This window comes from Gobius niger (genome assembly GCF_951799975.1).
Source record: "Gobius niger genome assembly, chromosome: 4".
In the NCBI taxonomy this organism is placed as follows: Eukaryota; Metazoa; Chordata; class Actinopteri; order Gobiiformes; family Gobiidae; genus Gobius; species Gobius niger.
The window spans coordinates 33,441,647-33,512,732 of record NC_136855.1 but is presented as its reverse complement, the minus strand read 5'-3'; the positions used below and the strand labels follow the sequence as shown (position 1 = coordinate 33,512,732).

The window sequence follows — 71,086 nt, the reverse complement described above, 5'->3', positions numbered from 1 at the left end:
CATTCGGGAAGAATAAATTAATTTAAGTAATAACCTGGCCATTTGGATGTTCAGGATGTTCCGCTGATCTCATTCTTTGGGAACATAGTGTTACTGAACCTTGTTGTTGTTATCAAAAAGAACATAATAAATAATAAATGATGTTGTAAAGTAAACTAGTGGATAAGTGGATGGAATTCTTAACCACTGCTTCACAACAAAAGCTATCATTTTATTAAACCGTTTTGCCAAAGAGAAAGATCATTCACTCAATACAAACAAACAAACTTTATTTTGTTGAACTGTCTTTAGCTTTTATTGTGGCACGTATTGGCTGTGAAACCAAACATGGGACGTTATATATATATATATATATATATATATATATATATATATATATATATCATGTTATTTTACAGAATTAATGAGACGAATAAGTAAAACATGAATTTAGGGAGGACAAAATGCCTCTCAAAAAGACAAAGACTGTTAATCTTTATGAGGCTGCAAAGATCTACAACCTCGTATAGTCTCACATTAGTTTATTACTGGTAATAAACTGGAAAATTACCTTTTGTTTTTCATGATAAAAAAATAATAAAATAATGATGCAACTGGAGAACTCAGCTATATAGATGAACCTGTGATCTGAAGAAAACAGAAAGCAAATGGAAGTGGTTTCCCTTTTGAAAAACCCGTCTGTGCACGTGTCAAATGTCTTGTTACGGGGCTGTCAATGCACACAATGAGAGCTTAATCTAAAGTTTCTATTCTTTGTTCTTCCCAGGATCAAGGAGGGCGTCTGAGGAGATCGAAGTTGTGGTAAAACCCACTTTGTCAGCAGATGAGAAAGAATATCTTCGATGGTTTTATCGCACTGAGGACCGTGAGTGCAGTGTTTACATTAATACACTACAGTAGCTGACGTTTCATCACTAGAAATCCTTCGGAATAACCAGAACACATGGGAAAATGTCACCCCTTATTCCAATCTGCTAGTATGCGGCCTATGAATTAAGTAAGGGATAATGTATAGAACGCTGGTCATTATCGGAAAAATAAGTACTGACGGGGCGAAGCAGACCGCGACGCAAAGCGGAGGGGTCTTGTTTCACCCTGAAGGTACTTATTTTCCGTATAATGACCAGCGTTCTATACATATCCCGCTTATTATACAGCTATTTGCCAACGGAACACACACAAAATAAACTTCATACACTTTTGTGACGGCCGTAAGGTTTAGTTATTGATTTCCGCGATTTCCAGGCAGTGTGGCTAGGCTAGTAGCTGCAAGGCAAGCTACTTATTGCTAGCCTAGCGACTCAGTTGAAGGTGCAGTTGGAGGAATGGTGGTGAATCTTTGGGTAAGTTGAAAGTCGGACTCACGTTAACGTCACAAGCGATTCCCCCAACTTATCAGAGATAGTGTCTGCTACTACTACGTGCGGAGTGATAGATACAGACGGCATCTCATCATAGAAGGGGGCGTGGCTTCGCTAAAGGGGAAAATAGAATCTTTAGAGAAACACAATTTTTCACTATTTTTAGCCATTTTCTGGTATAATATGAACTTATTTATCACATAAATAAAGTCAAGCCTAAATCAGGTCCATATGGATATTTTCGCACAGCAAATTGTTCAGTAGAAGTGAAAAAACGGCAGTTGTAGCTAGTGCTAGCTAACCATTAGCATTAGCCCGATGCTAGCTTGTAGCATTCTCCGTTATTTATGTATTTATGCTATTCCAGAGATGCCGTCTGTATACAGATGGCATCTCTGGAATCGCCCATATATGGTCATGTTTGAAAACAGTTAAGGGGGAAAACAATTTGGAGAAAAATCTAAACTTTCTCTAATTATTCAAAAACTACTTCTACTAAATAAAAATACAAAGACATGGAGATTGATGCTTCATGTTAGCATCGGGCTAATGCTAATGGTTAGTTATTTTTCACCTCTACTGAACAATCTGCTGTGAGAAAATATCCATATGGACCCGATTTACACTTGACTTTATTTATGTGTGATGAATAAGTTCATATTCCACCAGAAAATGGCTAAAATCAGTGGAAAATTGTTTCTCTAAAGATTCTATTTTCCCCCTCGGCGAAGCCTTGCCCCCTTCTATGATGAGACGCCGTCTGTATCTATATGAAAAACCTGTATTACAAGCACAAACTCTGTTGCCATTGGCAGCGATCATTAAAGGTCTTCTATCAGAAAATAATGACCGGTAGAATGTTGGAAAATCCCATTCAAATCAATGGAGCGTTCGATTCCCACCTGGACGGGCCTTTCCGTGTTTACATGCACGAGTCCTATGTGTGTTCATTAACATGCTCTGTCCCGACCAAACAAACTAAAAAATAAATAAAGTAACAGAAGTTGAAAAGAAAACATTTTGCAAACAAACTTTAAAAATGAGGACAAAGCTGTATTAAAAGTTTTGTTTCATTTCAATGTTTACGATAAAATATCATCTTTTTGCTTGTTTATATTTCCCTAGACAAAATCTGAATAATTGATGAAGCCAGGTTCAGATTTATGGGTTGTTTTGTTGACTTACAGTATTAAGAAGGGATTTTGTTTGACTTATTTTGTTTATTTAATAAGCTCAAATACAAAAACATTTTGGGGTTCAAAGCTCAATAAAGGATGCCACGAATTAGATATGAAAGATCCATCGGGGGGGAAAGTCTAAATCTTGTTGAGGCCAAGACTTGAAGCATTTGGCGTCTGCAGATGCTTTTCTAACGGCAGACGTCATAGCCATAATGTGAGAGAAAGGCATTGTGAGAAAATGGCCCATGAAATGACAATTTCTCACATCAGTCAATGGCGAAATGGTGACTCAGTGTGATACATAAACACCTTATTGTGATTATTCGGAAGTTTATTCATTTTCAAGTCAAAGTGTGCCTATTAAAGGGACTAGACGGAATTTAAAAATGTTATAATGATGTATTTTCCACCCCCTACTTACTCCAGCAATGTCCTAATGTGTAGAATGAGCCTAGACTTAACACAGCTATATTTAAGATTTTGCTTTAAAAAAAAAATGTACCCAGATTTCTTTAGTTTGGCCATTTTTGTAACATCTATAGGACACTGACAGGAAGTGACATACTGTAGATAGATACAGACAGCATCATCATAGATAGAGGCGGGATCTCTGAAATCGCCCATATATGGTCATGTTTGAAAAAAGTTAAGGGGGAAAACAATTTGGAGAAACATCTAAACTTTCTCTCATTATTTAAAAACTCCTTTAAAGGGACTATAAGGAGTTTGAAAAATTAAAAACTATGCATTTTCCTCCCCCTACATCTTCCAGCCATGTCCTAATGCGTAATATGTATCTTTATTTAGTAGAAAACTATATTCATAATTTAGCATTTTAAAGGGGGGGTATTATGCAAAATTGACTTTTTCAAGCTTTACATCATGTTATTATGTCATTCCCTCATTAAAAACATGCCTGAAGTGTTGCCTTGGCACATTCACGTATTTTTGAGTAATCTGTAAAAACTCTGATGGCGGCCATTTTAGGGACAGGTTTGCCTGAGTCCTCCTAGGAACGCCCCCACCTCCTGGAGACGCCTCCGAGCTTTCGTCACCAGCCGAGTAACCAACCACTGCTCCTCAGCAGAACCCCCTCCCCACTGATGCCACAGACAGCGTGTGGAGGGGGCGTGTCGGAAAGGGTCAGAGGTTCTTAAAGAGACAGGGGCCTATTTCAAGACATTCACTACAGCCATTTTGAGAGAGCAATTTTATACAAGGCAGTTATTTTAATTTACTGCATTTACAGACCAACAGAAGGTTTCGTCATCATTGTAGTGTGATATAGACTGGTGCTATGTGATTGAAAAAAGCATAATACCCTCTCTTTAAAGTAGTTTTTGAATAATGAGAGAAAGTTTAGATATTTCTCCAAATTGTTTTCCCCTTAACTGTTTTCAAAAATGACCATATGGGCGATTTCAGAGATGCCGTCTGTGTCTTGAAACTGTTGCCATGCCAACCATGTTACATCAATGGAAAATGAGTCAAACTGTTATGGATCTTTGCCTCTATGTCACTTCCTGTAATTAGTTTGAAAATGTCCAAACATTTCTTCATTAATTTGCTGCTTCAGTGAAATAAAATCATGAATATTACTTTCAACAGATGTTCTAAATAAGTCATATTTTCCCCTAAAACTGTCTTACTTTTTGAGTATGGAGGAATGCGCTCACGTCCTTTATATTCTTAACAGAACCAAAAGGTGTCATAACAAATAACAAATTTCATCCCTCAAACGTTGACAGTTCTTCAGCTTTCTGTTGCCATGTTGTGACACCATCTGCAAACCCTCTCTATGCAGTTCTGTTATAAACACACCGTTTTTTTCTCTTTGTTTTACAGCCACATATTGGAAGTTTGCATTGCTGGCGCTCGCTTTCCTCTGTCTCCTCATCGGCTTCATGCTGCTGGGGATGGGCGCCATGGCCAACAAGTACAAATACTTCCCTTTTTTTTCTTTTTAAATCGACTCTCTCTTTTGTCACACATTCAAGATTCAAAACCAGTCTCCATATTTTTTAACTTCTGCGCGCCTGCCTTTTCTCCAACCCCGCAGGAACAGAAAGAAGATCGCCAAGTACAAGGCTGCGGCCGGCCTGCTCCAGAGGAGAGATTGCGAGGAGCTGCCGGTCATGTCGCTGGAGGACACCGCCGCCGCTCCCGTCACGCCCCCGGCCAAGCCTCCCGCCTCCCCTCCGCCGAACGGGGAGCTGAGCGAGAGCCGGCCGGGGGACATCGTGCTCACGTACAAAGACGGCAACACCTCCAGCCTGTACCCAGACGCGGCCGCAGAAGTCAGGCTGACGGGGGAGGACACGCAGGCTGAGGGCGCGGAGGAGGCAGAGGAGATAACGGCCTCCGAGCCACAGACCCAGGAGGCGGTGCAGGACGAAGACTGACTCAAAATGGCGTAGCTTTATGTCAGGAGATACATTTTGTTTGCTAATATGTGATAAAACAGTAACATCTTTAGGTTTTCATATTGGGGAAGGTTCAGTAATTATTGTTGGCTAATTCCAACACATGTGCCTCATTTTTACAGGTTATATTCATGGTTTTCAATGGCTGCACTGCAAAAAGTAATCAACTAGATTAGGATAAACATCTCAATTTGAGCATAATAATACAAATTTTAGTTGTTTTGACTAGATAAGAAGTTCTTGGGCATTTGTCCTAGATTATTTCACTTGTTCTGAGATGTTTCTGACTCGTTTCGATACGTTTCGTCCTTATTTCAGGTCATTTTCTTTACCAATGGGGAAAGAAAATTGGTCTTATCTCATTGGCAATTTCACTTTCTTATTTCAAGCGAGATTTACCCTAGAACTGGTCTGAAATGTCCTCAAACAAGCAAAGTAAACTTGGTCCGATCAGGAAAAGTGTCTAAATGAGTGAAAACCGCTCAAAACAAGATACATTTCCTCAATTCAAGTCATTTAAGCCAATGCTTGATATTTACTTTTTGCAGTGTGTGTCCTCTGCCCACACTAGTCCCTATGTACTATATTACTACATTACTATATAGTGGTCACGCCATGCATTGCGAGTGGGAGGAGAACAGCCGGCAGCGACAGGTCTTTGAACTAAACACAGGACAAATGAATGAGCAGATTTAATCACGTGTTGCGTGTTTTTCTAGCTAAATACTATCTGCTGACCTTTAGCTTGAGCTGTTAAATAATCCAAACTGTTTTCTTCATTCATGTAAAGCCCACGTTAACTAAAACTGTTCTGACTTATATTTATCTATAAATAATAAACTGTCTCTTGAAATTGGTCGCTCTTTATCACAGAAATACATTACTGAAGTTTAGCAAGCTTATAATAGATGAAGTGCACTCATTCTGCAGAACACGTTACAACCCAAATGTGATTCACACTGAGGAGAAAGTAGTGAGCCGTGTGTCTGAATCGACAACATAGTGAGTGCACTATACAGTATGCTACATAGTGCGGCGCAGAATAGTAAATGAGGAGTTAGGGCTCAGCCAGGGACATAGCTTGAAGGGAAGTGACTATGGCGGCACACTGTTAGTTGCCTTGGTAACCTCAGAAAATGCAATGTTGAATAAAACCATCAAATGTGCAGATATCGGCTTTTCAACTTAAAGTATTATATGTTTGTAACTAAATGACAGACTACAGTCAATGAGAGTTGAAGTGTTTAATTCATCGATAAATTAAATAAACCTTGGGTACGCAAAACGGCCATCCATTCATCTCAGTACGCCGTGCTCAATGGCGCACGGCGTTACTTGTTGTTGCTGTCCAGGAAATGTAAATGCAGCCCTGAGCCACACACACATTTGCTTGTGTAACACATATAACAAAAAACATATTTAAAGGCACCTGATTTTTGAAAATTTGCTTTGTCTTCATTAAAGGGACTATATATGCTCTAGTTTTAAACTCTGTTAAAACTAGAGCAATTAGATGACAACAAAATTAACATTAAAGCAGCACTAAGTAACGTGTTTACCTTAATAAATCCTTTTCGTAGTCCCTGTGGGGGTAATACAAGTGTTTATGGGATGCTAGGAGGGTCTTTCATCTCCCCCTGGTGTCTCTGGCCAGAAAACCATGTTTGCAACTTGACTACCACCGGACCGGAGCAAGCAATACACACTAATGGAATCACGAAGGAGAAGCTAACAGGCTAACGGGCAAAGCTAACTGTGGGCTAGCGTCACTTTAAACAGTATTTACAGACAAGTTTGAGTGAAAAAAAATATTTCCATTGTATTCTGTCAGCATAGTATTTACTCTCCAAGACAATTATTAAGTTAAAAGAATCGCAACTTGCTAGGACACCTGCAGTTGCGCTTATGGCCTCTAGGGGCAAGAGTTACTTACACAAAAGGCTGAGTTCTGTCTGAGATCTGGCTCAACACCGGCACATAAGGCTGAGTTCTGTCTGCGTGACTCTGGCTACCGGAGGTGGCCCAGTGTAGGACCGTAATTCATCGCGGTATCTGGGCCACGGGCCACACAATATTTGCTATGTGGGTTAGTACTGCTTTAAGTCCCTTTGTAACTTTGTAAATAAGACAATCCAACCCAAGCTAAATGCAACAGTTGAGTTTAGCTTAAACTGTTTAGGTGAATCTGTGAGCATCTGTTTCACATGAAGTCAGCTCTGTTGGATTATGTAGAAAGTAAAAAGGCATGGAGCATCACATCTTTACATCTGTGTACATAACTACAATAGACGACGCTGATGTGAATCGGTATCGTGCAAAAACAAAAGGGTGTTGCAATCTTTAATGCTACCTTCTGTTTTTGTTCCTTTTTCTTAATTGTTCTGAGGCTTTTTAGTCGGTGATCCTCATATTTACTTACAAATGCGCTCTTGTTCACCATCGGACAAACACTGAAAAGTTACACTGTTTTTTTCCAGAAGCAACTTGAACATACAATTTACTGTCTAATTAAAGCGGCTCTCTGTTCGGAAACAGCTCTTAAGCCTCTCGAGGGTTACGGCACTTTTTTTTATATTACTGTACAATTAAATAACTGTGTAGTAATTAGCAAAGGTTATTGCCGCTGAACTCGCAACAATCTCGCTTGGCCTTAAAATGTAATTAAAATGAGCGCACTCTGAAGTTTCTTCCATTTTTCACGAGCCGCGAGTGCGTCAGAGTATCACTGTGAGAAACAGACATTAGCTGCGTAACAGTTGGAACGCAGTGAATACTAAGGAACAATTACCCTCAATAAGCTGGCACTTTTGACATAATGTGTAATCCATCCTCCACAGATGAAAGGAAAAGCCCGGAGGTTTTATCTGGAGCTGAAGTGGTGCTTTTCTTAGTGTTATTTATAATGGCAATCAGCTGCTGTAATGTGCAACGGGGAGGCATCAGCGCGGAGATGTGCTGTCCTTGTAAAAACTTTGCAACGTGGAAACGGATGGGGTTGATTTACGGGACTTTTCGTTCCTGTTCTGGACGCCATTTTGAGGACTTGTCACCGTTCAGGGAAATTTTATCACTTTTAACCTGCGCGGTGACGTGCGCAGATTTTTTATTGGGCTATTGCTCAGTTGGCGTGAAGAGCACTTTTTTATGATGCAGCGACTAAAGATTTACCTTTCACACTGTCGGTCAGAGTTCAAGAAGATGTGATATATCTACAGGTATATACTGTATATTTAGCCCTTTTGTGAGTATATAGCACCATTTAAATATGGCTGCCTTGTATATAAAGTATTGCATGGACTTGCTCCACCTCCATTGCAGGATTTCATCAAGCCAAAGTCTGTTAGTGGGATGGGCACCAGGGCATCAGCTCGAGGAGACAGTGAGGTTCCACACAGGAGAACCTCCTTTGGACAGACTGTGCTCTCTGTAAAAGGCACCAAGTACTGGAATAGTCTCCCTTTATCAGTCAGAGAGACTCCAACTCTGGCCACTTTTAAAGCACGTTTTAAACTGTGGCTAAAGGAAAACCAGGCCTGTGAACACTTTTAGTTGTTACTGCATTTATTGTTGTGACATTATGTTAATTGTAAATTGTAAATTGTGTATGTGCTGCCTGCCTAGGGACTACAGATGGAAACTATGCTATAATCCCTGCTATAATCTGGCATATTTACAGTGCTCATGTGCAACTGTTCATCAAAATGCATTGTCCCTATCAAATAAATAAATAAATAAAAATAAAACATGGCGACCTCTAAAGCAACCTAACTTATTTGCTCCCAATTGTTCCTCTCTCGCACGTTTTTTGTCACCATGCCGCGGACATGAGGGGCATGGAATCCAAGTGTCGTATTTAGAATCAATTATTTAGATTTAGATTTTTAATGAATATATTACCCCCATTGCTTTATTTTACACTACCCTTGATACATTGTACCTAACTAAATGTAGTACACTGTAATGAGCTCTGTAACAATGTGTAATAACTTGTACCCGTGGGTTAGATACACAATGGAATAATATGTATTTGTAGTTTGCAGGGTCATTCTGTAACAAGACATAACTCTAACCCTAACCTTACAGGGACTATACAGAGTTTAAAAATGTAAAAAATTAAGTATTTTCCTCCATTTTTTTCCTACATGTATTTTCCTCCAGTATTTTCCTACATGTACCAGCCATGTGCTAATGTGTAGAATGAGCTCAGACATCACCACAACTGCCTCTAAAATCCTGCACTGTCACTCAAAAAGGTGTTAATTCGGGAAGTGCAGGTCATACACGAGCTTAACATAGAGACTGCAGTTACACATAAGACCAGAGGTGGCAGTAGTGAGCATAAAATGAACAACTTGCATCCAGCCCCTTTAAGCTCTAACCTTAAGGATCTTGTGTCCTATTACATTATGTACCTACAATGTACTAATACAAGTTATTCCATTGTGTATCTAACCCATAGGTACAAGTTATTACAGATTGTTGACAAAGCACATTACATTGTACTAATTTATAATGTATCAAGGTTGTGTAAAATGAAGTGATACCTTCCCATTTTTGATACTATTGTTTTTACAGGAAAAAGGCAGCAGCCACAAAAAGGGCAGCAATAGCACAAACGTCACTGAAACCAATGAAAAGGTTGATTTCTCGACAATGTAGAAATATATCAATGTAACTTTAGTGAGGAAAAAACGTTAATCATTTGGGCTTTTGTAAAATGAGCCTGGATCATCAGCAAAAAAGTGCACAGATGTCTGGTCTCTCCCTATGGACGCATAACGTAGTACGAAAAGCTCAACGACAGCATCGACCATGAGGAGTTAAGAAGGCTTTCCACCATAATCGGCCCGTCCCACATTTATTTTAAAGCATTTCCTGTTTGTGTAAGCGCTTCCTGTGAACGGGGAATTCCACCGTTTGTTAATGAAAGAAAAAAACAACAACTGAAAACTCACTACAAAGCTCAAAGGAAGCAAGTGCACCTCATCTCAGGCTTAAGACAGAGTGACAAGCTTTATTTTTGCCTACAAGTTGTGAGGAACTGTAAAGAAGACGATCAAATCCAATGTGAGCCCAAGTTAGACCTGCAGTTTGGCCATAAACACAAGATGGCGGCGCCCATTGCCATGTCTTGAATAAGCTCAACAGACACAACCATTTTTTTATATATATATTCAGTGACAGTGACAGTTGAAAAACAAACCCACAGTCTTCTTGGCTTCATAACAAAATCCCATATTTTTATGCATATTTCTGCCTCATATGTAAGTATAGCACACAGCAGTATTCGGTGATGGCATTGTACTTACTATGTGTTGGGAACACTAAGCAGCATCAGTTGTGTGACCCGGCATTTAACTGGGCTGGAGCCACTGTTCTTAACACTGGAGGCGAGTATAAAGCTACATGAGTGTTGTAAATCTACCAAATAATGAGTGAGGTATTGACATTAGAAAGAAACATTGTGTTTTTTCCGGCTGTGCATCATCAAAAGGGAGAAATCAAGCAATTATCCTGGAGAATTAATCCTGGGCCACTTCAAAACCTAAAAGTCCTGGGGTGAAATGAGGTCCAGGCGCACCACAGTCATAAGTTACAGCATTATAGTGCATTTTCATAAATACCAGATACAGACAATGAGAAGCTCTTTGGTCCTAATAGCTTGAGCCTTTTTGCTCAATTGTCACCTTTGGTTTACAAGCAAGGCCTGTCTTTTCCCACTTTTAATTGCTATGTAAATACACGGGGGTTATACAGCTGGCAGCAAGTCCAAAGCCGTGTACTTTATATTGCGGAAGAAGAGACCAAACTAATAAACAAGATTCCTCAAAACTAGCAAGAATATATACTGCAGGTGCGTTTTTCGTGAAGGAATAACAGTATCATGATTCAAATGAAAGCAATCTATAAAGTTCAATCTCTGTAGTCTTTTTCGTTCTCTTCGATTAGATTACATGTCACAAGTTCACTCAGAAGATCTTGAATCCTTTGAGCAGCGTGAGCGTGGCGGCCCTGCGTTTGCTCTGGGCCCTGGACGCTTTGACCGTCACCAGTTTGGCAGTGGCCGGGGCGGGGAGCTCCTTGTAGCAGGGCATGGTGAAGGCGGGCGGCGGGGAGGGCAGGGCGAGGAGACTCTTGTCCTCGTTAATGTAAACCAGACGCCCGCCGTCCCCGTCCCCCCGCCTGGATCTCCGCACCGCCTCGTGGAAGACCTGCTGCACACCCTGGAAGTCCATGCACGCCGAGATCTCGAAGAACAGACAGGAGAAACGCGAGGCCAGCTCCTCCCCGTCGGATTTACTGACCTGCCTGGAGAAGAAAGACTGCAATCAACACCGGAGGACAGAGTTGATTACTCGGCATCAGCATTTGACCTATTCATCAATATGCAGTTTGTTCAGGCTTTTACATCTACTTTAGGCACTTTAGCCTCGGCAGTATGACCCAATAAGACAAATAGCGATTAAAATCAGTGACCATGTGACTGAGTGATACTGACACAGTCGCAGTGATTTACCTGCTAACCATCAAACAGCTTTATCCTCTCCACTTTGTGTCAGGTCATTTAAGCAGCTTTTGGCACTGTCTTCCTGCTCCCAGTAGCAGACTGACAGTGCCGTCTGTACTACAACCTTCAGAACCTTATCCTAGGCAGGGGCGGACTGGGACTGAAAAACAGCCCTGGACTCTGACCAGCCTCGCCCAAATTAGCGTAAATGTGCACTTACAACCCACCTTAACGGAGTGCATTTTCTCCAGTTCGGCTTTAACCAAATCTAAAAGCTTCTCGGCTGGAGAGCAACAATGTAACGCCTCATTTGAAAGCTGAGACCTACAAAGTGATTGCAACTTTTTGTCAAGTCGCAGCATTTTTTGTCATAGTTTTGTTGTTTCTTCATTACTTTTTGTGGCTTTTTGTTGAATTTTTGTCAGTTTTTAATTGAATTTTTGTTGAATTTTTGTTGAGTTTTTGTCACATTTTCATTGAATTTTTGTCACATTTTCATTGAATTTTTGTCATATTTTTGTTGAATTTTTGTTGAATTTTTGTTGAATTTTTGTCACATTTTTGTCACATTTTTGTCACATTTTTGTTGAATTTTTGTCACTTTTTGTTGAATTTTTGTCATTTTTTGTTGAATTTTTGTCACATTTTTGTTGAATTTTTGTCACATTTTTGTTGAATTTTTGTCATATTTTTGTTGAATTTTTGTCATTTTTTTGTTGAGTTTTTGTCACATTTTTGTTGAATTTTTGTCACTTTTTGTTGAGTTTTTGTCACTTTTTGTTGAATTTTTGTCATTTTTTGTTGAATTTTTGTCACATTTTTGTTGAATTTTTGTCACTTTTTGTTGAATTTTTGTCATTTTTTTGTTGAATTTTTGTCACATTTTTGTTGAATTTTTGTCACTTTTTGTTGAGTTTTTGCCAAATTTTTGTCAAATTTCTGTTGAATTTTTGTTGAGTTTTTGTAACATTTTTGTTGAATTTTTGTCACATTTTTGTTACATTTTTTCTATCATTTTTTTCTTATGGTTCTGTCACGTTTTTGTGGCCTTTTCGGTGCTTTGTTGACGTGTTTTTGTTGACTTTTCATCACATTTTTTGTCACTTTTTTAATGCTTTTTTCGGCACATTTTTGTTTTGTTTTCATCCTCTTTTTTTGTCCCTATTTTGATGCTTTTCTTTTTAGCTTTTAGATTTGGGTAAAGCTCGGTTAAGGCGGGACCGGTGGCCCTAGAGCCAGTGGCCCTTCTGTGCTCTTCCAGAATGGACATATGGCCAGTCCGCCCCTGATCCCAGGTGTCCCGGTTCACAGGCCTGGAAACCAGACTCAATCGCGAGTCTGGTGACCTGTGGCATCAACTACATTTCCAGTACATATGCAAGCAAACAGGAAGTGGAACAAACCAATCAGCGACGGGTGAGTGACGCTGATCGCCAACAACACGTGACCGCAAATGAACGAATCTGATTGTACGGGCTGGTTTGAGTTTTGTGTCGTGAACCAGGGCCGGTCCTAGCCAATTTGGTGCCTTAGGCAATGGGCTATATGCACAGTTTCCCCACGTGACGTCTTCCTGGACAGTCAGCCAGACGCAGCACTTCCTGTCGCTGGTCGTTTACGTTCACAATTAGCAGGTTCCCACACAAAAATAGCGATAGCTCAGGATCTGGTTAAGGACAACGAGTTACTGATGGACAGTCACAGCAACGTATTACAAACATCATGTTCGCTGTGAATCCAGCACCCAAAGGAAACGCCAGCGGTCGTAAGGTAGGAGCTTTTATCTTAGAGCTAAAGGCTAGTGTTGAAAAATGATAATATAACATGTAAACAAGTAAATATTATTTAAACTACTAACAGGACGATTCTTTTTTGCGCTGGCTCGTTCTAAACTTTGCGCTAGTTTTATTTTTTATTTTGTTAGCCGCGTTAGCTTCAAGACAAAAACATCCACCGTTATGAACACGGAGTTTCCTCCAGTGAAGTCGTTACGTCTCACGTAATATTTTTTAACCTGCTCCAGCCACATCCGAACTTTTACTCGCTGTCCTTTACCAAGTCTTAAGCTATTGCTTCATTTCTGTGGGACACTGCTAATTTTTAATGGGAAGAGATGACAGACAGGAAGGACAGCCTCTGGCTGACTGTCCAGGCGGAAATCACGTGGGGTCACTGTGCATATAGCCCATAGGCAAGAAAAAAAATCATTAATAACACACATTTATTCATTTATGTTTCTGTGTGTCTTTTTCTAATTTTCTTGGCCCAAATAGTTTGTTGTTTTTAGCTATGTTTTCTATCCCAATCCTTTTAGACACACTTTAGACATAGTAAATGCTGTTTTTATTTTATTTTATTGTGATTATCTATTTCTTCGGGGGGAAAAACTGAACATGCGCAATCATGAAATGTGCGCACAACAGTAATATTGAACGAGGAGCCTCTACTTCTGAACCACTATGTTAAAGGAACAGGCCACCGTTTTTCCATACTGAGATATGTTCTTACCTGAGTTTAGACGAGTTGATGCGTACCTGTCTGGTCTTTGTGTGTGCCCTCAGTCATGCACAACGACCAAAAATGTTGTTAGCATTTGGCCTCTCAGTATATATTCCTATAGCTCCAAACGGGGGTGAAGTTGGAAGCGACCAAGCTCTTACATGGGCTTGCACAAAAACCAGACAGGTACGCATCAACTCATCTAAGCTCAGGTAAGAACATATCTCTGCATGGAAAAACGGTGGCTTGTTCCTTTAAGCTTGAAATTTCTAGTTCCCTACACAAAAGACCAGAAGTATCTATCACTTTCTGTTCCAAAGTTAAGTCCGAAAATCTGCAATGTTGGAAATGGCTGGAGCATGGACCTCATGGGGTTCAAAGATTAAAGCACAATTTGGCGCCCCCTCCAGCTGATGGCGCCCTAGGCCAGGGACACCCTGCCGCTGATGGCGTGGGGCCCAGACTAATATCCCTCTGTATAAAATCATACAGGGGGGAATCATTCTGGTCTCACCACGCTACACTTCTGGATCTCAATTGCTTATAATGCCTCAATTATCCCTGAAGCTTATGAAAATCATTAGGAAATATTGGTGAAAATGTGTTTTACAGAGGTCTAGTTCTTGCATAAAGTAGATGCTATAAACTGAGTATTGTGTTTATTAGGCAAATTGAAAACCATAAGAATTTGAAACATAAAGTGTTTTTTTGCAAAAAAAAAGTTTCATAGATACAGACGGCAACTCGTCATAGAAGGGGGCTTGGCCTCGCTCAAGCCACGCCCCCTAATTTATCACATACAAATCAAGTCAAGTGTAAATCGGGCCCATATGGATATTTTCTCATAGCAGATTGTTCAGTAGAAGTGAAAAAACAGCCGTCATAGTAAGCGCTAGATAGCGTTAGCATTAGCACGATGCTAACATGTAGCATCATGTTAGCATTTTCCGTTTTTTTTAATGTATTTATGGGCTGTTGAACCACTTTGCTCCTGTCCATGTCTTTGTATCTTTATTTAGTAGAAAACCATATTTATAATTCAGCTTTTGTTGAAGTAGTTTTTGAAGAATTCAAGAAAGTTTAGATTTTTCTCAAAATTGTTTTCCCCTTAACAGTTTTCAAACATGACCATATATGGGCGAATCCAGAAATGCTGTCCACAAGTAAAAATGACAATATTTACGCTATGTACTTTAATATAGTAAAACTTCATGTGCGCCTAAACGTCCTTCAAAAAATCTGGGAGAAAAAAACACAACATTCTACCCCAAAAGCAACACAGATCCACATGGGGAGGTTGAATTTATTTTAATTATTTTTGAGCCACCCTATAAGCAACATGGTTTTAAGTACATATCATCACAAGTTTACGCCATTATTATTACATTGTCCACTGTATCACAACCCAGTGCAGTGTGAGGCACTTTTTTTTGGTTGCCTTTATTGTCCTTGCAGAGTTATTTCCCTCTGCAGTGGCTGTAGGTTTTACCGACTGTGCACATTTTGGGTTAATGATGGAAACCTTAGCACCCGCAGGAAACCCCTCCAACCCGGGGGAGAACATGCAAATACACAGAAGGGCACTCACGGTCCGAGAATATTATCCGCAACCTTTCCGCACTGACCACACGGCCATTGTGCCGCCTTCTGTACCTTTAGCAGTAATCTGTCACTGCACACACAGTGGAGATATTCTTTACATAGCTGTAAATATCATAAATTGAAAACTCCCCACAAACAGAAGTGTACCTCAAAGCTTTGCCAGGAGTATAAAATGTCCTGGCATGCAGTTTTCAGCCTGCTGTGCTTACCCCGGTGGGTGGTCCGGCTCACTGTGCATCTCTAATGCACCATACATATTCTTTTAGTCTTCTCATGATGCTGAAATAACTCGTAACTCTTTCAATACTAACTTTAAAAAACCATAATACTAACTTTTTTTTTTAACTGCAGACTGCATGACTTAGAGGCTACATTTTGTAATGATGCTGACAACATGTTTTTTTTTTTTTTTTATGATAAATAGTTGCATTGCATTGCCTGAGGTTGAGAATTCTTCAGCTTACTTACAAGACCGCCACCAGCATGGAGTCTGATAGAGTGCTTTCCCTGTTCAAAATGCAATGCCACTGGTGATCCCGGGGGTTTTTAAAGCTACAATGGCAGACGGAGCCGTTAGCTGCAGCAGGCGCCTCTTTTGTGGGATCGCTCCCTAGGCCACATCTCCCCTGGCACGCCGACAGTTAGGTTCAAACGATTAAATTCGCAAAGAGCCAGGAGTCAAGTAATATGAAAAAGTGACATCGCGAGGCACCTTTTTTTATTTCCCCCCCTCACAATAAGTTTTCATGCATTTGCAGTTGGCGAGACAGAATCCTTACGCAAAACGCTATGAGGGAAATGAAACTTAAAATTGGCACAGTTTCGCTTTTGTGTCATATGATAAGTATATTTGCTGCTGGTTTGTTTATTTTCAGAGAGTTTGTTGTCCCAGTAGTGGCTGAGGGAGTCTCTAGAGGTTTTAGTTAGGTCCTTGGTCATAATTGAACTACTGGCTATTGACTATTGAATAATAATAATAATAGGTGGCGTTCAAGATTTAGAATGTGATAATGTCATAATGTCAGGTGGAGGGCAGGGGCCAATACAACTCTATAGATACAGACGGCGTCTCTGGAATCGCCCATATAGTGATGTTTGAAAACAGTTAAGGGGAACTTGGAGAAAAATCTAGATTTTCTCTAATTATTCAAAAACTACTTTAACAAATGCTGAATTGTGAATATAGTTTTCTACTGAATAAAGATACAAAGATATGGAGAGGAGCAAAGTGGTCCAACAGCCTATAAATACATAAATAACGGAGAATGCTAACAGGATGCTTCATGTTAGCATTGTGCTAATGCTAACCTGCTAGCTAGCTACAACTGCGGTTTTTTTGTTGTTGTTTTTTTTACTTCTACTGAACAATCTGCCCCCTCCAGGAACCGGGTCAGACAAAGAGCGGTTCAGAAGCCCCTTATGAGAGACCAACAGGCCCTGTTAGAACCATGAGGCCGTCCTTCTGTGGACCCACCACCTGCAAGAGGGGCCATAGGGGCTGGTGCAATGTGATTTGGGCAGCTCCAACAGCTGCCCCCACGACCCGACAACGGACAAGTGGAAGAAAATGGATGGATGAACAATCTGCTGTGAGAAAATGTCCATATGGGCCCGATTTACACGTGACTTTAATTATGTGTGATAAATAAGTTCATATTCCACCAGAACATGGCTAAAAACAGTGGAAAATTGTGTTTCTCTAAAGATTCTATTTTCCCCGTCCGCAAAGCTACGCCCCCTTCTATGACACGATGCCGTCCGTATCTATGGGAGAAATACAGTTTTTGTAAGAAATCCCCAAAACTATTAACTAACCAACTAACTAAATTTTCCTTATCAGTATTTGTAGTGATTGGATTCACAAACCTGACACATTATTTGTAGTGTCTGAAAGTCCTTCCTATTGGCCAGCATCATGTTTTTGAATATTGTCACCACTTTTGGACGCCTTTTTAGAGAAAATAATTGGACATTAGTGAGGAGACAATGAACTTTGAAACCGGTTTTGTTTCATTTGGATTCTTCCAGCAATGACTAAGATATTAACCAAAAACTAAGACGAAAACATCTGCAGTTCATCAGTTACCACAGTTACCATAGTTACCGCCATAGATACAGACGGCATCTCGTCATAGAAGGGGGCGTGGCCTCGTCGAGGGGGAAAAATAGAATCTTTTGGGAAACACAATTTTACACTCTTTTTAGCCATTTTCTGGTGGAATATGAACTTATTTATCACATACAAATAAAGTCCAGTGTAAATCGGGTCCATATGGATATTTTCTCATAGCAGATTGTTCAGTAGAAGTGAAAAAACGGCAGTTGTAGCTTGCGCCAACCGTTAGCATTAGCCCGATGCTAACATGTAGCATTATGTTAGCATTCTCCATTATTTATGTATTTATGGGCTGTTGAACCACTTTGCTCCTCTCCATGCCTTTGTATCTTTATTTAGTAGAAAACTATATTCATAATTCAGCGTTTGTTAAAGTAGTTTTTGAATAATTAGAGAAAGTTTACATTTTTTCAAAACTGTTTTCCCCCTTAACTGTTTTCAAACATGACCATATATGGGCAATTCCAGAGATGCCGTCTGTATCTATAGGATTTTCAGTTGGTCATGTTTGAAAACAGTTAAGGGGGAAAAACAATTGAGAAAACTCTAAACTTTCTCTAATTATTTAAAAACTACTTTAACAAATATTAATATATTTAACAAATATAGTTTTCTTCTAAATAAAGATAAAAAAGACATGGAGCAAAGTGGTTCAACAGCCATTGAGCACATGATGCTTCATGTGCTAATGCTAACGTTAGCTAGTGCTAGCTACGACTGCCATTTTTTTGCTTCTACTGAACAATCTGCTGTGAGAAAACATCCATATGGACCCGATTTAGACATTTTATTTATGTGTGATAACTCATATTCCACCCGAAAATGGCTAAAAAGAGTGGAAAATTGTGTTTCCCATAAGATTCTGTTTTCCCCTTAGCGAAGCCACACCCCTTTGTATCTATGGGTGAAGTGTCTTGCCCAAGGACACAAGGACAATCTGCTCCAGTCGAAGCCACGATTAGAATCTCTGACTATTGGATCCGTGAACAAATCCTCCGACCTCGTATTAAAACATTACAAACCCATAAAACAGTCAATTACATTTTCAGAATATCTTGGGTTTTAATTAAATTAAACCAACAGCTTGTAATAAAGGAGACAAGTGCACTTTTGTGTTTTCAGATTCCAAGGACAATGTTAATTTAAGTGGGGCCTGTTCGGCAATTGGACTCCACTTGATTAATAATAGACGTTCTGGAAGCTGAAGTGAAGAAGTGTGCTTTAAAATGTTGCCATCCTTTTCTATTAAATCCGTCTCAGCGGCGAAATGTGCTCCTCGGCGGCGCGTTGTAAAAGAGCACACAAGGTCACGCACCTGTACCTGTCCATGTCCAGCTTGTTTCCCAGCAGGACAATGGGCGTCTGGGTCTTGAAGGTTTTATTGTGGGCCGACACTGTTTCCAGGTACTTGTGGCAGACCTTGAAGCTCTCCTGGTTGTCAATACTGTAGACCACAATGAAAGCGCTGGCCCAAGAAAGATACCTCTCAGTGTTCACCGGACCGTCCTGGAATAAAACATTACACAGTGAAAACGCAGTCCCACCATATGAATTATTTACAAGGATAAGGGGGGGAGATGGAAGCGTATTTTCAGTGTGATTAAATTGAATGTCTACCTTCTATCCATAATTAGATTTTCCTACATTCTGCTGGCGAGTTCAGGAATGAGTGTCTATTTCTCACCACCAGAGGGCACTGTATATTCACAAATCTAATCCACGGAGCAAATGGGAATACAGGATTAACAGGCATATTTGCAGAGGTGGGTAGAGTAGCCAGAATACTCAAGTAAGAGTAGAAAAGTACTGAGTAGCTGTTTGAGCGTAAAAGTCTGATTCATGTTTTTCAGAAGAGACATAAATTATGAGAAACAAACATGAAATAATGAGGAAATTCGATTGTAAGACAATACCACAACAATATATGAAAATAAATCATCATGAAGAATTAAGTAAACAAAAGACAAAGTGCATCTTTTATGTTTTTAGATTTGATCATATTGTCAAAATGAAGATTTGTCACTTTTAGCCTATACTCACAGTGGCACTTTTTTTTTTTTATTCAAGTAAGACAGAATACAGATACTTCAATAGTTTTTTTTTCATACAGTACTTTTTACTTCTACTTTAGTAACATGGCCACACTGCCCGATCCCGTCAGATCTTAAGCTAAGCAGGGAGGGGTCTGGCTGGTACTTTGGATGGGACACTGTTTGGGAACACCAGGAAGCCTGAGGTGAATGTAGTGTGTGAGTGAGTGAGTGAGTGAGTGAGTGAGTGAGTGAGTGAGTGAGTGAGTGAGTGAGTGAGTGAGTGAGTGAGTGAGTGAGTGAGTGAGTGAGTGAGTGAGTGAGTGAGTGAGTTTGTGAGTGAGTGAGTGAGTGAGTGAGTGAGTGAGTGAGTGAGTGAGTGAGTGAGTGAGTGAGTGAGTGAGTGAGTGAGTGAGTGAGTGGGTGGTTGGTGATGGTCAGCGGGCCCATGGTGCAGATTGGCAGCCTCGCTTTCGTCAGTCTACCCCAGGGCAGCTATGGCAACAATAGTAGCTAATGAAAGAAAGGACAGCACTCCTAGTCAGGATTAACCTTAAAACCTGTCAAAGTTAATCCTGACCATGAGTGCTGTCCTTTCTTTCATTAATATATTATTCCCTGGAAGTAGCACCCAGTCAGAGAGCACTTTGTGAGTTGAGTGCATTGTATGCTCGTCATTTAACAATGGGAAACCACCACCAAGTATGGAGTGAATTGAATGAATAATGACTACAGTGTAGTGCTTTGAGAAACTGGGTAATACAGGCTTGTAAAGCGCAATACACAAGTGTAAGGCATTATAATAATTAGTATTATTAAATAAAAATATCTGTACTCTTACTTGAGTAACAAAAATAGTCATTCATGCCCCTGTAAGTAAATCTTTAAGAAGCAAATCTTTCACTTTGCCGTGTAAAATAGTTGTATTTTGTTACTTAATTATATATTTTTATGGTGCGTTCTTTGAAAATATTACCATTTTCACATCATTTCATGTTTTGTTTCTCATAATTTATGTCACTATGAAACATGAATCCAACTTTTAAGCTCAAACTGGTTTTTACTTGAGTAAATATTTGGGCCACTACTTTTTACTTCTACTTGAGTAAAAAATATTTAAAAGTAATTATTATAGTAATAAGTAGTATATTATTTTGGCTACTCTACCCACCTCTGCATATTTGTAATTGTAAAAAAAATCCACCAGTTGTTTGTGCAGGGACATTGCAGTGCACAATCATTTTAAATGTTGCATTGTGAGCTCATAGTTGTATAAGAGAGACAAAGAAAAGGGTAAAAGAGTCCAAAGAATTATCAGTGGGTTAAATAAGACCCTTGAGCCATTAGATGATCTACCTTTTATAAAGAAATGTGTGTAGACGATAAGGCTGTAAGTCCAATTACAATACAGTGGCAAAGTGCAATTTTTAGGTAACATTCAATTAAAAAAAAATGTAGTTAAAATGTTTTACATGAGATGAACTGAGCTCTTTTGTTGGTAAAACCCATAAAGTGTTTTAGACGATATATTAATAAATACATTGTGAAAGTTTCATGGCTGTATTGAGGTGACTACGAAACTCTCTGCAAAACAAAGACACCAGTGAATGTGTCAGAACAGTCCAGTTATAGCACTTTTTCTTTGTACCGATGAGATTCTTTGGTCCTGTCATTATTTTCTGTAAATATTTGGCCATATCATGCATGTGTGTGCATCATTATTTAGGTTTTTCAACTTCTTATCCTCGCTAACTTCTGCCAATCCCACTGAAAGCACCTCTGCGCTTCCTTCAAACTGAGTTTGTTGGAAATGAAGCGATGCACTATAGCAGGGGTCTCCAAGTACATTTCCCTGGGTCCTAAATATATCGGGGGTGTATCGCCGTGGTCCTTAAACAAACAAAAAAATGGGATATGGGAAAATACTTTTTTTCAATAAATGAATAATAATGAGCCTGACAGGACTGGAGCCTCATAAAAACGGCTTATTGCACTTTTACAAGCCTGTGTCACAAGTCTCTGCTACATTGTAGTCAATATTCATTCACTCCACACTTCATGGTAGTAGCCACAGCTGCCCAAGGGCAGACTGTCCATTTCCCATTTGACTCCAATGTGTTGTTTATATCCTGATCTTTCATTATGTCAGTGCCCTTTGCTGGACACCTGTGGAATTCTTTTATTTTATTTTTATTCAAGCTGCCCCCTAGTGGCTGGAGTGAGCATTCGGGTAATTTCTTTTTTTTTTTAAATCATCTCCGCACAGGAATGGGCTAGAGACTTACTTTTTTTTACATACTTATGAATTTATGCTCTACAAGTCAGGGGCCCGGACTGAATCATCTCGTGGGCCGGATGTGGCACACGGGCCATATTTTGCCCAGGTCTGCTTTATAGGGAAGTATAGTTTTGTAACACTCTGTTTCATTAATTCTTTTGGGAGCTGGATAAACCCATTGATCCCTATTCATTTCTCACTCATCAAAGTATAATTGCATTGAGTTTATTGAGTGCCAGGACTGTGGCGAACACTTGAGACCCAAACTGCTGGAGACCTTCGTGTAAAGCCTTCAGGTGAAGAGCTGAGCAGCACCTCCATTCATTACCGATTCCCACACTCCGACTGAATGCCTGTCTCGAAACCTAATGTGCGTAATGTGTCTGACCACGATTACATGAACTATCACGGAGTCTGTTTACTACAAATTGAATATTTACACCAGCGGAGGGCTGTGTATTCCTAAGGCCTCGTCTGTTAAATGTCATCTTGAATAAACTGAAAGTTTTCAGGCGCAGTAATAAATCAGAGGAAGGTGTCAGAGGCGGCGCCATTATGAGGACTTCTTCTTACCATTTAAAAGATAGGACATTTTGTTTTGAATTCTTAATAGGTTGCGTTTGTGACATTACAGCATTTTAAACAGCCTGTAATGGTTTGCTATATGGTGACTGTCAAAAATTTCGACTTGGTTTATTGTCAATATCTCTGTTATGGCTGGGCCTATCCACATGAAACAAAAGCTGTCACACAGTTAATTGTCTTCTCTCTCAGCAGATTTAAACCAAGGTCACATGAGGCGTCCAAAAGTGGAGACTCGTTTCAAAATGATGCGCTTGGTCTTGGCAAATGAAAGGACTCTCAGCCATTAGATGAATATGGCAGGTGAGTGAATCAGTTCCAAATAATGGTCAGAAAAAACATTTGTCAATTTTGAGTTTTATTGGCACCAGGTCCAACTCGAATTGTTACATAACATTCTAGAATCTGGAATTTTCTCAATATTAGGCTACTTTAACAGATACTGAATTATGAATATATTTTCATACCAAATAAAGTCACAGAGACACAGAGAGGAGCAAAATTGCCCATAAATACAGAAATAATGCTACAACAACTCTAACGTTAGCTTCATGCTACATATGCTAATGCTAGCTATGAGTGCCGTATTTTGCCTCTGCGGGAAAATATTGGTTCGATGTTATCTGTGTGTTATGTATATGTTTATAGTCTGGCAGAAAACGGGCAAAAAGGGTGATCCCCAACACATAGATACAGACGGCATCGCATCATGGAAGGGGGCGTGGCTTTGTCAAGGGGGAAAATAGAAGAGATAAACACAATTTTCCACTCTTTTTAGCCATTTCCTGGTGGAATATCAACTTATTTATCACACATAAATAAAGTCAAGTGTAAACTGGGCCCATATGGATATTTTCCCACAGTAGATTGTTCAGTTGAGGTGAAAAAACGGCAGTCGTAGCTAGCGCTAGCTAGCCGTTATCATTAGCACAATGCTAACTCCTCTCCATGTCCTTGTATATTTATTCAGTAGAAAACTTTATTCATTATTCATCTATAGATACAGACGGCATCTCTGGAATCGCCCATATGGTCATGTTTGAAAACAGTTAAGGGGAAAACAATTTGAAGAAATATAAAGGAGAAGTAACGTTTGATCCAAATGCATGTGGACAGTTGGCAAGGAGGCTAGTCCGGGAGACTTTTCAGGTCCGTTAGTTCCTATAGCTGTTAGCATTAGCCATCAGTCATCGCAAATTATGGAAGATGCAGATGTTTTCAGCTGTTGTCAACCCACCGACCGCATAAAGGTGAGGTCAAAGCCTAGTTAGAAATCATTTAATGAATGTACAGACCTTTTTACTTTAGATACCAATTACTGTATTAAAGTGTCCTCTGAACTTGCTCTTTATGGGGTCGGATACACATCCAATGGCCACTAAACATCATCCAATAAGATGCTACAGATAAAGAAACCACAGAAATTGTATAAATGCCATGAAAAAAACAAATGGCATCAAAAAATCATACCTCCCCATATGTTAGCAACGTCGATGCTCAATTTGAATCGGGTCCGGGATTTGACAGCTACCAAAATGTGTTCTGTTATTTCTTTGCAGTCAAGCCCTATCGATAAGTATGCTAAAAATATCCATGTTTGCCTCTCATAGCCCACCCATCTACATATTTAGAGATTCATCTTCATACCTGGTCATAAGTGTCCATCACCCGCACCACCACGGGCTGCTGGTCCACCATCTCCTCCGAGGAATAAATATCCTCTGCGCACATGGAGAGCAAAAAGAGCCATTTACTTTCTCATTTTCTCTGCGCACTTACACGCGCGATTTACCGTCGACACCCACCGCACGCAAACACACAGCAATTATGTGAAGGCCGACGTCTCACCTAGTCGGGGGTCGTATTCGCTGATGAAGCGCTTGGTGAGGAACTTTACAATCAGGGCTGCAAAACAAGCAGAGAAAGAGGTGTTCTAAAAAGACGAAGCAAAAATGTCTCAGGGGCGAAGGGGATCGGGGTCAGGGGGCCATGAGAAACCCACTGCCGCGTAAACATTCACATCTCCAGCTTTGCAATAATAATCTCAATACATGGCTCATTAGATTGTTCGATAGAAAGGGCGAATAGGGTTATGGGTCATACTATTAAGAGATGAATGGTGAATGTACTACGAGTATAATTCAGAATTCTCTTTCACATGTTTCTAAGAAAGGGTTTTATAAAGCCTGTGGGGATGAAGGTTAAATCGAAACACAATCATTCAAATTGGTGCAATCAGCCAAAAGCACAAAAGCTGCAGTTATTGAGGTAATAATACGACAGTAGGCTATGTTCCTCTAAAGAGAACAAAATGAAAAATGCCATGCAATTTGCTTTTCCCCCCAAATTGCCCAATCCTGTTTGTATCATAAGGCATTGAAAAGATTTTAATTAACACTTTCAGTTTAAATATGTAAATGTATAGTTTAGCTTATATTTGACTTATTTCACAATTTTACTTTATTCTTAATTGCATATCCTCATAATTTGTTTTTTTCTGTTCTGTGTTTTAAGTGTGCACAATTCCAAGTTTGACATGCAAACACACAGAAAGGCCCCAACCGGTGCTCAAACTCGGACAGTCTAGCTGTGAAGCTCTAGTGCAAACCGCTGAGCTATAGCCCCTTTAAGTGCTGACATCATCAGTGACATCATCTGGAGGTAGGAAGTGATCGAGAGAAATAAGACTAAACTAAAACTAGCGATTATAAGAAAAAAACTACAACTACAAAATGTGGTCGTGTTGTGGCTTAAGGTGCCAGTACAAGAGGAATGACATTTACCACGATAAACAGTCATTTGTTTATCGTTACTATGACAACAGCTACAATGAAAATAGATAGGAATTTAGCTTCCCGCCTCCAGCCAAGCCCAGAATGTTTACAAACAATTAAAGGGTCAATAGATACAGACGGCATCTCTGGAATCGCCCATACATGGTCATTTTTGAAAACAGTTAAGGGGGAAAACAATTTTGAAAAAAATTATATTTTCTCTAATTATTCAAAAACTACTGTAACAAATGCTGAATTATGAACATAGTTTCTACTAAATAATGATACAAAGACATGGGGAAGAACACAGTGGTTCAACAGCCCATAAATACATGAATAACGGAGAACGCAAACTTGATGCTACATGTTAGCATCAGGCTAATGCTAACGGTTAGCTAGCGCTTGCTACAACTGCCGTTTTTTCACTTCTACTGAACAATCTGCTGTGAGAAAATATCCATATGGGCCCAATTTACACTGGACTTTATTTGTGTGTGATAAGTAAGTTGATATTCCACCAGAAAATGGCAAAAAAAGAGGGAAAATTGTGTTTCTCTAAAGATTCTATTTTCCCCCTCGGCGAAGCCACGCCCCTTCTATGACGAGATGCCGTCTGTATCTATACAGACGGCATCTCTGGAATCGCCCATACATGGTCATGTTTGAAAACAGTTAGGGGGGAAACAAACTGGAGAAAAATCTAAACTTTTTCTAATTTTTTCAAAAACTACTTTAACAAATGCTGAATTATGAATATAGTTTTCTACTAAATAAAGATACAAAAACATGGAGAGGAGCAAAGTGGTTCAACAGCCCATAAATACATAAAAAAAAAACAGAGAATGATAATGGTGTTTCATGTTAGCATCGGGCTAATGTTAACGGCTAGCTAGCGCGAGCTACAACTGCCGTGAGAAAATATCCATATGGGCCCGATTTCCACTTGACTTTGTTTATGTGTGATAAATAAGTTCATATTCCAGAAGAGTGGAAAAATTGTGTTTCTCTAAAGATTCTATTTTCCCCTCCACGAATCCATGCCCCCTTCTATGACGAAATTTGTATTGGGATGTAACACGCACTAATTAAGTTGTTCAGTAGTTTAGTAGTTCTTTGTGGCAATAATTAATGGATTAATGGTAGGGCTGGGCAATTAATCAAAAATCTTTACTTTGGCCAATTTCATGGAATTTTGTAAGTGACAGGTTTACAGCCATTTCCTCGGCAGAAACAGCACCTAGTTTGGGAGTTTGGATGAGACAATGGAAGATTTGTGTGTTAAAGGAACAGGCCACCGTTTTTCCATTCTGAGATATGTTCTTACCTGAGCTTAGACGAGTTGACACGTTCCTGTCTGGTCTTTGTGCGTGTGCTCAGTCACACAAAACAACCAAAGATGTTGTTAGCATTTGGCCTCTCCCAATGTATTCCTATGGCCCCAAACGGGGTGAAGTTGGAAGCGACCAAGCTCTTCCACCGGCACAAAGACCAGACAGGTACGTATCAACTCGTCTAGCTAGGGTAATAACATATCTCAGTATGGAAAAACTGTAGCCTTTTCATTTAAAGAAGAACTAAGTACCCCCAATCATTCCATTAACACTTGTATTTCCCCCAGAAGTACTATGAAAAAGATTTATTAAGGTTGTCAAGTTACTTAGTTCTTCTTTGATGTGAGAAAAACAACCGTGATTTTGTTTCTATCTTTCTTTTTCTTTTCTGCCATGTCCTCCGGCACTAATTAATGGAAAGTTTTCAGATTTTGGTTATATATTTTTCCTATTTGATTATTTTTAAAATGTGTTCAGTGGAAGATAATTCCCACCAGTGCAGAGGCTATTCATCCACACTTTTTTGTTTATTCTGCATGATCGATAATTGCGTTTTAAATAAGACAAAACACACATTAACATTGAAACCAGAAAGAAAAAATGAGTAAAATAAATCCAATCATAATGTCTCAGTTCAGTTAACTTGCTGAATTTAAGTACAATTAAGTCATACAGACGCTCTTTTGTTTTTCAGAATGTAATCCAGCCATACCTGATTTTCCTGACCCCGTTGCTCCCAGCAGCACCAGATTACATTCAGACGTACATCTCTCTGGCGCGGCCGCAAAGTTGAGGGTTTTGACTTTCCCAAACATCAAGGACATGTTTAGCGCTCCTCCACGCAACTCCTCAATTGAAAAAATCCTCTCCTGCTTTCCCCTTCAGAAAGAGCCCGTTCCGAATACAATGCATTTCCATATAGACAGTCTGCGATGGCAAGTCCATGCTATATCTTTGCCGCAATCTGAATAAATTATGCTAACAATGCTGGAAAAGTTGTCTCAAAGTTACACTCCGGATGATTTGGCGAGACCGTGGGCAGTGGACTGAGAGGAGAGAGGAGGAGGGGGAGAGAGAGACAGAGAGGGAAAAAAAACTTGCATGTGATGAACGTCCACTCCATTTTAGGGAAAACACTTCAAACAGAGCTCATAAAACGGGGACTGGATGAAAAGAAGGAGCACACATCCATAATCACTGTGGAGACTTGGAGACGGGCCAAGTAAACTAAACACAAACAGGCCGAGTTTTTAGCCATTTCCTGTGTTGCAAGAGCACACCCAACTTTTCAAGGCAATGCTAAAGTGCGGCTCTGCGTTAGCCCCAAGGGTATTTGTGATAACGTTGCATTAGCAGAAGTGGGAAAGAGTTGGTGTTGACATTGTGAAACATTTTGAAAGTTAATGTTTCTTGGCAGTTATATAGGCTACTTTAAATGACACTACTTGCAGAGATCGTCAGAGTACTTTATTTGAGTAAAGGTACGGATGGTCTACGGTCTACTATTAACCCAATATAAGTAAAAGTTGCTCAGTAAAATTGCTCAATAGAAAATACAAATCCATTCAATAAGTGCTATTAATCCGGGGACAAAACTTCTTCCTTGTGGTGAGCAGTGTTGGGGGTGGCATTGTATTACAAAAGTAACAAATTACAAAAATATATTACTTTTTTCAGTAACTAAGAAGTATAACTTATTACTTACACGAAATATGGTAATATATTAGTTGTTACATTTCAAGTACCCTGAGTTACAAGAGCATTTAAAGGGGCAAGATGCAACTTAGCCGTTTTATACTCACTACTGCCACCTCAGGTCATACATGTAACTGCACCTATATTAAGCACGTGCCATTATTTGAAGATGATAATTAATTTGTCTTCAAAAAACATCTTTTTATACCAATTAGGTGAAATTGGATAATTTCCCACGGCACACCAGACAATATTGGCACAGTGGTTGAAAAACACTGCCTTGGGACATTGTTGTTTAATTTTAATAATTTTACCATTTTTAAACTCCGTATAGTCCCTTTAAATGTATGAAGGAATAAATTCCAAACTCCCTCCAAATAAAATTCAGCGTGCCAAATCAAGTTGGACACTGGTGTATAAGATTTGCAATTGTGTGTAGTTAATGTCGCCAAAACAAAACACAAGAGAATAGGGGATAGTGAAGGAAAAAGAAATCTCTGACTGCACTTTTCCTCAGTGGCATTATTATTATATTCAGTTTATATTTAGCCAAAAGTAACAAAGGTAACTGAAAGTAGTGTAACTCAGCTACATTTTTGAAACAGTAATATGTAAACACATTGCATTTCTAAAGCTGTAATCACTAATATAGAATATAACATTTTTAAATAACTTGCCCAACACTGGTGGTGAATGAGTGGCGTTACACTGTACATCCGCACAGCGCCACCTACTGTGCAGGCCAGTGAGTTGTTAGGCTTGTAAATTTAACCGAACACATGACCACATTAACTTTTTTTTACTTTGGAGCCTTTTTTAGAAATTAAGGGGAGCAGAAAGTATGATCTTGAGCTTTTAAATGTAGTGGCTTAAAAGCATATTAATATACAGTATATATATTTTTTAAAGTACATATCCTGAAAACATAAACTTACACAGTACTTCTGACTGACTCTGACTACTTGTGACTATTTTTCACTTTACTTGAGTACTTAAAGCCACACTGCGGAGCATTCCATTTTATTTTTAGCATTAATCTACATATTAAAAAAATTCAAGCCGTACAAAAACCCAAAACAGGCAAAGAACTAACTGAGGACAATGAAGATGAGGGCGTAACGTTTGGTAAAATATTGGGGGGGTCGAGAGTCAATCCCTTTCAGGAGGTCGAATCAGTTAAATCAACTGGTTTGTGTTCATGTGCTTTTAATGTGGGAAAGTGGGGATTTTGATGTCATCAAATAAAAACGTTATGAGCTAAACATTTGAATTTGGCGTTAGCATCTGAAAAGCTAAACTTAAGTTTGTTCATTTTATAAAATATCATGTAAATTTTCTTTTGTCAGGCATTTAGGATGACAGTTCACACGAAACTCAAGAAGATTTCTGCAGTCCAGAAGTCGGGAAGTTTGTTCTGACCCGAGTTCCCCAGTTGTTTTCCTTAGTTGAGCGAGTGTTCATGTGTATTTTCCAAGTAGGGAATAGATTGTCCCCAGTTCCAGAGGACAACATGAACGAGGCATTTGTCCAAAAGAGTCTAAAACCATGTGTGTACTGCCCCCTTATGGCTCAAAAACACAACTGTGGTGTTCTTCTTTACCTTTTTGAAGGTAAAAAACGACTTAAAGTGTCAAATTACACACAGGCCTATTTTCTGCTATAGTCTACGTCTCAATAGCAAAGCATTACTGTCAGGGACTTTTGCTTCTTTAACAGCTTGGAAGATGTAATGCCTCTTATAGTATACCAGTCTATTAAAAAACAAAAACAAATGAGCTCTAGAAAGCGGCATGAATAAAATGTGACGGTAGGAAACAACCCATTGTTTTAGTGTGAGCGCTGCCCAAGGACAAGTCTTCAGCTGTCCCCCAACTGTCAGCGGCAAACAAAGAGCAATATGAATCATGTGCGCATCCAGTGGAGTGGTGCCATTTATCCATCTCCCCTTTCAGCGGGGCTACACAGCTTTCTCCTCTGGCTGCCTGTCATCGTAATGCCTACTATGTATAGAGCCTGTTCTCATTGCAGTGGAAACAAATCAACCCTCTCCTCCCGGGCAGATGCATTTGATGTATACGGGCAATGCGAGGTGAAACTACAGATGCGCTTGTGTGTTATCGTAGCAGAGTTGGAAGAACTACATCTTGCTGTCGCGTTTCGCTGAGGGATGTATTGAAGATCTGTTGCAATGAAGTGATGGAGTCCAGCTGTCCAGTTCCCCAGCAACAACCGGGACAACACAAGCTAATGGTGAACGTTGACAGCCATTACTTTGAGGTAGATAAAGAACTTCTTGCCCAGAACTGCGAGTACTTCCGAGCTTTGTTCCAGTCGGGAATGAAGGAATGTCAGGAGGATGAGATCTGCCTGCAGTGCGTGGGACTTTTGGGCTTCCGAGTCATGATCCAAGTCTTAGAAGGGGGTCGGCCCATGCTTAACGCCGACCAAATCGTGGAAGCCATTGAGTGCGCCGCGTTCCTTCAGGTACCAACTCTCACCAGGCATCTAATCAATGTCATCAATTCTGAAAACTGCCTGCTCATGTTCCACACCGCTTCAACCTACGGAGCGTGGGACATTTTCCACGAATCCGGGCTTTTCATTCGAGACATTTACGCAGATCTGAAGGAAGATCTTTGCGCTTTACCCAAAACGCTGGCGGACTACGTTGAATCGCTAATTCCGTCAAGCTACATGGCCGTTTGTAGCCATTCGCCTTCATCCGACGAGCTGGAAGATTCCCAGAGGACTATAAGCTATCTGAATGAGGAGCTTAAAGAATGGAAGGTGCTGACTCAGCTACCTTCCAGCGCTAGCACCACAATGGCAGGCGTCGCCGTTCTCGACAACAAACTATACATCGTCGGAGGCGTGCACGACGTGAGCAAGAGGGTCGTGCAAAGCGGCTTTTGCTACAATCCCGTGAACGACACTTGGTCGACCATTCGCAGGCCTAACCAGCTGCGCTACAATCTCACGCTGGTGGGTCATGAAGGGTGTCTATACGCTATTGGCGGCGAGTGTGACCACAAAAAGCTGTCTTCCGTGGAGAGGTATGGAGTCGCTAACGAATGCTGGAGCTACGTTTCAAACATTCCTCTCCCATCAGCGTCGGTAGTTTCCACTGTTGCCATGAAGAGGGTTTTTATTTGTCTTTGGAAAGGAAAAGGCGCTACAGATATCTTTGAGTACCTTCCGGAGAGAGATCAATGGATACTTGAAACTACGCTGGTCCGCGATCAGAGCTACGGACTTTGCATGGTCCCGCACAAGGATAACCTATACGTGATGCGGAACGGACCTTGCAGTGACTTCTTGCTGTGCGTCATGGATTGCTATAATTTAAGCTCGCGCCAGTGGACAGCCGTGCCGGGCCAGTTCGTCAACAGTAAAGGGTCCCTGTTCACCGCGGCGGTAAGAGGAGATTCGGTGTTCACTCTGAGTCGGAAAGTGACCACAGAATACACAATAGGGGATTACAAGTGGAAGACGAAGCGTGAGGTGAGCGGGTTTGGGCGGATTGGATCTATATATACGTTTCTCATGAGGCTGCCTAAGGCCACGCTCTCTCTCAGAGAAAGGTCAGAAGTGAGCGCTCCCAGCCAAAAATGTGAAAACATTGTTGGGCATCGGAGAAACTTTGTGCGGTGTGTTGATCATCTTTGAGGTCAGGCGAGAGACAGAGCGAAAGAAAATGCTTTGGGGTATTTTTTGGTTTGGCTTTAGTTTTAGCTTTAAAACAAATGGCATAACCTTTTGGGCTTGTTTTGAGAAGACAAGAGAACTTCGAGACAAGATGTATTGAGAAGCAATAACAAGCCATTTGTTTTTTATAAATGAACATGCATTTTTGTTAATCCACTGTTTACATATTACGGTAAAATAATTTCTTCACATTCAGTCAAGTGTCAACTATTTGTACACCAAAATGTACCATTTCCTTATTAATTTTATTGTGGCTCTAAGACAGAATTATATTTATTCCAGCAGTATAAGAAACATCCAAAATACCCAAACACCCCAAAAATGGACCACACAACTTTAGACGGTGAATAATTCTTACATTTTCAACTGTACAAGCCGAATAAACAGCACAGCATGGTCTTTTTCAAGTACAAGCGCTCCTGCTGTGCACTGTGGGGAATACACTCGCTCCAGGAGAACATAACATTTATAAAAATAGGCATCGCCTTTCTCGGTTTTATTAATATTTTGTTTAATTACGTTTGATGTTCTTGTGCTGCTGATTTGAGGCAATCATCAGCGTCTGCTGTGCAAAGGCTGCTGTGGGAACTGCTCTGAAACACTGTTTTTAAGGAAAACCAAATGTGTGCGTTTTTCCCCCCCTATCAATAGTCTTGGGTCAGATAAAGCAAATAAAAACATGAACCTCTTTACTACGTAATCACTGTAATGAAACAGCTCAATAATAACAACATGGTTATATCAGATGGAAAATGCACTCGGCAGCCCTGTGTTTTATTACAGAGAAAACGCTAGTAATTTCTCCTGGTAGTTCATAGTGATAAGATCTAATTTCCAGGGTATGTGACGTGTCCCGTTTCCCTGAATGTTATTACACTTTTAAGTACCATCAGTGTCAGATATTATGGTCCTTTTGGGGGAAAGACTCAGGGAACTACTTTGGAGGATCTGGCAAAGATTTGAGGTGTTAATCCTGTTTAATGTGCGTGTTCTGGCAACTTTTTTTTGGCTTGTTCCTCCACACCTGTCCAAAATGTCCCATGCTATTTCTATCTATTAGTGCAGGAAACCTTTTTCACTGAGGGCCACACACAGAAAAATATACAAACAACTGGGCCGCACTCAGTAGATGTCAATTTCATCTCTATTGTATTAAAGTTAGCAAATTCAATCAAATATGCTTTTTAATTGAATATGCTTAAAGCAGTACTAAGTAAATCTTCCCCCTAGAGGCCATAAGTGCAACTGCAGGTGTAGTAGCAAGTTACAATTTTTAAATGTATTAATTGTCTTGGAGAGTAAATACTACACTGACAGGAAAGGCGAAGGGGGAGAGGGTTACTGTACAACCAATTATACAATGGAAATATTTTTTTTCACTCAAACTTGGCTGTAAATACTGTTTAAAGTGACGTTAGCCCGCAGTTAGCTTTGCCCGTTAGCATGTTAGCTTCTTCTTCGTGATTACATTAGTGTGTATTGGTTCCTTCGGCCCGGGGGCAGTCAAGTTGCAAACATGGTTTTCTGGCCAGAGACACCAGGGGGAGATGAAAGACCCTCCAATCATCCCATAAACACTTGTATTACCCCCACAGGGACTACGGAAAGGATTTATTAAGGTAAATAAGTTACTTAGTACTGCTTTAAAGTAAAAAAATAAATAAATAAATATTCAATTAAAGCAAAAAAGCAAAAAAATATATTTTCTATATTTGCAGTAGGGCTGAAAGATATATCGTTATCGTATCAATATTGAGATATGAACATTCAACATATTAATATCGAAAAAGAAACGATATAACTTTATTGTATTGATATCAAGATATGAACATTCAAAACATTAAAACCGAAAAAGCAAGATATAAACGATGTAGATTTTCATCAATAAAACTGCACACTTTTGTATTATGTTTTTATTTTTCTGAAAAATGCTTGGTTTTCACCAAATCCGTAGTTGTATCATATCGTATCGATATCGAAATATCTGGCATGAATATCGAGATATGAAATTTTGTTCATATCGTTCAGCCCTAATTTTCAGCGGCCGCAGATGGCCCGCGGGCCGTAGTTTGGACACCCCTGTATTAGTGTGTTATTACTGTACTGTAAAGTGAAGTGCAACCAAAGAAATAAATGATCATGGGAAACACAATATAGGATTAGGATGAATTTTATTAAAGTCACCATAGCATTAAATTGACAGACAACACTTCTCTAAGCACCACTTGACTTTATTTTTAGATTAAAGTGATAGTCTGTAAGTTTGCAAAGTGAGGAGAGATAGAGTGACATTTAAAAGTAAGCAACAATATTCCTCTCCTCTTTAAACAGAGAGCCATTCTTAGTTTTTTTCAAAAGTAAACGATCAAGCCCCTCCCCCTCCCTCCTGATTGGACCTGACAGGCCAGTTCACAGGAAAAGCTTGTCTCATTGGTCAAAGTGGTATCCCGGGGATTCTCAGTTGCTAAAATCAGCAAAGGCAGGGACTTTAGAAAAAGTCTTCTTATTTCAATATTATTTATGTTAATTCAAATTTCAAACCCAGGCGGTCAGTTATACACGATCTATACAATTTGTAAAACATTTAAACTTACAGACTATCACTTTAATAACTAACTTTGAACAAAATCAACAATAACGATAGAAAACATTATGCAACAATATAGAGAAATGTCCACATGAGAAACTTTTTACACCCCATATTTCCATTGCAAAGGCCACCTCCGTCTTATTTGCATGAGTCGATTTTTGCGAGCTCTTCCTCTGTCATGCCACACGCATCATCAGCTCCTCCAGGGCTCTTTCACGGTGGTTTTCATGCACAAGCAGCACTTCTTTGATGGCGTTCTGCTGGAAGCCCATCTCATTGAACTGACTCAGGAGATGAAGGAACTCCTCAGCCTGAAGATCAAGACATAGTTAATCACTTTAAGCCTTTTGACAACATAAAAGTGTTATTTGCTCTCATGAGGAAAAGATTAAAGAAGCTACGCCTAATAGGATGGCTCCCAAATAACCTGGACATTGCTTTGATATGCTGGTCGAAAATGCCAATGATTTTGAGTTATAATTAGAGTATGCGAATATGACTGTGATTTTTTCCAGTCCGGCGAGCCCAAAGTGTTTCAGCAGCTGTGGATCGCGTTCACTGAGCCAGAGAGGTGAGTTCAAGAGTGGATATGATACTTTGAATTGAGGCTACTCGTTTCCAGTCATTTGGAGAGAAGTGTTTTTGTTTTTGTCACGTTGAGTGCAAACTTCAACGTAAATGTACAATTTAGTAGATTTATTGTTGGAACTGAACTAGTTACGGAACTTATTACTGTTGGAGCCATCACTTGTCTGAAGTTGCATCAGAAGATTGTGGATATTACATCATGTCTTTTCAAAATACTTCAGGATATAAAGGAATAAGCTTTTTTTGTTGCATTTTATACCACATTAAAGCAGTACTAAGTAACTCTTGCCCCTAGAGGCCATAAGCGCCACTGCAGGTGTTGTAGTTTGTGTGATTTTTTACTCATTAATTGTCCGTGAGAATAAATACTACGCTGACAGAAAAGACAAAGGGAGAGAGGGATATTGTACATCCAACTACACAATGGAGGTAATTTTTTCGACTCAAACTTGGCTGGAAATACTGTTGAATTGGCGCTAGCCCGCAGTTAGCCTGTTTAGCTTCTTCTTCATGATTCTATTAGTGTGTATTGGTGACTCCGACCCGGTCCAGGCAAAGTTGCAAGGGTAGTTTTCTGGCCAGAGACACCAGGGGGAGATGAAACACCCCCCCCCCAATCATCCCATTAACACCTGTATTAACCCCAGAGGAACTACAACAAAGATTTATTAAGGTAAACGACTTACTTTGTACTGCTTTAAAAGTAAAAACTGGATGATGGTAATGTCGGAGTAGTTTGGGAAAATTATATTCAGTATGTATCTATTTATTTTTGCTGTATTTTTGCTCTGCTTACGGTACATACTATTACCAAGATAATACTAGTCATGCTTCTTCGCATTTTACTGAGGTAGATATTGCGTCAGTGTATGGGTCAAGGCAATGATCAGAGACGGGTAGTAATCAATTACATTTACTCAACTACATGTACTTAAGTAACTTTTTGAAGTAACTGTAACTATTATTTTTTTCATATAGTACTTTTTACTTGTGTCTCTTATAAATATTACTATTTTCACATTATCCCATGTTTTGTTTGTCATAATTTATGTCGCAACTGAGACATGAATCAGCAGTACTCAAGTAACATTTTCTCCAAGTACTCTTACTTGAGTATCTATTCATTTGGTCACTACTTTTTACTTCTACTAACGTTACTCTTACTTGAGTAAATATTTTGGCCTACTCGACTCCACCTCTGATTATGATGGTGTATCCTGTTATTGCCATGAAATAAAGTCTTTTTTCTAAGTTATTATCATAGATATCATGTTATTACAATTACTTATAATTCCCTCTTTGGTACCATACTGTGTTTATCTTATTTTCTTTCTATAACAGTGCAGTGAAGTTACCATTTTTTTGTTGAAAATATAGGATGTTGACAGCAGCAACTCGTAATATAGAAGCTAGGAACGTTAATCTGGTCTGAGTTATTGAAACTAAAAGCAATAAAGAATCTGTAGTGTGTCTGGAATTAGGGAAACCTAGTACTTTACACAGTACTGGTATGTAAAAGTGAAAGTTTTAACAGGTTATGTATGAATTGTTGCATCTATTTTTTTTGTGTAATCTTCATTTTATTTCTCTTCCAATGAAAGGACATAGACAATGCTGTTGGCGGCCGTTGTGTATCATCATTTTACCTTGGTCTCGCAATTCTGAAACATCTCCAGCGCCTCCTCCACCTGCACCATGTCGTAACCCAGCTGGCACAGGTGGTCGCACGCCACCAGATAGCTCAAGATCTGCAAAGAGAAACAACAAACCCTCACCAATCCAGTCAGTGCAACTCACTTTCCCCGTGACCTTAGATCCTCCCTCGTAATCCCGCGCTATTTACCCGAGTGAGTATGCATTCAAAACAATCTCTAATTAGATAGAGTAGATGTTTGCTCCACTGGATTGTGCCTGTCAGATTCCACCCCTTAATAACCTTAGCCTTTCGCTCTAATCCCCCCTTGTAGTAAAGTCTGCAAGCTGCTCGAGCCTCTTTTGCAATTAGCTGTCAATATGAATTAAATCCCTTTCAACAATTCCGTCTATATTGAGTTATCATCGCGGGCGCGGCAAACGAGGAATGACAGGCAAACAGGCAGTGAAAAACCTTGATCTGAAAGTGCATTAAGGGCTAAGCGGAGGCTAAGCCCGGCCTCGTCGCTCTTGTTTCTCCGAGATTAAACAGAAATGCCGTGACGTCAGTGCGGGCGAAACACAATACGTGTGAGAGGACGGTGACCCGGGCCCCCGAGCGCAATGCCAAAATGTAAGACACAATATTCGGCTCATTAGGTAATTACGCCTTCCCGGCTAATTGGCTCCTATTAAAGTCATTTGCCAGCTGCCACATCGCGTCTCGTCGAGTGGCGAGAAGTCAAACCGAGTGAGCAAATGTATTGGAGTCAATAGGCGAATGTCGAACCGAGGAGGAGATTAGCGAGTCTTTCAATCACGAAAACGGAAGCGGGGGGGGGAAATAAACTCGGTAATAAAAAATGATGTATGTGTTAATCGGTTTGAAATATGTTAAGCCTTTGATACGGCTCGGCAATTTGGCATCATGAACAGTGAACAAAAAATATGCTACTTTCTATGCTCAGTTGCGCAAAAGCAGAAGTATAACATTGTGACGTATACCGGAAGGGGGCAAGCGTTTTAAGATCTGGGAAGGGAAATGACACAAAACTCCACTTCAGGTATGATTTTTTTTGGGTGTGAATATAACATTATGGCTCTCAACTTTCATTCAGTCAATCCCAATAATGTGTTTCTATGTTTGCAGGAGGTCACATTTGATAAGATTGAAATGTTTAATCTAATAGTGTAAGATGTCAAAGTTAAAGAAAAAAGCAGTGCAGACTGGTTTGGTATCGGAAAAAAGGTTTAGGTACTACCTGTATCGGAAACATTTTAAGTATCGAAAGTAGGTGCCTAAAAAAGAAAGTTGTTAAGATCCATGTTTTTTTCCTGTTGGTCCGGGGACAGCATTACAAGTAAGTGACTTGTTTTTTTTATTTTTTTCCGTCTCCATTATTTCCCCTTATTTTTGTTTTGTCAAAATTTTGTTCATATTTTTTCAATTTCTTTTGCCCAATGTTTGCCCCATTTTTCTATTTTTTTTTAAATACATAATTTATTAGGTTTGCCCCATTTTTTTCTCGTGTTCCCATTTTTTCGTTTATTTTTTATTACTAATATTTTCCCTATTCCCCCCCATTTTTCCTCACCGTATTCCCCTTTTTCCTTTATCTTTGCCCCATTATTTTCCAATTTTTTTTTCAACACAATTTTCCCTTATTTTTGCTACAACTTCTACCAATTTTCCAAATTATTCCCCAATTTTTATACATTTCTTGACATTGGAGATGAAGTCGATATTGTACATTTGCAGATCTTCCACACATTACTGGTTCTCTGGTTCTGGTATCGTTCAGGTATCGGTATCGAAAACCAAGTATCGTTCAGGTATCGGGATAAAAAAAAAAACAAGTATCGTTCGGGAATCGCTGTTATAAACCAAGTGTCGTTCGGGGATCGGAATCAAAAACAAAGTATCGTTCAGGTATCGGAATCGAAAACCAAATATCGTTCAGGTATCGGTATCAAAAACCAAGTATCGTTCGGGTATCGCTGTTAAAAACCAAGTATCGTTCAGGTATCGGTATCAAAAACCAAGTATCAAAATGAAGAGTACCCAGCCCTAGTGAAGACTTATATCCGCACACTGACCTTCTCGGGCGCTTGCCGGCCAGTCTTCTGCAGGGCGATGATGGCTGTGCGCAGAGAGTACCCCCTGGCTGTGATTGCAGCCAGCAGCTCTCTCTCTTCTCGGCTCAGCGCTGAAAGGAGCTCCACTGAAGAATCGCAAGCAGCCGAGGGGAGACCCAGGGGGCGAGAGGCCACGCTGGGATTTGTACAGGAATTTGGACTGATTGACTCCTGCAAAGAAAGAAACAGGAGTGAGCGGACGTGTGCGGGGCTTAGGATTAGGAGGGTACAAACTGTAAAGAAAGAGACAACATTGAGGATTTGGCCTCCATTATGTGGCGCTAATGCTTAACACTCTTCTGCATGCGTTTCCCCATTCTAATGAGATAAAAGAGGGAGCTTTATAACAAAAGGACAAGGCGTTTGGAATAGTATTGTCTTTTCTATGCGTTTTAAGTGCATATGACAGTTTTTCATGTTTTTCAAACTATTAGACAGAATAATGCCAATAAAGCAGCAATAATATAAAAAACAGGGCTAAAATAGTGGTTCACAATTAGTGTGTTGGGACATAAAAAAGGGTCGCAGAACCATTTTCAGTGGGTTGCGAGTCTTTCCGGGCAAATTTTCATATATTTTCAATATGTATTTGCTGAAAAAGCCCAAGAACAGTCTGTTAAAATTATTAAAAATATATTTTTTAATAATTTCAATTATCTTATCTTATAATATTATAAGATTATTCATTTGTAGGTTAAGACAGTATTTTACTGAGACTTACCTAGATATAGACATAGATAGATAGATAGATAGATAGATAGATAGATAGATAGATAGATAGATAGATAGATAGATAGATAGATAGATAGATAGATAGATAGATAGATAGATAGATAGATAGATAGATAGATAGATAGATTGGGTGGGGTCAAGGTCAAGGTTTATTTATATTGCACATTTAAAAACAGGGTACTGCCCCAAAGTGCTTTCCATATTCAGTGCAAAATTACAGACACAAAAAAATAAAATAAAATGCAGCATAATCAAATGTCCAGCTCAACTTGGATTAAAAGCCAGTGCAAAGAGATGCGTTTTCAACAACGACTTGAAATTGTCAACAGTAGAGGCCATTCTGATTGGCAGAGGCAGAGAGTTCCAGAGTTTAGGGCCAGCAACAGCAAAGGCTCGATCTCCTCTGTTTTTTCGTTTGAACCGTGGGCAGACTAAGAGCAACTGGTCCGAGGACCTCAATGATCTGCTGGGAGTGTGCAAATTCAGCATGTCTTTTAGGTACAAAGGTGCCAAGTCATGAAGAGATTTTAAAACAAACAATAACATTTTAAACTGGATTCTAAAAGTCACAGGAAGCCAGGGTGATACTATGTTACTACTATCGCAGTTAAACTGATAAATGTTAGGAACACCACAACAGAGCCGCCTTTTAAAAGCTTGTTGCTGCACTATATTTTCCATTGGCTTTTTAGGTGAAAACAAAAAGGTTTTATTTGTGCATGTTTGACCTTTCAGTGACCCAGCAGCAGCATTTATTTTAGCTTTATTTTCCATCATAGTGGCCTTTGTTTTTAGAGTTCCTGGTAGGTTTTCACTGCTGATGAACGCTGTCACCAGAAAACATACCAAACAATTGAGCCTGAAGAGTTATAGAGGCCACCGTGATGGAAAGTAAAGGCACCATGAAAACCACCGTTGCAGCCATTGGGTCATATAAAGGTCAGTTACACAGAAATAACGTTTTTCTCTGCATAAAAAAGTTGCATAATGCACTTCGAACCAAGTATCGCGAACATGCACAGTCTGTCTGACTCTTGCTTGAGGCACAGTTTTGTCGTGTCATGTCACCTGACAGCCCTCTTCAGCAGAGCAGGCCCAGAGCAGTGTTGAAAGACCGTACTTTCACCCGCTAATCCCTCTGAACCTTTTATAACCTGGCTGCATCGAGACACCAGACTTTACGCGCGCTATTTTTAGCCTCGCCGATCCCACTAAACATTTGGACAATTTCAGCTGTACCTTACTGGTAATACTCTCCACTGGGATCCAGATCTCTACCAAAACATCTATGGAACTAATGTGTTTTCATTCATCAGATGCAATCATTGAAGGTTTCTAAAAGGGGGTTTGAGGTAAATAATCGACGCCAATCTGAAAATAAATCGAGTGGCGCTAATTCCACATTTAGCCGACTGACTGGCAGGGGAGACGTTTAATAGTAATGTGATCGGTGGCTTTTCCTGGCTTATGTGTGGAAATTTATAGTCTGGCTCAGGAGAAGCTTATGCCCCAGGCTTTAGGTTATATTCATAGCGCCCTCCTGGGAAACAGAATGGGGATTATATATAGGCTTCCTGGCAATACGATCAATTCTGATTGTGCCACAATAAGAGGCGCTATTTACGGACGGGATTAATCGTGGTTGAAGTGGTGCTTTGCTGTTGTTTACTTTAGAAGATATATGAGCAATATAACATGTAACCCTATAACAAATCTACAACTATGCATTACAAGTAGGGGTATTTCCTGGTTCCCCTCTGGGGCCAGGAGATTCTTCATCTCAGTGGGACGATCCTGGTTAAATAAAAGGTCAATAATATTCCTAACCAGAGGGTGCAGAAGAATTTAGGAGGGAACAGGCCAACTTTGATTTGAGGTAAGAGTGATTGACAGGGTTTATACAGGCAGAGGCAAGTCAAATTTAATGCTTTTTAATGTCCAAATACTATCTTCCAATGCCACAAATGCAGAAAAAATCAGCACATAATTAATTTCATAAGATTTGGGAACATTTCATCAGAGGATATAGAATTTAAAGGCACAGTGCGTAACATTTTGGACTATGCTGTTGCCATCAGTACAAAACATGCTCCTAATGACGAGCTTAACACAGAAAATGCTATTTCTACAGTAGGTAATCAAAGAATTGATCTGGGTGAGGACCTATAACCTGTTTAAATCTGAAATTCTGCTGACTTTAGTCACATCTCAATGGAGAGGAGTTGGAGACGTACCCACTCTCGGTAAAGTAATGTGATGTCTGAGGGAGAGTTGAGCCGCTCACAGAAAAGGCACATGTTTCTTTGTACATTTATGAGGTATTTTTTCAATGATGAAAATATTTGTCATAAAATTAAAGCTTGTATTTCAATATATGTAATGGGTAAAATGCTGCACGGTGTGGCTTTAACGAAATGAACAGCCGATTATGAATAACTTTGGGATTTTCAGTGAATTTACACGGTAAAAATTGTTGAGCATGTCATCATTTTTCATGACATTTAGATTTAATGCCAGTTTCAATCAAATTCAATGCTTTTTAATGGCATTTAAGGCCTTGATTTTGGCACGATTCATTTAACTGCTTGCTTTTTAATGCCCTGCAGAATCCCTGGATTTAATGTAGTTTTTTTAATTAATTTTACACAGAAAATACTGGTTTGTTTTTTTGTAAAATGTATGACCCTAAAAGTAAATACACCTATTAAAATAAGCATTTGTAAGATATATATCAGGTATATTGAGCTCTAGCTCCTTACACACACAGAACCCGAGGGGGTGAACAAAACAGCAAAGGTTGGGAGCTGTGTAAAGTAGAATATATCCTCAATCATCAGCCTGGCACCTAAACTGTCAGTTCTCCAAGGTGCCCATTAGAGGGCAACAAACTGCACAGTATACAGTACATCATCCACTAGGAAGCAATACTTCAATATAAAGTAAGCCCGTGTGCGGTGAAGAATTATGGCAGGGCCAAGGCCATAAAGCAAGAGAAAACATGCAACACAGCACTATCACAGGAAGAGCAATCTGTTCACATTACGGGTTAAGAAGATGGCATAAAGCAACATGGCCTCAAGGATGTGACACACAAATATGTCAGTTACACAAATAGTTTATGTTTATCATACTTATTTTGGAGATGAATTTGTTTGATGAGGATGTTTTCCTGTAAACGCAGAAAGTCTTGCAGTCAGAGCTGAGACTAACTGGGCAGCGCGACTAAAACTCCCACGCTGTTTCACCTCGATTATAAACAAACAGGCCTATTTGGGTTTGGGGATTGTATAACATTTCTAAATCAGAGATATATTGTCTCAATGTCTAAATTAATTTCAGGAGAACAAATGCTTAAGCAACTTCACTGTATGGGGAGTTTGTTAAATGAACACTTTTTCCTACAGGCACATGTTTGGGTGATTTTCACCCGGCAATAGTGATAGAAGGTAGGGTAGGTTTAGTGTATTTAATCAGGCAATCTTTCCTCCTTTCAAGGGTGACATTTAGGGCTGCCACATTTATCAACTACAGCTTTGCTCCTGTCACAGAGTTTGGTGTCTCTGGCCTCACAGCAAATGAGTAACACATAGTTATTTCAGTCGGTCCTTTATACCCATTCAAAATATGACATTTTGTTTTTCTCTCCTGTGGCTGTTTGTGTGTCAAGGACACTGAGCTTCACCAGAGAAGTCTCACATATCCCAGGAATGGGTGGACCAAAAACCAAGTTTCCATCTTTTTGGAATTTTTTGTTCCCAAATTCCTCATTTTCCAGTAATTTTGAAGCATTTTTATATGGTCCTCTTATGATGCTTTTCTTTCATTTTATTAGACATGACAGAGTTTAATATAAAAGAACACGACTCAAATGTGTCATGTTTTGTCATGTTTTGATGGGTAAAAATCACCCTGTGTTAGTGATGTTGTTATGAATTTGAGCAATAGTGTGCTAGGGTTAAATTGTTCATTTTGGTACTGAATAGCCACCAAATCTGTAAACAAAACTGGGGTAAACTATAAAATGTTTCAAAAGCATGAAACCTGCTCAACAATTTTTACTGCATACATTTGTCAAAAGTGCAGAAACTATGGTCTAAAACAAATTCAGCTGCAGTTCTGACTGGGACTTTTGAGTGAAAAATAGAATCTCACAGTGTCCCCTAATCTACCTGTTTTGAACCTAATTTTGAAATACTCAATGAAATAGGCCAAGATTTTCTGCATTTGTGGCATTGAAAGTATGGTATTTACGCATTCAATTTGACTCGCTGGCACCCATAGAAACCCTGATAAATATAGCAGTGCTGCAGGATGTAATTTTGATGAATAAACTCAGGGCCCAAGATTACAAACAACCATTTTACTGTTCTCATTTCTATTCAAAATGTAGTAAAAGTTGCACAAATCCTTTGTCTGACTCTTCAGGAACTTAATAATTCCACCCCAGTCAGTAATGTAACAACACTTGGTAATGTTGTGCTACATGGGTATCCAAACTATAGCCTGGAGACCAAATGTGGCTCTCAAACATCCAGACCTTCCTGGTGATTTAGCCCAAAACGACCATCGTAACCCCGACAGCCTGGACTCCCCTGCTCTAATGCTATAAAAGTAAATGCAGTAAGTGTGATAGGTGAGTGCTTTTACCTTTATGAACTGTTGGTTGCAGAGCTCGTCTAAGGAATCACTTCTGCTGAGGCCTTTTTGTGCAGACGTGCTCTGCTCCTTATTGATAGCGTTCTGCTTTGAAGTCTCCAGCACTGACAGCGAGCACTGGCGGAGGTTCTTGCGGCGCTGGTGTGGCAGGCTGCTAAGGCAAGTGGGCGGATGGAGCAGGTTCGGGACAAAGGCTTTCTGTGCTTTCCTCTGGCTACGCTGACTCGACACGCTCGGCTTCTCAACATTCAAGTCTTTTGTCTCCGGCAGAGGAACAGTGAGGACGACTAAAGGGCACTCGGATTCGTCCTCCGAGTCGGAGATGGTGAACTTGGCGCGCAGGACGGAGGGGTTGAGGCTGTGGGAGCGCTGGCGCGGGTTGGGCTCCCAGAAGTCGGAGCTGTGGCGGCTGGCGAGGCGGCTCTGCTGGGGACTGCTGAACATCATCCAGTACGGGGGGCAGGAGGGCTGCAGGCCGGAGCAGGAGGCGGAGGGGGGAGCGGAGGAGCGCGGGAGCTTGGTGAAGCCGTTCTGAAGGCCCATGAGCACCCACTTCTCCAGGCTGAAGTCATACTGGGGAGACAAAACAGGAAGCCTAGTGAAATCTTTTGTTACTTCAATTCAGACATAAGAAACTAATGCCAGTTTTAATCTAGTTTAATTATTTTCAATGACTTTATAGGGCTTCATTTTGGCATATTTAATTGAATGAATTTTAACGCTTCTTATGCCCCAGGAAACTCAGGACCCCCGATGCAAAATGTAATTAGCATTTATCATAATTTCAGGTACAAAACATTATAATCTAGAATAGTTTCATTACTGTATTGATATTTGGCTTCATTTCACAAAATATACTGTTATTTATCCATGATACATCAAATTCACTGTTAAATGTAAAAATGTTGTTTTGACACAACCCTCACTATGGGAACCATCTTACAGGCCCTATACCTGATTTTTTGATTGCAAACAATGAAAGTACAATGAAACAATGAAATATCAATCTGTAGCATCGAAATTCTTTTCAGGGACAAGTTTATAGACACATTTTGTTGCCTGAAAGTTCATAAATTTGATACAAATGATTTTTCATTTGATCCACACTGTTTTCTCCACAAACGTTTGAGTTTACAATATACAACAGGAAGACAAAATATATGTAATTCCATTTTTAGAAGTAAAAACAGGTATAGCTCCTTAAAGGCCAAACCGCCTTTGCTCTGCCCGACCCCGTCAGATCTCGGAAGCTAAGCAGGGAAGGACTTGGATGGGAGACCATTTGGTAACACCAGGAATGTAGTGAGTAAGTGAATGAGTGAGTGGTCGGAGGAGCCGATGGCGCAGACTGGTTGCCTCGCTTCCGTCAGTCTACCCCTGGGCAGCTGTGGCTACAATAGTAGCTTACCACCACCAAGTATAGCGTGAATGAATAATGCATGAAATTGTAAGTGATATTGAGCGCCTGGAAAAGCGCTATATAATAATTATTATTATTATTATTATTATCATTAAGGCTCAAGTGCTGCATGGACACTGTGCCTATTGTTATACTTTATGCAAATTTTGCTATATAGATATATTTTTCATGCAAAAAATAAATAAATGAAGTAATGACAATAACAATACATTTGAAGTCTGTCTGTCTGTCTGTCTGTCTGTCTGTCTGTCTGTCTGTCTGTCTACTTGTGTTTGGAGGCATTTTTTATCCTGCTCTTTCACTGCACTTTGTTCCATTTTGTGTTAATGCACTTTTCAATTAAAGCACTTCAATAAATGCTAAATGGAATGCATTTGGTTAATAAACGTTTGTAGTATCAAGTGTCCTGATACATGTTGGATTGTGACAAAATTGTATCGTCCCAGCCTTAAGAGGTCAGGTCTCCCTCGAAAAAGACATGTATCAAGGGACTTCCTGGTTAAATAAAGGTTAAATAAAATACTGTATAATGTTTTGAAATTAGATAGCATGATAATAATGGCAAAAATGTGTGACATTTCTGCACCTCACAGGCCTGAAACCTTTAAGTCACAGTGTTTACCTCGGTTTCTCGCAGTATCGTGAGGTAATCTGGGACAGCAATGTGCACATTTTCTATGAGTTCTTCTTGAGAGGAACATTCTGGCATTTTCAGAGGAACTCCTTCCATGCTCAGCTCACTGCAAAAGAAAAAAAATAAAGTTTATAAATCAAGTATGTATTGCTATAAATATTAGCTATATAACAACATAGGCCGCACGTGTGTCAACAAACTTAAAGGCTAGAATAATCATCAGGGCGAACAATTAGCCAACATGTTAACTGGATCAAAGACAGTTGGAGGATGAGCTGATCAGACCTGCGAGTGTTTTAATCCTGACAGCTGCACGCATGACTTCACTTCGCAAATGTCACCAGAGAACTCGGCCACGGGGGAACTGACACTTGACCACAGAGTCAGATGAGGACATGTTTAGGTGCTGAGCGGGCGTGCGGGCCACAGGGTCGACAGACAGCGCTGTAAATAGGCTTTCCCTTTCTCGAAAATCTCCCTGTATCTATATTGGATAAGCGTGGTACGCAATTAGAAACATACCATGAAGGGATTACAGGCCACAACTACAACTGCGGGATAAGCAATTCATGGCTACACGTCTTCGTTCAGTACTCGAGACATTTACTGCAGGGAAAAGACGCAATAAAGAAGTGTGTTTTTTGACATATTTGCATTTAATATGGGAATTTACATTTTTTTTGCAGTGTTTGTCCCCAGAAGAGCCTTTACGACAAGTCATATTTACTATAACACTGAAAAGTACATACCACAGACAAAGTACACTAAGTATGATGAGTAACTTTCACGTTTTGTGTCAGTAAGTTCTCGCTGTGTCTCGGTGAGTAGCGATCTTCTCGTAGGCTAAGCTTCTGGGTCTTCTGTTTTTTCCTGATCAACCTACAACACGCAGTAGGCTAAGATACTGACTCAAGACCAGGAGGAGGGTCTACACAGTGTAGTCCCGAAATCAAAAAGGCAAGTTTGCATTGAGGCAGTGTTAATTTTGAGAGTATATATTAAGTTTTAGTCGTAGTCTTAATTCGAAAATGTCATAAGATTTAGTCAAGTAAATTCTCTTCAATTTCAGTTTGAGTTGACTAAAATTGCATGTGAATTTAGTCGAACTTAAATCTATTGAATCAAGGTCCTCTGCTTCATGTTTCTTGTGCCACATGAACGAACAATAGTTCAATGGGTGAAATGCAAACATTTGATGATATTGCAGATTAATATTTAAAGGGACTATACGGAGTTTAAAAATGTTAAAATTATGTATTTTCCGCCCCCTACATGTTCCAATAATTTCCTAATGTGTAGAATGAGCCCTGACCTGTTCACCACAACTGCCTCTAAAATCCTGCACTGTCACTCAAAACGGTGTTACTTCGGGTCCGAAGTGGCGTCAATCACGAGCTTAATATAGAAGGTGCAGTTACATGTAAGACCTGAGTTGGCAGTAGTGAGTTTAAAATGGCTAACTTGCGTCTAGCCCCCTTAAGGAGCCTATCAGGTAGGCCAAACCGAAGCCCTAAAAGTGATGCTAGAGTAAGGTAGAGGAAATAAGAAATATAACATGAACGCACAGCATAGGCTTTGTTAATAATAAAAAATAAATGCTATTTTTAAACTAAAATTATTATTATTTTTTTCCATTTTAATGTTTAGGGTCAGTTTGCTCTCACCTGGAAACAAATAGTACAAAAAGGAGTGTATATTCACTGATTCATCGTTTCTCCTGTGGGAAATTGTTAGTTCAAAATTCATTTTCCACACATTGCGAGCATAGACATATCACAAGGCACCACAAGAGGACAAATAAGGGAAAAAGGAGCAGAAAGAGAGACTTCTGCTGTGCATTAATAGTGAGCTCCTTAAATGTTCGCATTTCACAGAGTCACTTGAATGCGTTTGCTGCCGATGCTAATGCTAGCAAAATAAAAAAGTATTCTTGTCGATATTTTGTTTTTGCCCAATTTCGGCACATAGCTATCAATTGAAATCACGGTAACCAACGTTAAAATTAAAAATAATGTTTAAAACAATAAGTATTGTGTTTCTGGGTCCCGGACGCCCATATATAGAACTTCTGGACGGCTCGTGCCTCCGGGACGGCCAGGGCAGTGACGAGTCAAACTGCTGGAATGTTACCTTCTTCTATGTCACTTCCTGTCGGTAGCTTAAAAACTAAACTAAAATAACTTTTCTGCCCAAAATGTCTGCACTTTAAATGATATGAGGCTCTTTCAAACTGTCACTGCAAGTTTTTATGATTTTAGTCCATTCTTTTCATTCTTTTTGTCATATTTTGTCGACCAAAATATCTGTACATTTTAGTCATACTTTTAATCTCACAAACAACTTTTAATTTAATTTTAGTCTGACAAAAAATTACTTTTCATATTTTAATCGACAAAATTCACTCTGCGTGGTGGTCAGGCCGAGTCTCCTCATAGTTGCCCAAGTTAGCGCATTGTTTTATTACAAAAAATTTTAACAGATCATCTTCTGTTGCATGAATCATGTTTCTCAAAATCAGATTTCAATAAAATGAACAATCTGAGTGTGAATTTTTGTTTTGAGATTCTTCAGATTCTCCCTTGGTGCAGGGCTTTATACAAACTCATAATGACCAGAGAGTGAAAACTGAAAGAGAAGTCAAAGAAATGCAATGATGACCACACAGAGCTCGCTCTAAAAAGCACAACCCACTGGTGAAATCCTCTGAAAAGCCAAAAATGTAAACGCCAGGCCCGTCTCACTGTATGGACCATATGGCTGCGATTAAAAGCCACTATGATGACGCGTGACCGTAAGTGAACCATACGGCGGACACAGACTGGTGATGAGGTAAATGGCCTTCTGTTAAGTCTGCTGGGGAGGGCTAAAGGGATAGTAGCGGCGCAGACAGATGGCGCCTGCCTTACAAGCGCTGGGAGCACAGGTGTCCAATAAGGTCACTGTATTGTGCTGTTAGCAAATGATGTGGCCCAGGGATAATACTGCAGGTGCACAGCGGGGACGGTAAATATGATGGATGGATTTCAAATGCTGGAGAATAGAACAAAAATATGTACTGTACATAAGCTACTTACTGTCAGAAATGAAGACAAATCCAGGTAATTTATGTTGGTCACTTTAATCATGACCTACCACAGTTATAAATACTGCATGTCGGTTTGTCTGCAATGTTGCTTCTTTATGATTTTTTTTTAAAGCTAATTAAATTTTTTGCTTAAGTCACCTTTTTTCTTCTCTAAGTCACCTCTTGACTTTGAGTTCTATGAGCTTTGTCCCATTGCTAGCTGGAAGGAAGAACAGGTTACGTTCATGATATAGAATTACATTTCTGTTCTGGCAGGCGCCAAAACAACTCTATAGGACAGAAACGGCTTTTTAAAGAATTTTCCAAAATGAAAATGTCCAAATGTTTCCCCTGATCATTATTTGATAGTGATTGGATTCACAAACCTGCCACATTATTCTAATAGCTGAAAGTCCTTTCTACTGGCACATGTTTTAGAAAATTGTCACCACTTTTGGACGCCTTTATGTGGAAACAATAATGTGCTGGAAGAGACTTTGAACTTTGAGACCGTTTTTGTTTAATGTGAATTGGCCTAATTACGCTATGATATTTTCACATATATCATACTGCATGACAGCATGGGCACAGGTCGTGAGTGATTGACTAAGTTTTATACAAATGTTGTACACATGTTTTATTGTAAATTGTGTAGAAAGGCCCAACCAGGGACATGGGATGCGAATTACCACAAGCTAAAAGCTCTTCATGCATCGCATCATCTGCAAACATGAATTGTAACTATGTTGATTGTATTGTCCTTGATAAATAAATAAATAAATCAAGAGAACTTATCAATAAACGAAGACTAGAAATCTGCATTTTGACAGTTACCATATGGTTACCGCCATAAAATGTACAGCTGCTCCACCTCAATTTTGCACTGCGGGCTGTTTGTTGTGGCATCACGTGAACGTAACCTATTCAGTGGAATACACGCTTTGTGCTTTGTTTTCCAATTTCTCCAACATGGAATAAACTCTAAAAACTTAACTTCTGCCAACAATGTCAACAGATGATTACACTCACACAAGACACACCCAGACTGCCCTCTTGTTTTTGGTAATGTATTGACATTTGTGTTTCTCTCTTAAATATTGAATGCACTTTATCACTTAAGCAATGAGTCTCTCTTCATTCATTCACCTCAAGCTCTATAAACAACCAGTACTTTTGAATGCAGTCATTTTGTGTTATTGCCAGGATCCTAATCCAGCCCATTAATTTATAGTGTAACATGTGCATCATTGCTGTAATGGTTTTGTCATTGCCTTTGTATAGGTTGTCAACTTTCCTGTTTTTGTCTATTTGTGTGCTGTCAACAGTGTTGTTTTTAAAGTGCAATAAAGTTGGGTTGAATTGTGTTGATTACACTTCATTTATAATCTGAACCTACAGTGCATTAAGAGCTGCTGTGACAAGTGATATTGTGTTCATGCCTACACAATATCATTAAGTGCCAATGTAATGGATAGTTTCGGCTTAGTTTGGTTTACATTAATAGATAATAACAGTTGTCAATCATTTCAATAAAAGAATTCACATGGTGTAGTATATTCAGAAAGGAACAAACTTACCTGCGTGATGCAAAAGTCTCTTGGATCCTTCACTGACAGACAGCTGATGATGTGTTCACTTCACGTCGCGTACGGCCAAAACAAGGGACGGCTTCTTAAGAATAGCCTCCTGAACCACTTATCTCCTGACGTACGAGTAACCCACCTACGCTGCTTCAGGGAAAGCACAGATTCAGCCACAGGAGACACAAAAGTGCACGTCACAGAGTTAAGCCAAGGGATAGTTTAGATCTGGTGAAGGACCTCAGGGTGAAAGTGCAGCATTATCAACTTAGTGTAACAATAACCTCCACAAATCTTATTAAGGCATTGTATAATTTCATAAGATATCTATGCAAAAATGTGGAATTTTTTTTTTTTTTTTTTTTTGTCAATTGTATTATTTTATTTTTTATTATTAGGCAGGACTTTCTGTGTTGAATACGCTCAAACATTAAGGTAAATATAGGATTGAAGTATAAACAGGAAACTCAAGTCACTTTTGTTAATGGTGTATAAATATCTTCTTGGGTGCAGGTGAACTTCGCCTTGGCTGCATCATTAAATGGGTTTATTTGAAACATAAATAGCTCTCTGCTGTTTTTGTTATGTGAAAGTACCTCATGGGCAGAGCCGGTGCTGGCCCTTCTGGGGCCCTAAGCAAAAATCCACACAGGGGCCCTACAGTAGCGTCCCATGGCTATTCGACGAAGAGAGAATCCATTTATGGTCAAAACAGTTCCACTGTTCCAGGGCAGAAGCAGAACATACAGACCTCAATTCAGGCCCTGCCCCCTGTGTGAGAACCACTAACCACTAAACCACTGTGAGACTGGTATTTAGGACTAATACTAGTCTATTTCCCTTTTTAAAATAGTAAATGGCAAATGGTCCCATTCTCTCACCTCTGGTCCATGACCCACAGATTGGGAACCGCTGATTTAAAACTAACTGAAACCTGCACCTGGCGGTTGTTTCTGTCTTAACGCTGAGAATTAGCCTGTGAGTCGCCCAATCCGTTTTAGACTGTGCACATTCAGAGAACCAGAGTGACCCCTGCAGGGGGTCCCCAGGTTGAGAACCACTGCACTAGAGTACCAGCTACATGTATTAATCGTTTCTAAGAATAAATATATGTCAAATTTATAAATAAAATACAAGGGAACGACATGTTTGTTGCATGCTCTTGACACAAAGTACTTTACTCTAGACATTGGGCACATGAGATTTTTGACAGATACATTTAAAAGTGATCTTTAACAGAAACAGGTTTTTGGCAACCAATCTAGAAACTGCATAAAACCTTTAAGTTAAATAGTGTATAGACCCTTTAATTGTAAACATTCCGGGCTGAGCTTGAGGCGGGAAGCTGGAGTCCTATCTATTTCCATTGTTGCAAATGTCTAACTGTTGTTGGAAATATCAGATAAACCTTATTTTATTGTCTCAAATGTCATTCCTCTTGTTCTTGCACCTTAAGCCACAGGACCACATTTTTTAGTTGTAGTTTTACACCTTTAATCGCTAGTTTTAGTTAAATCTTATTTCTCTTGATCACTTCCTGCTTCCAGCAGATCACTGATGATGTCAGCAGCGAAAGGGTCTATTAAACTTGTTTGGAGTAGATGTCGCTGCCTCCTTTAACATAATAGTAATATATGAATATTATCTTGCTTTTTCTCTTTACTTTGAGCTCAAAGTGATGGTCACATAAATAAATACTGTTCATGTGTTAAAAAAGACTGGAACATTTTATTGTGTGTGAAAAACAACAAATGCAAAACTGTAGAAAATGGTGAATATTTGTCTCTGGTGATTTGGTTTGCACCTGACAGACCACAGTGCTTCATGCATCTTCACACTCTGACGACTGTAGAGCAGAAGCCCAGGCCTGGTCTGACGGGGCATCTGGGATAACCCAGCTCTGTGGAATAGCAGAACCATCGGGATGATTTACAGGAACCAGGAAGACGTCCCACTCTCTCCTGGAGGAGAAACAGACGTCAAGAGGAAACTGTTAAATAGTCTTGTAGCGTAATCCTTTACTTGTACAGCAGAGGGCAGCAGAGCGTTCTTTCAGGAAATGTTCCAACATGAACATGACAAGTGACTTTAAAATTCTTTAACTACAGACTCAATGCTGATTTATAACTTTGAATAATCTACTTCTTATTTGCTGACAAACCTGGAGGAAATAATACATTCTGGCCCATTAACAAATACATTTCAATCATTCTGTGCTACAACATAAATGCCATTTTAAATTACAACTTGATTTATTTGTTATTAATATAATGTTGACATCAACTGTTTAACCTCTTACCACCCACCTTAGCCAAGGACATTTTCTCCAGTTCGGCTTTACCCAAATCTAAAAGCTTCTCGACAGGAGAGCAACAGTGTAATGCCTTTTCTGGCATGTTTTTGTTGCTCTTTTTTTTGTGTTTTGGTGTCGTTTGTCTTCCTTTTTTATAGTTTTTTGTCATTACTTTTTTCTTAGGTTTTCATCACTTTTTGTCACATTTTTGTCGTATTTTTGTCACGTTTTTGTCACCATTTTTGTTGCATTTTTCCAAGAAGCTTTTAGATTTGGGTAATGGAGAAAATGTGCTCGGTTCAGGTGGGGGTTAAGAGGTTAAAGCAAATATCTGGATTGGACTCTTATGCATACAGTATCTGTTGTCGGTTATTAAGACACCATCTATAAAACAGTAGATTGCACGTGTACTGTACCTTATCTGTACTAAAGCTGGCAGTGAATGCTCTGCCTGGGTGTAATACAGTCTGAAAGGCTGCATGAGGGGGTCAGCGGGCGTGTCATCTGAAAAAGACCATAAATAAACGTCTCTCCCTCTGAACAGGAGAGGAAGCAGTATATTGGTGAAGGGAAAAAGTTCTACCTCCAAACAACATGGCGTCCACTTTGCGTTTCTTCCGCAGCTGCTTGTCCCTCTCCTTCTGCCGTCTCCTCTCCACGTCTCTCCTCCTCTCCTCCTCCTGCTCTCCCTCCACCATCACCATCAGCGCCTTCTCCTCCACACTGTACACCGCCGTCCGTTTCTTAGCCACAACACGCAATTCCTCCAGGAGGTTATTGAACGTTTCGTCCGACTGTGGATCAGTTAAGACACCTGCCGAAAAAGGGGGACAATATAAACAACTAAATAAATAACAAAATGATATAAGCCAGGGGTGTCAAACCCATTTGGGTCGCGGGCCGAAATTCAGCTCCCACGGTGGGTCGGGAGAAAGTTTTCCCAATAAATGAATAATAATAAGCTGTGATTTGGTCAAAGCCCCAACTTGACTGTAGCTTCATTAATATCAACGGCTTACACTTGTATTGCACTTTACAAGCCTGTGTTACAAGTTCCTCAAAGCACTACATAGAAGTCATTATTCATTCACTCCACACTCGGTGGTGGTAAGCTGTTATTGAAGCCACAGCCGCCCTGGGGAAGTCTGTCCATTTACCATGTGGCTATATAAAAGAGGTGTTCATATCCTGAGGTCTTATTATGTCAGTGCCCTCTGCTGGACACATGTGGAACTCTTTCCGTTTTTTTTTATTTAATGCCCCCTAGTGGTTAGAATGAGCATTCTGGTTATTCTTTTAAAAATCATAACTCTGCATAGGAATGGGCAAGAGACTTCCTTTTTTTGATTGACTGCGGAATTCTTCCGCAGTCAATTATTGGTTTTCATGTTCTTTATTATTATTCCTCTTCCATCTTTTTCCCGATTTTCTAGAGCTTTCAGCACCTTCATGCTTTGTGCAATTTATGCAAGTTATTCATCAAAATGTTCCGCATGTTGAGGAGAAGGGTGCTATTACTTTTGGGACTTCTGCAACTTACGGTTTTTCCGCAATCGGCCGAAATGTCGGAGATTTTTCCCTTTGACTTATAATGGGGCTGCCGCAAATCCATGCTTTTCTGCACTTTTTTCTGCATTTTCTGCAATTTCTGCACTTTGTGCATGTTCAGCTTATGCAACTTGTGGGTTTTGAGAAAAAATTGGCCTTCTGCAGTTTTCCAGTTTTTTTTATACGAGAGTTAGAAATTTTTGCATTGGTGTGTATGGGGGAATCCAGCCAATCGGGAGACTCCAGGACTTTCAGCCATTTGTGCAGCTTCTGCCAATCAAGCACTGAGGCCATTTCAACAGTTTAACCAGTTTATGGAATATAAAAGTTTATGCAATATTAATAATTTATGCAAAGTAACCACTTTATGGGATTTAACCAGTTTATGCAACTTAAGAGTTTATGCCATTTAGGATTTATGAATTTTAAAGAGTTTATGCAATTTACACAATTTATGCAAATTAACCCATTCATGCATTTTACGACTTTATGCAGTTTATACAGTTTATGCAACATGACATTTTATGCATTTTACCAGTTTATGCAAATTTGATTATGCAATTTGAAGAGTTTATGCAACTTCTGCATTCGCTTCCCGCATTTCCGCAGTCAATCGCAATGGCGCAGCCATTGCATTTCTAGTTTCTTTCTGGAATTTATGCTCTACAGGGCGGGGGCCAGATTAAATCATCTCGCTCGGATGTATGTTTGACACCCCTGATATAAGCAGTATTGTTACCTTTTCGTGATGCGGCTTCTTTCCTCAGTTTTCTCAGTTTCTCCAGTGATTTCAGAATATTCTGCATTCTCTTCACATCAGTCAGCTTCTTCCGGACCTCGCAGAGCACAGCGTCCGCCGCCAGCTTTAGCTCCTGTTCCTGAAAAGCACATTTTGGTTCAAACAGTGGTAAATAATTTGAAAATGCAGAGAATCGCAAACTGCAATAGAAATCTGTAATGGATAAGCAAAAAAACCACTTGTGCCTGCATTTGCTGTTTGCCATTTATACATTTTCACTCATTTGAACAGTTCCAATTATGGTATATTTAATAGTATTACTGGCTCTAATGTAAGTTTATTTTATAGTAAGTTTATTTATGGAATGCCCCTTGAGATGTTCCATCTCGTTTGCGAGGGGGTCCATTAACACAAAACACTATTTACACAGTAAAAGACAGGACACAGACATGACAAAACACACATTAGGACAGTGTTGGAATGTGTTGGAAGAGACCCCGTTTTGACGTCATATCTACTTACTTTCTTCTTCTCCTCCTCTGCATGTATTTTCTTCATCCTCCACCTCTCTATAGCAACATCTTTGTCGGCTTTTTCGACCTCTCTTTGTTGCTCTTCCATTTCAAGGCGCTCCTTCGCTCTCCGTCTGCGGGCTCTCTTCTTTGCAATGTTGGATAATTTCATTTTTATCCTTTCCAAATGTTCATGGTCACTGAGCGCTTTTAATCGGCCCTGGATGTCTTGTTTCATTTTTAGCGCTTGCACATAAGATTTTGACCATGCCTTTTGGTCATCTATGTTAAGTTTCAGGTTTGCACATAAAGTTGACAGCTGGGACACGAGGTGAGTGGTGGAGTACAATGCGCTTTTCACATCGCTTACAGAGATTTCACTGGACTGCGGTTTCGGGTCGCTTCTAATCGATTTTCTCTTGCTTTCTAAGGACTGCTTGACCCACTTATCGTCCGCTCTTCTTTGAATTGTCGCTTCATCTTCGGGCTGCGGCTTTAGGGCCTGTTCCATGAACCTTTCCGTTTCCCGGAAAAAGTCAGACGCACCCCCCGAAACCTCAGGGTGAGCTTGCCTGTGAGTCGACAGTGGAACACCGCATCCAGAACCGTGGCTTGGACGAGTGAAAGGAGGAGTCGGTGAGTGAATGGGAGAATAGTACCCAGTTGGTGGCGGGTGGTGACTTGTTTGAGCGAGGCCTGTGCCAGAGGGTGGATGGAACCCAGTTGGCGGTGGGTGTCGGGTTGGAGGAGTAAAGCCCGGGCCAGGGGGTGGATAGGGACCAGTTGGTGGAGCAAGGCCCGGGCCAGGAGGAGGGTGGAACCCAGTCGGTGGAGCAAAGCCTGTGCCAGGAGGAGGATGGAACCCAGTTGGTGGAGCAAGACCAGTGCCAGGAGGTGGATAGGGACCAGTTGGTGGAGCAAGGCCCGGGCCCGGGGGTGTGGAGACGCCGGGTGGAGGGGCATAGCCAGGAATCGGCGGTGGTGGCTCAGACTGGTTGAATCGATGTGTTTGAGGCATTGGTGGACGTTGGAAATTCTCAGCTCTGGGTAATGTTGGTGGAGGAAAAAACATCTGTGAGGTGTTCCAAGGAGAAGCATTGTATGCCCCTGATGAATTAGATGAGAAAACAAAAAGGTAGGTGAAATTATATATTCAGTAGACATAACTAACAGTCTACTCCATTAACAAATAATAATAGGTACGTAAATAAATCTAAATAAACTCAATAACTTCAAATTTCCCTTCAACTTATACAATTTTAAAGTCAACATGGTAGGTTAATATGTTTTATGCTACCATGCTGCTCTTGTACTTTGCATTTGAAACAATTCCCCAGTGAAACACGATTAAAAGTTATTTAGACTAGTAAAAACAAATGCAATACGGAAAAATAAAGTACAATGTAATTTTAAAGTAGAGTAGAGAGAGTAGAGTAGAGTAGTAGCAGCAGATGCAACATACAAACGCTACATGCCCCTGCCATAAGCATGCTTTATCGTTGAATAATCGCAGCAGTCTCTTGTAATTGCACATATTCAACTTCAGATGATGAAAAAAGGCATGGTTACCTGGTGTTGAGGCATTAGCCGCATTAGCACTCATGTTGTGTGGCGGTATGCTAGCATTGTACGAGCTCTGTGGATAGTTATTACTGACGCCCGGAGGTTGCAGTGCTTCCGACGGAGGGTACGGATACCTGTTGTCCATATTAATTAATTGCAAACCCGTAATTAATCATAAAAAAGTTTGACTCTATGGTCTGCACACGATGACCACCGTGTTTACATTATACCCTTCTTCACGCATTTGAAATGAAACCGCTTCAGCTCTTTTTGAGTTATACTGCCGTGTTCCAGTTGCGGCCAAGGTCGGTACTGCAGCCATACTGTGAAACGTGTGAAACGGTACTTTTTCCCCCCCTTTCTTTTTTTAATGTAATAGGCTATATGCACAGTTTCCCCACGTGACGTCTTCCTGGACAGTCAGCCAGACGCAGCACTTCCTGTCGCTGGTCGTTTACGTTCACAATTAGCAGATTCCCACACAAAAATAGCGATAGCTCAGGATCTGGTTAAGGACAAGGAGTTACTGATGGACAGTCACAGCAACGTATTACAAACATCATGTTCGCTGTGAATCCAGCACCCAAAGGAAACGCCAGCTGTCGTAAGGTAGGAGCTTTTATCTTAGAGCTAAAGGCTAGTGTTGAAAAATGATAATATAACATGTAAACAAGTAAATATTATTTAAACTACTAACAGGACGATTCTTTTTTGCGCAGGCTCGTTAAAAACTTTGCGCTAGTTTTATTTTTTATTTTGTTAGCCGCGTTAGCTTCAAGACAAAAACATCCACCGTTATGAACACGGAGGTTTCCTCCAGTGAAGTCGTTGCGTCTCACGTAATATTTTTTAACCTGCTCCAGCCACATCCGAACTTTTACTCGCTGTCCTTTACCAAATCTTAAGCTATTGCTTCATTTCTGTGGGACCTGCTAATTTTTAATGGGAAGAGATGACAGACAGGAAGGACAGCCTCTGGCTGACTGTCCAGGCGGAAATCACGTGGGGTCACTGTGCATATAGCCCATTATAAAATAAAAGTGCAGCAGAAATAAATATATTTATGTAAACAAATATGCACATTGTTAAAAGCCAGAGAGGGGAGACACAGAAAAAAAAAAAAAAAATCATACAAAATTGAAAGAGACAGAACAGGGGAACATTTGCATTAAGATAGTAGAATATAGGATAAAATATATATATAAAAAATAAAACACCTTTAATGTGGTAACAGATAACATTATCGATTTTAATGTGATAAAACAGTACCGTACGCATGCGCAGTAAACAGAGAAGGTGCCAAACATGGTGCCAAACAGCACAAACGGCTAAGCAACGGAAGGTGCACTCTCGTCCTTAGTTTACAGAGTCGTTGCAAGCCTTTTACTCTTATTTTTGGAATCTAAAGCTTTACTTTTCGTGTGTGTCACCAGATACAGACGCGGGTTTGTTGTGAGCGGTGAAAAAAGAAAGAAGGCTGCCGAAGAGTCTTTACGGAAGTCTTCTAAAGTGGAGTCATATGACCGAGCTGTAGCTGTGGGAGAAAATGCAGCCTAGATATGGATGAAATTCCTCGCTCAGGGTGACTAATGTCCACAGCGAAAACGGTAACATTGCGATTATACACTGGGAATTTACTGTGGCTCATATTTGGTCATTTGCTAGCCAGCCTGACACACATATCCTTGTTTGACAGTCGGTTTGCTAATGTACAGTACGTTTTCACCAGAGGAGGAACTACGAATTCCGCATGTCAAGTAGTGTTTTGACTCGTGGTTTCTCCTTTTTTTTTTCCCCTGCAGATGGAGGAGATTAAAGTGTCTCCTGACTATAACTGGTTCAGGAGCACGGTCCCACTGAAAAGGGTAAGAAGCGACTACAACTACAACTTTCTATTTCTACCTCTATTGACAAGGTGTGACTGCAACAGAAAACCTAATGCTTTACCTTGACGAGATCTAGCCAAACATACTGGGCATACCAATACCTGGACATACCTATTTTATTTTGCTAACCCACTGCAAAAATAAAATGGCCTGGCTTGTCTTTTTATGTTTTCAGTTTTACGACAGCTGCTATGTTTCTCTCGTGACCTGGCAACATTAGAAACTGGATAGCTGGATTTAGTTTATAGAAATATACACATAATGGTTCAATTCAATACAATTCTAAGCCTAGTTATGTCATGTTAACTAAAAAGAATTGTACATATTTTATATCACAGCAACTAGTTTTATCACAATGACTAGTTAAATGTGGCTAGTAAGAACAAGTGCTTTCAAGAACATAGTGAACACAATTATATTTCAGATTTGCAAAGAGAAACACAAACTTATTTTCAATTTCTATAGCTGTGCAAACAAACGATATCAACCACTGAGTTCTATGGAGTTCCTGCGTCACTGAGGTTAGGAAATAACTTAAACATTATCTTAATATCGCCACTTCACTGGTTTAAATTTGAATTAATACCTTCCCATTATCCTAAGTAATGATTAGAAGAAACCTGCCAGAAGCGCTTTAAGTGGCTGGTGATGTTTGAAAAGGACTACTACTCCTACTACAATTATACATGTCAGAGTTGAACTAACTTGCTGCGACATGAATGGACTGTGGTTTGAATGAAATCCACGTTTGGTTAAAAAGTCTTGTGACCGTTTTACCTCAAAAGGCATTCTCAACCACTGCATTAAAAGATCTGGGGCAGCACATGACTTCTTGCAAAAATATTAGTATCCTGGCTTCAGTGAGTGATATTTGCTAATCCTTTTGCATAGACCTTTGCACACGCTCGCTGATGCGTGTCATATCTGGGTGACTTTATTAGCCATATTGTCGCTATGGCAATATTAGGTGACGCAATGTGTATGTCGCAGAAAGCGCAACACATGACACAACTAAAGAGGTCTTCTATCTGATTGAAATTTGGTAAAAATAAATAGCTTAAAATGTTTGTTTAAAAACGTCTTCGCCTAAAAGAGACTAGATGCAAGTTGGTCATTTTATACTCACTACTGCCACCTCAGGTTTTACGTGTAACTGTAGTCTCTATATTAAAGGAATAGGCCACCGTTTTTACATACTGAGATATGTTCTTACCTTAGCTTTGACGAGTTCTTTAGGACCTGTCTGGTCTTCACCCGTGCCTTCAGTCACGTAAACAGCGCAGACGGCGTTAGCATTTAGCCTCTCCTGCTCTCCTCTATAGCTCCAAAACAGGTCAAGATAGAAGCTACGAAGCTCTTCCACGTTTTCCCTATTTAAATATGGTTACGTGAAGTGTTCCACTACAAAATAGAATTACACAAAATTAAACAATGGGGATTTTCTAAGCGGATAAAAGGGGGGACTATATTGTAAGGCGTAATAATACCAGGAGTAGTTCGAAATCCGCGCAGTAATCTCCACTTTACTGCGCAGTAATCTTCACTTTACTGCGCGGATGCCAAACTACTCCTGGTATTACTACGCCTTACATTATAGTCCCCCCTTTTATCCGCTTAGAAAATCCACATTGTTTAATTTTGTGTAATTATACTTTGTAGTGTAACACTTCACGTAACCATATTTAAATAGGGAAAACGTGGAAGAGCTTGGTAGCTTCTATCTTGACCTGTTTTGGAGCTATAGTGGAGAGGGGAAGAGGCTAAATGCTAACGCCGTCTGCGCTGTGTTTACGTGATTGAAGGCACGGGTGAAGACCAGACAGGTCCTAAAGAACTCGTCAAAGCTAAGGTAAGAACATATCTCAGTATGTAAAAATGGTGGCCTATAAGCTCGTGTATGACGGTAATTCTGACCCGAAGTAACATCTTTTTGAGTGACAGTGCAGGATTTTAGTGGCAGTTGTGGTGAACAGGTCTGGGCTCATTCTACAAATTAAGACATGGCTGGAGCATGTAGGGGGAGGAAAATACTTCGTTTTAGCATTTTAAAATCCGTATCATCCCTTCAACCCAGTGAATTTTCTCCAGTTCACCCAAGTCTAAAAGGTCACAACCTATAGGGCAGAATAATGCCTCATTTGAAAGCTAAGCCCTACAAAACTCATCTAAATTGATCTTTTTCCTCACGTTGCTTTTCGACTTTTTTTTCCCATTGCTTTTTTGTTCATATTTTTGCCACATTTTCACTTTTTTGTCACTGTTCTGTTGCTCTTTAGTGTTTTTTTGTGTGTGTTTTTTGTCACACATTTCTGTCACTTTCTCGTTGCACTATTGTCCGTTTTTCATCGCTCTTTTGTTGTTGTTTTTGTGGCTCTTTGTTGCATTTTCTTCCTCATTTCCGTTTCATTTTTGTCACTATTTTGACACCTTTTTCAAGAAGCTTTTGGATTTGGGTACAGCCAACTGGAGAAAATGTGCTTGTTTCAGGTGGGGGTTAAGAGGTTTAATTTACTTTGTAGTTCAGTGAAATATCGCAGTATTGTTATGATCAGGTTCTATACAGTTATCGAGTGTCGTGTGACCCCAATTGCAGATAGTTTGATAGGCGTTTTCTCCCCAAAATCATCCAACCTTACCAGCAACAATCCTCCACAGAGATATTTAAACTGAATAATAACCATGTCATACCCTATTTATAGACGACTTGTGCCTACTTCCTCTCCTGAGTCGATTGTGTTCACGCTCTTACAGCCCTCTCTGCATTAGCCTCCCCACATTACTCTCCGCTCTTGGCAGCTGGATCAATGGCTCCTCTTGTTTCTTTACGGCAGAACTACTGCGAGCTCAGGGATCAAACTCCACCCCTCCAATCGTCGCACTTATCTCTTTCTAGAGTTGTGTTGCCGTTTATAAAAATAAACTATTTGTCTTGCAAAAAGCACATGTAGATCAGGAGGTGTGGGCTGGACAGTGAGTCAGGCCGTCATGCCGTCACATGCTTACAGTCCGCTGATGACGGCCGAGGCTGGACGGGGGGAGTGAACTTTGTCCACTTGACACTTGGCCGTATTAGATGTAATGTAGGATTTTAGGTGCAGGGGAGGTGTGATCACTGACCAGTTATTCAGAATATAATTTAAAAAATGCAATTTAATGTGAGTAGGGCTGGTTACCGTTAAACAATACCATTCTGGTAACTGGAAAAAAAGGTTTAGGTTGTAATGGTTTTGAAAGCAGGTGCCGAAAAGAAATATAAAATCTTTATAGTCAAGTTTTGATGCTGTCGGTCATCAAAATTTAAAAGAAAAGAGTTGGAGGAAAAAACGTTAAAACAAACTGGTAAAATTGGGAAAATATTGAGAAACACATTTGAGGAAAAAACACATAGAAAAATTGGAGGAAATTTGGGGGGGAAAAACGTGAAATGATGAAAAATTGGTTAAAACGGGGGAAAATATAAGAAAACTTGGAAAGTGTTTTTTCTGCTCTTTTGGAGTCAAAGAAAGTTTCATGGTTGTTTCACCTCAAATAAATGATATAAATGAAAACAAAATTAAATGGAAGGAAAAGGAATAAATTACCATTATTAATCTGTGTTCTGGTCAATAAAAGTATAGTTCAGGTATTGGTATCGAAAACCAAGTATTGTTAAAGCAGTACTTAGTAACTTGTTTACCTTTTCGTTGTCCCTCTGGGGGTAATATGAGTGTTAATGGGATGATTGGGGTCTTTCATCTCCCCCTGGTGTTTCTGGCCAGAAAGCCACAATTGCAGCTTCGCTGCCACCGGGTCGGAGTCACCAATACACACTAATGGAATCATGAAGAAGAAGCTAACAGGCTAATGGACAAAGCTGCGGGCTAGCGCCACTTAAACAATATTTACAGCCAAGTTTGAGTGAAAAAAATTATCTCCATTGTGTAACTGGATGTACAGTATCCCTCTCTCCCTTTGTCTTTTCTATCAGCGTAGTATTTACTATCACAGACAATTAATCAGTAAGAAAACGCAAGTTACGCAACATGTCACGACACCTGCAGTGGCGCTTATGGCCTCTAGGGGCATGAGTTACTTAGTACTGCTTTAATGTACTGTATCTGAAAACATTGAACGGTACCCAGCCCTAAATGTGAGTCGCAAAGGCTGCAATTATGTTTAGGTAATGTAATGGGCTCTGAAAACAACAAAATAATCATAAGGATAGTTCCTAACCTTTTTTGACCTACCCCTTGTTATTCATTTCTTGTCCCTGTACCCCTGGTGGGGAAACACTGCGATGGCTGTATTATGCCTATCGTGCGCTCAGTGACGTGGTAGTGCCATTTTTGCCATATCCACATAGCAAGAAGCTAATAACTCAATAAGACGAGACAAGCACTTAAAAGTATTGAAAAGGTCCATTTTTTTAGTTGCAATCTTCATCTCCTTGTGTTTGCTGTGATTTACTCTGATGCGATGTGACGGAGCAGAGGAGGCCGAGGCCGCTTCGCTCACACCCCTGGCCTGTATGTGTCGAAGTCAGAGCAGGGTGAAAATGCAGGTGTCAGCTGTCGGCCTTGTGAGAGTCATGAAAAAAAACACTTAACACACCGAGGTGAACCCAGCACCAGTTTGCAAATTCAGAGTAAATGAATAACAGCCCGACGCAGTGACATCAGAGTACAAGAGCAACACACAGAACTAATATTGACACTGACAGGGCTGAAATGATTTTTTTTGTATTCATTAACGTTAAGCCCTGCTTCTGTTATTGTTCTCACAGTTGAAGTGAAACTGCTATGATAATGACCGCAATGTGATACAGCGAGGACGTTTTTGAAACAATGGAACTATTGTCTTTGTGTTAGCTGGAATTCAAGTGTTTCAGATCACATATATTTATTTTTTGTTTGCTGCATGTGACTAAAGCCCACTGAGGTTCTTTCTCTGACTCTCATTAGTGAACTTCTCGTACATCTGTGTGTCTCCTCAGATCATTGTGGACGATGACGACAGTAAGGTCTGGTCGCTGTACGACGCCGGGCCGAAGAGCATCAGGTGTCCCATCATCTTCCTCCCTCCGGTCAGTGGGACGGCAGAGGTCTTCTTCCAGCAGGTCTTAGCCCTGACCGGCTGGGGCTACAGAGTCATCTCAGTGAGTTCAACACAATCTATGCAAAGTTTTCAAAGATATTACTGGACTGGTATGGATTTGTATGTTATTTCTTTAGAACTTAAAATAATGTGTATGGAGGAGTAATTGTTGCAAGCAAAGGGCAGAATATGAACATGAATTATATATTAACAGAATCTTTGCATGTCAGTATCACTGTATGGGTATTTGGGTAATGGACATGTCAGAATCAGAATAGGTTCACAAACTAGGATGACCAAATCGTGCAACATGAAACATAAAACATATAACACATAACGTAGATAAATAATAAACTACAAAAACTTTAAAACTATAGACTAGTCCAGGGATTCTCAAACTTGTTGCTGGGACCCCAAAAATTGACATGTTAACAATCGGGGACCCCCATTGTATAAAGTTATTGCCTCTTACACTACTTTAGGAAAGGAAAACATTTTCAAGTTAATATGTATTGAAAAAGTTTATTTTGAATATTTGAATGGATTTCACAAATAATATGCTGTTTTACACTCAAAAATATATTAAAAACAGTAGCATTTTTCTTTTTATTTCATCCTGAAATCATCTGGGGACCACACGAGGGGTCCTTTGGGAAACACGGGACTAGACTAAGGGCACGCATGAAGATGATTAGAATAAAATATGATAAATACAACAACAAGTTGACACCGAACAACGGGAGTGTATTTTCAGATGTCCATTATTAACTGATATATTATATCAGTAAAAATACTTAAATGAGCAAAATTCAAGATTTTTTGCCATTAATATGGTTGAACATAGATGTTGGATCAGCAACACACACATACAAAACTCAAATTTACAAAGTCAAAGAGAAGAAAATCTCAAAAAGTCTCTGGACATCAGTTCCACTATGGCATCGCAGCGAGCTACGGATACGCAGAATTACACAAGGAACACTTTAATTCCAGTCTGATTATTTATTAGACGATTTGGATGAAGTAAAATTATTCCAAACCAGCGGAATCGCAAACATTGGGTCCTGTTTTGCTCATAAGCTTGTTGTGAGAAGTGTTTTGCTGCAGTTTGCTGAAGCCCACTGTCATTTGGTGTCAGAGCCCTCTGCCCACACGACTGAGTCATCCGCACCGGCTCAGCACAGATTTGGCAAGTGCAAAACCTGTCGGAGTGAAATCTATTCTGCCCCGTGTGGAGTTCACACAAAGTTCAACATATCAAGGCTTACCGGACTTAATGCTCACTTTGATATGAGAGCTGCTCTTTGTCATAATTGACAATAAAGGCACAGTGTGGAACATTCCAGGTTATTCCAGCTTTAAGGCGAGACGCTGCAGGTGAACAGGGAAACATTTTAAATTTAGAGATATCAATTTGATACTTTTGCTGTAGATTACTGGCATAACTATGTATACTCATAGAAAAATAAAGCTTTTCATGCCTATAAATCATATTTTCGATGGTGGAGTCTGAGTAAGCGGCACGGTAGCACAGCGGTTAGTAGGAGTGTGACAATATATCGATTTTCCGTATTATTGCGATATTTTGTGGGACGATGCGATACCAATACTTTTTATTCCAATATCGATACTTTTGATGACGTCATGTATATTAATGAGCAACGTCATGCATATTGATGAGACAGCAGGGCTCCACTGGTTTCACAGTCAATAGAGGCCAATAATTATCAAGAATTCAGTCAGGACAGCAGGGGGCAGCACTACAGTTTTAAGCACTTGGACCAAACACTGTCACACAACTTTTAATGATGTGTGTAAGTCAGGGATCATTTATAAAAGTGGTGCAAAGAACAATATGTAATATGTTAAAATAAAGGTTAAAAGTAGCATGTTTTTTTTTTTTTTTATCGTGATGTATCGTAGATTATTTTTGTGCAACATATTGATTATCGCAGTATCGGCGTATCGTGAGATAGTCGTTATCGTAAGCCATGTATTTCGTGTCGTATTCCAACCCCACCTGTGTGGAGTTTGTTCTCCCTGTATCTGCTCCGGGTGCTCTGGTTTCCCCTACAATTGAAAACATGTACAATAGGTTGGGTCAAACGCAGAGAACGAATTTCCCTCAACAAAGTATACCATACCTTACCTTAATGGATCGAGCCAGGTGTAAACTTATGGATTTATTTTGTTGACATATTAGTTACAAAGACTTTTACAGATGGGATTTTGGACCTCTTCTTTAGTCTTAAAATAAGCTGTTTTATTAGTGGAAAAATCTGTAAAAATTCAAATTTCACGTTGTTTTTTTAAATTAAAAACTCAACAAATAGGTTAGGAATTGGATATTTAAAAATCCCTCTTTGCTCAGACCAAGGCTGGAAATTTGAAGCCCCTAGGTGCTACTAAATCCTTGCTAACTATGCAACTATTGTCACGTGAAGAAGCAAAAACATGGACATTGTGCTTTGTCATAATCATTGCTCAAGCTTGAACTTAGATAAGCCACTTTTTTTAGACTTTTGTTTGACTCCACTAAAGATAAATCAACAAGGCATTTTAGTCACACAAGCTCTGACCACCGTCTATTGACTCATTCTGACCAATTCTTTAAAAGCCCCGGTTGCATAAATGTGCCTGCGGTTTTGTGTTTCAGCTACAATACCCCGTCTACTGGGACCTCATGGAGTTCTGTGATGGCTTCCGGAAGCTCCTGGATCACCTCCAACTCGATAAAGTGAGCCCCTGTTTCCCTGCATAATTCCATTTTCTACACTACCCGCTGTGCCATTACGCCAGTGTCTGATATCTCCACATCTCCTTCCCTCATGTCTGTTCAGGTACATTTGTTCGGGGCCTCTCTCGGCGGTTTCCTGGCGCAGAAGTTTGCGGAGACGACGCACAAGTCTCCTCGCGTGCACTCGCTCATACTGTGTAATTCTTTCAGCGACACGTCAATCTTTAACCACACGTGGACCGCAAACAGGTCTCTATTCATGTTTTTTTTCCACATTATCTCCCAAAGTTACTGTGAAGGATGGCTTTTAGATTGACATATTTTTGTCGTCTTTGCAGCTTTTGGCTAATGCCGGCTTTCATGCTGAAGAAAATTGTCCTGGGGAATTTTGCGAAAGGCCCAGTGGATCCTAAAATGGCAGATGCAATTGACTTCATGGTTGACAGAGTGAGTTGACTTTCTCCTAAAGCCAATTACTTTACGTTCTTATGGAAGCCCGTTTCCGCCATGTTAAAAAATAAAAGCCCAACAGGAAGTCAAAATTAGTTTAAATCTCGAAATTACGACTTTTAAATTCCTACTACAAGTTTACATGTCGAAATTACGAGTTTAAATCTTGAAATTATGACTTTTAAAACTCGTAATTCCGAGATTTAAAGTAGAGTTTTTAATATCTGTGATCATAGACGTCAGCCCTATTTTACTTTAAAAAATCTGGATGTTGTTGCCGTTCTCTTTCCTGTCTGATGCGGTCTGAACTGTGGAGCTTGATCCAGCCACCGCTGACGGAGCTGGAAATAAAGTGTAGCTGTATCTTGGAATCGAATCATGCCTGAAAAACAACTGCTATTTTGGGGCAAACTGGTCCCCCCCGAGTATTTAAGCCCATGCGCTTGATAAAGGAAATTTTGTGTTTTAAACACAGAATTTTGACTTTAAATCTTGTAATTTCGACTTCCTGTTGAGCTTTTGTTTTTTAACATGGCGGAAACAGGCTTCCATACGTTCTTGTCGCAATATGGACTTTTATAACCAAAGGAACAATAGCTTTTACTGTATTGTCATCATAATATCATTTTTGTAGCTTTAATTTCATGTGATGTTTCATTTCCTCTGCAGCTTGAAACCCTAAACCAAAGCGATCTAGCATCGCGGCTCACTCTGAACTGCCAGAACTCTTACGTGGAGCCACACAAAATCAAGGACGTGGCTGTGACCATTATAGATGTAAGTTTCAACACATCTGCTTCGGCGTGATTTGTCTTTGAAGGTGAGTTAGTGGAGTTTTAATTGCGGTTGTATTTGTGTTTAGGTTTTTGATCAGAGCGCATTGTCGTCAGAAGCTAAAGAGGAGATGTATAAGCTGTATCCCAACGCCAGGAGGGCCCATCTGAAAACGGGAGGAAACTTCCCCTACCTTTGTCGGAGCGCTGAGGTCAATCTTTACATACAGGTAAAGTCTGCTGCGAACGGAGAAGTCGTTTGGTCCTAACTCTCACTTCCAGTAGAATGATCCTGTTCTAAGTTGCTAAAGAAAAAATACCTGGTCAGAAAAAAGGTTGTATCGATTGTATCTCTTCCTGCTTCTGCAAATAATAATAAAAAAAATTAAAGTTCTCAATTTGGAATAGGAACCTGTTGTGTGGAACTGTGGTCTACATCAGAAGCTGTGACAAAAATGGGGCTTATGGAAGTGTTCCTCATAAAATAAATTACCTGCTCAGCCTCAAACATCATTCCTTAATATTGATCCTTCTTTGAGTCTGCAAGAAGAAAATGTTGCTGCAGGAGACGATGCTTTTTAAAAATTTTGTTGAGAACTTGTATTTGAAAGATAAATGTAATAGTTGGGCCGGGGCATCATATTTTGAACCATGCTGGTTTCTCTTATGTGGAATTAAAAAGTGTAAGCCTGAGGCTTTGATTGACAGGCTCTGGAGCACTGTGGAGGCTTGTAGCTCGTCTGTGTGCCCTGGTATCCTGAATTTTGCCCTTTTTAGGAACATGCTCTGTAGGAGGAGCAAGGTGCGCCATGTTATTTTCACAAAAACGCAGGATCCATTAGCATGAATGGGTCAAAATGGCCATAATGCATCTCTAAATATTAAATCCATGGTTGTCACATGGGTGCTGAATTTTAGTGCAATCTTATTATTTTTAACACTTACTTTTTAAACTGATTTATACTTTAACGTAGTTTACCACCACCGAGTATGGAGTGAATGCACAACTGTCTCATGTAAAGCGCTTTGTGACTATGTCTGTGAAAGACGCTATACGAATAAAGTCCTTCCTTCATTCCTACTTCAACTTTTACTTTGTTATTTTTGGCCCATAGGATCTGTACTTTTACCCACTGCACATTTCTTTGGCTTTCCATTTTTTTAAACTGGCTTCGTTTTGTGGCTCTTTATTGTTGTCTTTATTGCACAATGACTAATTGTATGTGTTTTTGTGGCGGCAGATCCACCTGAGGCAGTTCCACGGGACACGATACGCCGCCATCAGCCCTGAGATGGTGAACGCGGAGGAGCTGGAGGTGCAGGAGAGCAGTCTTAACCACAACTCAGAAGAAGACGACTAGTGATGGGGGCCATTTTGAACTGTTTCCAACTCTGACCTTTTCTCTTGAGGCCGTTCATTTCACAGAACATTCAGCAAGAGTTTGATGACAACTTTCAACCAATCAGTCTACACCGGAGTATATTTTTATTTTACAGATAAAGCAATATTTTGATAATTTGCAAATAGGAAAAAAAAACTTCAACGTTCTGCTTTACAAACACAAGACTCTGCCTTATATGAAAAGGTTTTGGTAAACATTGCACTCATGAATTGCCTAAAAAATTGCCTAAAGTGTTTATTTCTATGTACAGAATTATAAAAGAATAATGCACTGGAGCGAGATCATGTTTATACATTTAAAGTTTTTTCTTTTCATTTATTATCCATAGTAAATATTTCTAAATGTGATGTGGTTTTTGCATTCAAATACCAGACAGAATATCTCCAATCAGTTCTGTACTTCGATTACTGTGAACAAGTCTTGCAAATTCATGTTTTTGATAGAGAGCATATGCAAAAGAACCTTCTATTGATTTATGTATATTGTGCCTTCAACTTAATTTCTTTATTATTGGTTCTTTCTGCGTAGGAACATTTTATTAAACATGTCTTTTCCTGTGTGCGTTTCCAATGAGTGAAAATGTGTTCTGACTGAAAGTATAAATTAGTTCTCTGGTGCTTTCCAAATAGCTCCCAAAGGTTTTCCATTTTCACTTGATAGTATCAAAGCAGTATCGGTCTGTCGTTATATGTCACAGTAGCTCACAAAAGGAACAGATCAAAGAATTTTTAATAAAGTAAAATTTAAAACTCATTAGGAAGTAACATGTCTGTTTAACCCTAGGACACTATCGCTCAAATTCATAACACCATCACTAACGCCAGGTGATTTTTACCCGAGATACTACACCCGAGAAAAAGTACTTATCAAAATCGATCAAAACATGACACATGAGTAGTGTTTTTATATTAAAGGTCCTATATCATGCAAAATCGACTTTTTAGAGCTTTTAGCCATGTTGTTATGCTATTTCCTTATCAAAAACACCCCAG

General features: G+C 39.8%; 6 protein-coding genes across 8 annotated transcripts in view; 3 read left to right on the top strand and 3 right to left on the bottom strand.

The window, feature by feature from the left end:
• LOC306961831 (uncharacterized protein) overlaps nt 1-5,071 on the top strand; it is a 9,388-nt gene extending 4,317 nt beyond the window's left edge. Inside the window, exons 4-6 of the mRNA XM_079554750.1 lie at nt 767-865; nt 4,388-4,478; nt 4,602-5,071. Of these exons, the coding sequence (XP_079410876.1) occupies nt 767-865; nt 4,388-4,478; nt 4,602-4,944 (533 nt within the window). The 3' untranslated portion in view covers nt 4,945-5,071. The remainder of the gene's footprint in view (nt 1-766; nt 866-4,387; nt 4,479-4,601) is intronic.
• Nucleotides 5,072-10,859: 5,788 nt separating this feature from the next.
• rasl12 (RAS-like, family 12) lies at nt 10,860-27,697 on the bottom strand. Of its 2 annotated transcripts, none has more exons than XM_079554766.1 (5): nt 27,398-27,697; nt 24,429-24,485; nt 24,228-24,301; nt 19,006-19,196; nt 10,860-11,274 (listed from the first exon to the last, which is right to left on the bottom strand). In XM_079554766.1, exons 1-5 carry the CDS (start codon nt 27,507-27,509, stop codon nt 10,935-10,937), a joined length of 774 nt encoding a protein of 257 aa, XP_079410892.1. In that variant the 5' UTR covers nt 27,510-27,697; the 3' UTR covers nt 10,860-10,934. The 2 variants fall into 2 exon arrangements, with proteins under 2 accessions (XP_079410892.1, XP_079410893.1); XM_079554767.1 differs by having other exon boundaries at nt 19,012-19,196.
• A 2,765-nt stretch (nt 27,698-30,462) lies between these two features.
• Nucleotides 30,463-32,047, top strand: kbtbd13a (kelch repeat and BTB domain containing 13a; the record flags this gene model as incomplete). The annotated part of the gene is made up of 1 exon (XM_079555484.1): nt 30,463-32,047. The coding sequence occupies one exon, from the start codon at nt 30,463-30,465 to the stop codon at nt 32,044-32,046; it is 1,584 nt and encodes a 527-aa protein (XP_079411610.1). The 3' UTR covers nt 32,047.
• Nucleotides 32,048-34,686: 2,639 nt separating this feature from the next.
• On the bottom strand, nt 34,687-44,981 carry ubap1lb (ubiquitin associated protein 1-like b). Its single transcript, XM_079554748.1, has 4 exons — nt 44,411-44,981; nt 38,993-39,202; nt 36,910-37,011; nt 34,687-34,986 (listed from the first exon to the last, which is right to left on the bottom strand). Exons 1-4 carry the CDS (start codon nt 44,960-44,962, stop codon nt 34,852-34,854), a joined length of 999 nt encoding a protein of 332 aa, XP_079410874.1. The 5' UTR covers nt 44,963-44,981; the 3' UTR covers nt 34,687-34,851.
• Nucleotides 44,982-52,792: 7,811 nt separating this feature from the next.
• pdcd7 (programmed cell death 7) lies at nt 52,793-58,003 on the bottom strand. Its single transcript, XM_079555613.1, has 6 exons — nt 57,779-58,003; nt 56,220-57,316; nt 55,698-55,836; nt 53,994-54,224; nt 53,827-53,914; nt 52,793-53,078 (listed from the first exon to the last, which is right to left on the bottom strand). The coding sequence occupies exons 1-6, from the start codon at nt 57,915-57,917 to the stop codon at nt 52,940-52,942; spliced, it is 1,833 nt and encodes a 610-aa protein (XP_079411739.1). The 5' UTR covers nt 57,918-58,003; the 3' UTR covers nt 52,793-52,939.
• Nucleotides 58,004-59,047: 1,044 nt separating this feature from the next.
• On the top strand, nt 59,048-70,419 carry spg21 (SPG21 abhydrolase domain containing, maspardin). Of its 2 annotated transcripts, XM_079554753.1 has the most exons (10): nt 59,048-59,114; nt 59,206-59,379; nt 59,575-59,637; nt 64,631-64,792; nt 67,388-67,468; nt 67,572-67,717; nt 67,807-67,915; nt 68,588-68,695; nt 68,781-68,921; nt 69,933-70,419. In XM_079554753.1, exons 2-10 carry the CDS (start codon nt 59,362-59,364, stop codon nt 70,050-70,052), a joined length of 948 nt encoding a protein of 315 aa, XP_079410879.1. In that variant the 5' UTR covers nt 59,048-59,114; nt 59,206-59,361; the 3' UTR covers nt 70,053-70,419. The 2 variants fall into 2 exon arrangements, with proteins under 2 accessions (XP_079410879.1, XP_079410878.1); XM_079554752.1 differs by having other exon boundaries at nt 59,067-59,379.
• The last annotated feature ends 667 nt before the right edge of the window (nt 70,420-71,086 follow it).

Bases quoted from the DNA above. Each gene is read 5' to 3' on its own strand.
- spg21 (XM_079554753.1), top strand. The intron at 67,718-67,806 runs GTCTCTATTCAT...TCGTCTTTGCAG, and splicing joins CACACGTGGACCGCAAACAG to CTTTTGGCTAATGCCGGCTT. The intron at 68,922-69,932 runs GTAAAGTCTGCT...TTGTGGCGGCAG, and splicing joins AGGTCAATCTTTACATACAG to ATCCACCTGAGGCAGTTCCA.
- pdcd7 (XM_079555613.1), bottom strand. From the start codon at position 57,917: ATGGACAACAGGTATCCGTACCCTCCGTCGGAAGCACTGCAACCTCCG. The intron at 57,317-57,778 runs GTAACCATGCCT...CTAATTCATCAG, and splicing joins GGCTAATGCCTCAACACCAG to GGGCATACAATGCTTCTCCT. The intron at 53,915-53,993 runs GTAGAACTTTTT...GGTCTTTTTCAG, and splicing joins GGACGCCATGTTGTTTGGAG to ATGACACGCCCGCTGACCCC.
- ubap1lb (XM_079554748.1), bottom strand. From the start codon at position 44,962: ATGGGCCTTCAGAACGGCTTCACCAAGCTCCCGCGCTCCTCCGCTCCC. The intron at 39,203-44,410 runs GTAAAAGCACTC...CTTTCTTTGCAG, and splicing joins GCAACCAACAGTTCATAAAG to GAGTCAATCAGTCCAAATTC. The intron at 34,987-36,909 runs GTAAAATGATGA...CTTGATCTTCAG, and splicing joins TTCAGAATTGCGAGACCAAG to GCTGAGGAGTTCCTTCATCT.
- rasl12 (XM_079554766.1), bottom strand. From the start codon at position 27,509: ATGTCCTTGATGTTTGGGAAAGTCAAAACCCTCAACTTTGCGGCCGCG. The intron at 24,486-27,397 runs GTATGGCTGGAT...CTTGTTTTGCAG, and splicing joins AACGGGGTCAGGAAAATCAG to CCCTGATTGTAAAGTTCCTC. The intron at 11,275-19,005 runs GTGCGTGACCTT...TTTCTTCTCCAG, and splicing joins CTGGACATGGACAGGTACAG to GCAGGTCAGTAAATCCGACG.